The 69,881-nt window shown below is 55.3% G+C and overlaps 2 protein-coding genes across 4 annotated transcripts in view; both read right to left on the bottom strand.

Annotated features, from left to right (window-relative positions):
• The window catches only part of Ripk4 (receptor interacting serine/threonine kinase 4), a 19,983-nt gene extending 18,563 nt beyond the window's left edge, over positions 1 to 1,420 (bottom strand). The window contains exon 1 of the mRNA XM_076868633.2: positions 1,239 to 1,420. Coding sequence (XP_076724748.2) covers positions 1,239 to 1,420 — 182 coding nt within the window. The remainder of the gene's footprint in view (positions 1 to 1,238) is intronic.
• Positions 1,421 to 32,485: 31,065 nt separating this feature from the next.
• Prdm15 (PR/SET domain 15) lies at positions 32,486 to 69,078 on the bottom strand. Of its 3 annotated transcripts, XM_076868001.2 has the most exons (24): positions 69,038 to 69,078; positions 68,405 to 68,498; positions 66,724 to 66,877; positions 65,948 to 66,200; positions 64,199 to 64,300; positions 59,296 to 59,532; positions 57,924 to 58,053; positions 56,919 to 57,100; positions 56,697 to 56,791; positions 56,317 to 56,404; positions 55,560 to 55,619; positions 52,284 to 52,451; positions 50,574 to 50,668; positions 48,249 to 48,380; positions 47,307 to 47,441; positions 46,624 to 46,787; positions 45,781 to 45,860; positions 45,391 to 45,510; positions 42,699 to 42,830; positions 40,461 to 40,544; positions 39,919 to 40,094; positions 38,286 to 38,366; positions 37,490 to 37,699; positions 32,486 to 35,651 (listed from the first exon to the last, which is right to left on the bottom strand). In XM_076868001.2, exons 1-24 carry the CDS (start codon positions 69,072 to 69,074, stop codon positions 35,175 to 35,177), a joined length of 3,486 nt encoding a protein of 1,161 aa, XP_076724116.1. In that variant the 5' UTR covers positions 69,075 to 69,078; the 3' UTR covers positions 32,486 to 35,174. The 3 variants fall into 3 exon arrangements, with proteins under 3 accessions (XP_076724116.1, XP_076724117.1, XP_076724118.1); XM_076868002.2 differs by lacking the exon at positions 55,560 to 55,619; XM_076868003.2 differs by lacking the exons at positions 66,724 to 66,877; positions 68,405 to 68,498; positions 69,038 to 69,078 and adding an exon at positions 66,612 to 66,694.
• Between the last annotated feature and the right edge of the window lie 803 nt (positions 69,079 to 69,881).

The raw sequence follows: 69,881 nt of genomic DNA, 5'->3' as shown, positions 1-69,881 counted from the left end.
GGATGAGGGTGCACAGGGAGGGGACAGGCCTCTCACCAGCCAGCCATAGCTACTGGAGGCTGGGACAGCACACACCACCACCTACAGGAAAGCCGAGAGGTGAGCCCCTCACAATGTCCCAGCAGGGGAACCCAGGTCTGAGGCAGCCAGGTGGAGTCTAGAAAAAGCTGCCTGCCCGATCTGTCCAAGGAGGCTCGGTGGAAACACGGGAAAAGGCTTCCACATGGAACACTTGAAAAATATGTTACCGTGAAGCTTATGAACTCAACGGCAGAGGATGAATGAGGGGGTTCATTTTCAAGAATCTTCCTCCCATCCTACCCCCACAGACCACAGTCCGACCCACTGGATCCTCCGGAGTGGTGGGGTTCTCTATCCTTTCCATTCGCCCTCATTCCTTTGAGCAGTCCTGCCAGGGAGGGGCGGGTAGGCAGGCTTTTACACCGGGACACGGGTGCCAGAGGCCCATGGCAAGGACGCAGAGCCGGTTAATGCAAGGCCCTTCCGCAAAGGCGCGCCTTCGAAGTGAAGTCCCCAAAAACTAAAGCGTGCGGCGAGGAAGTGCTGGGCAGAACAAGGCCCCGGCCCCGACGACTCTGGCCAAGCCCGGACCCTCGGGGCACGACGCCAAGTGCCCAAGTGCGGGGCGCTGAGGACGCTTCGCCCGAGCCAAATCCGTGCTTCCGACCGAAATAATTACCGTCTTACACCAATTTGTGCTCCTATGTAAATTACTGAGTAAGTCGAACGGAGCCTACCTACACTCACAAAGCCCAGATGCCCACACGGCAATTTTTCTAAGCCCGGAGCAGACCGCAGCGCCCAGATAGATCCCAGGAGGCGGGGTACGCGTCCCGGGGGCGCTGATCTAAGGCGCAAGGCGAACTCGGGTCCCCCAAATTACGGGGCCGCTCGGGCCAGGACCGGGATGGGTCCAGCAGAGCGAATAGGCAGTGTACTTCTCCGGCAAACGCGGCCCCCGAGGTCTCCCGCGGGGCCGCAGCCCGGCACCTGGACAAGCGCAGCCAGACCCGGAGCTCCACAAAGCACCCCCGCGTCCTCCCGTCCCACGCCTCTGGGCCTCGCCCGCGTTCGGGTTCCTCCCGAGGCTGCTCCGGAGGTGTCCCCGATAGACTGGAGAGTCCCCCCGAGTTCCAGTCCCTCGGCCCTGGCCGTCGCCGTGCGCCACCGAACGGCGCGATCCGCCGCCCGCCCCAGCGCCCCGCCCGGCTGCTGACCTGTCGTCGACGTGCAGGCTCGGGGAGCACTTGATGGCGAGCCACGTCTTCCAGTGGACGTGGCGCACCTTGTACACCTGCCCGAAACCGCCCGAGCCGACCTTCTCCCAGCCGGCGAACTCGCCCGCGTCGAAGGTGCGCAGCAGCCCCAGGGCCCACGGGCCGGAGCCGTCGCCCTCCATCGCGCGTCTCGCCGCCGCCCGGCGCCGCCGCGGCCGCCCAGGTGCCCAGGTGCGCGCCCCGCCCCGAAGATGTCATTTCCGCTGCACGCCCCGCCCCGCCGGCTTCGCGGGCCCCGCCCCTGGGCAGGCCGCTGGGCAGTGCGGACAGACAGGTGGACTCATCCAGACTCTGGGCGCTCCCCAGGTGCGCGCGGCTCCAGGACGACTGGCCCGCTTTCCTTTGTATATTTTGAGTAACTGTCGAGTCACCCGAAATTGTAAGAAATAACTCGCTGTACCCCGTTTCCCTCGTGCTACTTGGCAAAACTTTGCAAAGGAAAAAAGTATGATATTACAACCATGATGTTGACTTCGAAACAATCGCCGATCTTATCCAAATTCCCAGGTATTGCTGGCCCGCGTTTCCGTGTGCTAACTTCTACACCGCGCTGAGGCCTGCGAAGGAGGTTCGTGTACCCCAGCACAGTCCAGAAACAGAACCTCGGTGCTGCGCCCTCCTGCAACCCACCCGTGCTTCCCTGGCATCGCCAATCCTTCCTCTATTCCTAAAATCTTATTTCACAATTGTCATATTTACATTCAAGAGCTGTACAGCACGTCACCTTTTTGTAATTGGCTCTTTCACTCCGACTCATTCCCTGCAGATTACCATCTGACTGTGTCACAGCGCTCTTCTGCTCTTCCGTTAGGAAGAAGTAACTTTTGTTTTATTTTAATTACCCCAACAGCAAAGCCAAAGTCCATTTCAAGTATGACCCGGGTTCCCTCATCCTTTCCTATACAACAGTGGCTCTTTATAGGTAGAGCACATGGCTGGAAAAGAAAAGATGTGTCTTCCACCTTGGGGGTAGAGCAGGGGGATTCCCAGGCCTAGAAAGACAACTGGGTCAGAGGCGGAGTGTCATGTCAACCTCCACACCTAGGACACTCATTCAGGCCCTGTGCAGTGAGTGCAGGTTTACTCCTCACCAAAGGAGGTGAGTAATGGGGCAAGATGGGGGACATGGGCAGCAAGCATCTTATTGACATTAACTGCACTGGAACCTTTTCCCCTGGGACGCCGTCACCATACCCCCATGGCTGCAGAGGAGCTCCATCCCCCACGGCTTTCCCCCTGCCTCTCCAGGGCTTCAGTTTGGAGTTCAGGGATCCGGGATCCTGACTTGATATTGCTTGCTTGGGGACCTCCTAGGGGACCAGAGCTCTGTCCTTTTTCACATAATCTTTAAATGAGAATTGTTCTCCCTGAGGCTAGGGTGACAAAGGGTAATTTTAAGCCTGTTTGCAGCAAATGTAGCTAATGTTGAAACTAACACTTTAAGACTGATTGGAGCTTTCACGATACAAATATAAGTTGAAAAGTAAACGTAGTCATTATTTTGGTGGAGGAAAAAAAAATTGACTAGAAAATGAGTCATGTGCCCTGTTTCCGGGGTTCAGCCCAAGGTACCTTTCTCTCTCAAACTTCCAGTCTCGCCTGCGCCAGCCCAGCAGCTGTAGGTGACTAACAGCCCACAGCCGGCAAGTAATAAAACACTCCAATTTCATTTATTTAATCATCTGTGTGCTTCACTTGACAAATATTTATGGAGTGCGTGCTGCAGGCTCAGCATGGGGCTCCGGGGCCCTGGAACCAGAGCCTAGGAAGACCAAAACAGCGGCTGGCACAGCAGGCAGGCTCTCACAGCTGACTAGCTCCAACCCCTGCTGCTCCACACACCTCGCTCTGCCTGACCCTCTCTGAGAGGCAGTTTGCTAATCCCTAAAAGGGATTGCGAAGGTAAATTCTGGATTCTCTAGGCACTTCCTACTTATATAAATGGGCAGTGGTCACTGGCAGATGCAGTTGATATTTCTAAGCACAAAAGTAAAGTGTCACTACGTTGAAAGTCAAAAGAAAAGTGGGCCAATTGGAGAAAAATAAGGAGTAACAACAGTGCAGGTTTGGCATCTGGGACTTCAGATTAGTAGAATAACAGTAATGAGCTGCATGGTCACCTGCTCAGTGTGGTCAGGAAGAAGTCACTCAGCCCAGATGTGGTCCCATGTGCAGGAGGTGAAGGTTTCAGGAGAGGAGAGGCTGCTCCCTGGCCAGAGGAAAGGACACTGCCAGGGAGCAGGGAGCAGGGCTGGCAACCGCCCCCTTTCTAGACTTCTCCTTTGCCTTTTCTTTTTCTTTAAGAATTCCAAAGTCAGTTTCCTCCTACAACAGACCCCCTGAGGGCACATCTGAGAAGGTGACCCACCCAGGTCTTCTGGATGCACCCTTCTCCTTGGGCCCATTTATCTCTACACCTGGATGCAGCCAGGCAGGCAAAGGACCTGCACCTGGGAAGGGCCGAGAGCATCCAGCTGCAGGGACCTCGCAGGTGGAAAGTGCAGGAGTAGAGGATTCTACAGTCATCCTGCCTGGGATGGGGTCCTGCCTGCCAATGAGCATGCCCATCCCTGATTGCAGGATAGTGGCACCTGCTTCAGGAGGGCCGTGGCTCCATGAGATGGATAATGTGTGCAGTGGTACCAACTTCTGGACAAATAGTGATGGCCATTTCCTACTGGTGTCCGTCTGCCCCACGCGGTTCTAAACCGAGTTATTTCATTCTTTGTCCTCCTCACGTTCTCTGGAGCAATCACAGGCATCGTCGAGGACTCCAGGAGCACGCAGGTGCTGGCTACATTCTCCCAGCCACAGCAGGAAGCAGCACCCCGGGGTGCCTGCCTGGCCCTGCCCGCAGGAGGGTGGAGCCTGGAGTGGCGCCGAGCTGGCCTGGGGACCTCCAAGCCGCGGCCTCCTGTCTGCCTCCCTCCCCTTACCTGCAATTCCTGCCACAACTTGCACGGCTGTTTTTGAGAATCCCCTGCATGTTCTGAGTGTTATTTCTAAACACATGACTTGTTCACTGCAGAGTTTTTGCCTAATTCCAAGGAAGTGCGATTTGGGAGAGGCGTCAGAACGTGGTTTCTAGGCCCCATGCTGGGGAAGGGGGGGAGAAGGGAAGCCCCCTCCCCCACAGACTCCCAACTTGTAGCTCTTTCTCAAGCAAATGACTTCTGTTTACATAAACACTCCCCTTTCCGAGACACCTCCCCTTTGGCCCAGCAGCTCCTGGCTGTCTTTCCCACGGTCTTCTGGAGGCCCATTCACTCATTCCATGCACGGGAGTGAGTCGCACGGAGGGGCGGGCACCCAGCATGGGGGAAGGTGGTGGACTGTGGAGGGCACTGAGCAGGGCTGAGAGGTTCCTGTAATTGTAGCCAGCCCACCTTCTGCGTCTCCTCTGCACCTCCTTCCTCTGTGGTGCTCTTGAAAGCCTCAATCCAGCAAACACCCCCCCACCTCCCTCTTGTCCAGGCCCCACCCTAAGCTCTCATCTGTTCAATAAAGACCTCTGGGGTCTCTGGCCAGTTCAGACTTCTCTGAGCATCACCCTCCAAATCCAACCCTGCATTCACTCTAGGATGTCTCAAAGGCACCTGGGCAACACTGACATAGTCTGATTTCACCCCAACCTGGTTCCAACCAGAATCCCCATCTCTGGGAATGAGCCGCCTTTGGTCTGAAGGTCGGAACCCAGTAGCTGCCCCCTACCTCCCCCACCCACTCCACCAGCCTGTGGAGGACCCACAAGATGCAGCCCACAGCTGCAGTACCTCCTCCCAGAGCCGAGTGGCCCCCAGCTCACATGCTAAGGCCTGTGCCCTCCATGAGAGGTTCCCCTTGCACCCTCCATCTGCACAAGGCCAGGAGTGAGTGGGCCACAGACACCTCTCCAAAGGAAGCTCTGGTACCTGCCCAAAGTCCCTGAGCCCATTTCCTGCCTCTGCCAACACAGCATGACCACACTGCTGGAGTGAGCCCCCAGCCCTGAGCCAACGCCAAGGGGAAGCTGTTTGCAGAGGCATGTCCTGAGCATATGTCCTAAGGATGTCCGTGCAGGGCTGGCAGCCCCCTGGGTTGGACAGAGGTAGAGGGAGAGGCGGGAAGAAAAAGCAGCAAGAGGAGTTTGAGACCCTGGGCTCTAAGGATGTGCCCACCAGCTGTCAAGGTAGGGGAGGGAGGTACTTAGCCTGCTGCTTCCTTAGCTAGATTTAGCACTCTGCTGCCCTTGACCCCCCCCCACCCCCGGCTGTGGCACAGAGACCTCAGTTTGTACGCTCCCCAGGCCCTTAATGTCAGCCTGTGGTCCTTCCTGATGCCTCTGGGCAGGCACAGTCTCTCCCATGTGCTCATGACAGACCATGGTGGCCTCTGCCTGGTCCATTCTTTGGACATAGGAATGTTCTAACCACCTTCTGCATCTCCTCTGCACCCTCCTTCCTCTGTTTTTAGACTGGGAAGGGCTTCGGTCAGTGGTCTCTGCTGCTCTCGGTCCTCCAGCCACCCCACCCCCCATTGCTCCCTCCTGCTCCCTCACTAGGCCCAGCAGGACATTTGCACAGGCTGTCCGGTCTGCTTCAGAACTCTCTCCTCTCTTCTCGCTTGGAGTGATGCCTGGTTTCCTCCCACTCGGCCAGTCTCAGGTGTCTCTGAACCCCAGGCTTCATCACGCTCCTGCTATCACGTCACAGGCATGTGTCTTGCTGTGTCACTGCGTTTACTGGAGGATGGACTGATTAATCCCTGGCTCCTCCACCTAGGTTGGGGCGGGGGCAGCCTCTTCTCCCTACTAACAGAAGCACGTGGACACTGTGCCCCTGCCTGGCCCCTGCTAGTCCCCTGGCTCTCTCTGCCCCCAGGTCCAGCCACCTGGCCTTCTTTCTGTTCTTCAATAACCTAGTGCCTTCTTCTCAGACCTTCTGCACTGTGTCCCCTCTTCCTGGGTCCCTAAGCTTTGATCTGCCTCCCCTCTGGCTTCCCCTCTTCCTGTTTCCGGCCACTTTATGACAGAGGCCTTCCCAGGTGACCTCATTAAACAGATGCCACTCTTCCTGGGAGCCACACAGTGTTCAGGGTCGGTACCTCATTGCTGTCACCCTAAAGCCCTTGGCACCTGGGCTCCTCCACCTGGTCCCTCCAGGGCAGGCAGTCCTGCATGGGTCACCTCCAGAGCATCCCCTAGTGCCTGGAGACACTGCCGGGGGCTCCAAAAACCAGAGGTCCCCAAGCCTGCGCTGTACGCTGCACCCCTAATGCCCCAACATCTTGTTAAAGCATTCTTCAGCCAAAAGAAGTGCCCACGGGAACATTTGCATAGGCTGGTCATCAAGTTGTTATGACCAAACAATTTTTTAAAGACTTATGAGAGGGCTGGGGTCTGGCTCAGTGGTAGAGCACTTTCCTGGCATGTCTGAGGCCCCCGGTTCCATCCCCAGCACTGCAGCACTGCAAAAAAAAAAAAAAAAAAAAAAAGTGGGGGAGGAAATAGTCTGCATAGTCTCGCAATTCCTCCTCCTCAAAAAAAATCAAACATAGAATCATGATATGATCCAGCAATTCTGCTCTTAGGTATATGACCAAAATAATAGAAAACTGCTATTCCAACAATAACCAAGTTCATAGGAGCCTCTTTCACCATAGCAGGCAGCAGGACCGCCGGATTTCCCTGATGGATGTGTGGCCCCACAGGCCGGGGTCTGCCATCAATCACTCCAGCAGGGGGGAGCTCTGACACGGCCAAGGGACAGACCTGGAAAAAACTGGGAAGTCACAGAAGTCGGGGCCAGAGAGCACGCATCATGTGACCCTTTACATGAACTCTCCAGAACAGTGAGTCACGGAGTCAGAAAGCCTGCTGGGGGCTGTCCAGGGGCCAGTGGGCAGGGAGTGGGGTGACTTCTTAATGGGTGTGGGGTTCCCTTTTAGGTTGAAGACAATGTTTTGGGAGTAGTGAAAACACTCAACAAATTGTACATTTTAATTTTTTTTAAAAAACAGAATCATATATATATATTTTAGATATAGATGGGCACAACACAATGCCTTTATTTTTATGTGGTGCTGAGGATCGAACCCAGGTCCCGCCTGTGCTAGGTAAGTGCTCTACCACTGAGCCACAATCCCAGCCCGAATTGTACATTTTTAAATGGTTGATTTTATAGTAAGTGAACCTTCCTCAATTAAAAAGATTATATCTCTATAACTTAGTAGCTTTAAAAAATGGCACGCATAAGCTGAAGGAAAACTATCACACTCAAATGCTTATGGGATGGTTTACATGTTTGGCACTGCACAATTTTCTCAATTGTGGGAATCACTCTGCAGCCTCTGTGCTGGCTTCCCACCCCACACTAGTGGCTCACTGGCTGGGTTTTATCACAGCAATCTCCAGAAATCCAACTTTGCAAAGATATGATATCATCAAAAGGAATGTAGTGCAATCTAACGTTGAAAGTGTGAGTTCCTTCAAGCCCGCAGTTCACATGGTTTTAGACAGACTTCAAGGTTCATGCCAAAATTTAAAATATCCTGCTGTCCTCACCTGAGTTCTTGGTGCTGCACGAGTACCGAGTACCGAGTACCAAGTACCACAGCCAGGTCTGGGAGCTGTGATCACAGTTCATGCTGAGTTAATTAACTGAGTCAATACTTCATGCACTTAAAACACCCCCACCTTCTCCCTCCCTGCTCCTCGCAAAGAAGCTTGCAAATAGCAGGTCAATTAGTCCCCAAAATACCCACTGGGGGACCATTACACACTCTGGAGAATGGTTCCCCCTGACACCTTCTCTCAGCAGAGGCGGGCTGGACACAGACACATGCCACCTGCCCTTGGCACCACAAGGCACTTAGCAAACCGTGACCTGCCCGTGTCTCTCTGAGGACAAACAGGCCAAGCCCAGGCCTGGTCCTTGAAGATGTCGCAGAACCCCCCCCCGCCCCCCCCCCAGGCTTGAAAAGGGCCCAGCTTCCCTCCCAGGCCACGTCTGTCCTGAGAAGCCTAGGACTTCCCACAGGCTGGTCCTCGACCCTGTGCCCAAGCCAGATGAGGCTGTCACTCTGGGTCGGAATAGGGAGCTGATCTTGTGAGGACAGATGCTCTGTGGCCAAGGGGTGAGGCCCACCAGCCAAGCAGTGCCTATGGGCAGCTGGACACCCACTCCAGGAGGTTCCCGAGGCCCTGCTGGCCACAAAGAGCAGGTCCGCAGAGCCCAACCACGCAGGGGCCAGGGAACCAGAAAGTGACCTGCAGCCCCTGGTTTATTGCCAGTAGATGTGGAAAGGCGGCCTGACCAGGTTAAGTGCCCGCTGGGGACAGTGGTCCAGGCCCTGTCGGGGCACGCAGCAGCTCTGAGGATGATCCAGGCACACTGAGGAGAGAGAGGAACAGAGCCGCAGCTCCGGGGCCCAGAGCACAGAGTCAGCACACGGGCAGTGCTGGACGGCTCAGCCCTCGGCTCAGGCTCACTCCGGGGCCCACGGAGAAGGTGCTCACACAGGGCAGAGCTGTGATCCCTCTGTCTCTCACGCACAGCTTGGGGGAGCATCAACATCGGCAAGGGACTGCTTGAGGCGGCAGGGGCTGGGGGTCTTGGCTGGGGTTTGCAGGTTCTTGACGATCCAGCCACCAGACAGTTCTGCAGGGATCAGAGGAGAGGAAAGAGGATAATGACCGTCTCAGTGGGCAGCCAAAAAGTGGGAGACACCTGTGTCCCCAAGTGGTTGGGGGAACTTAGGGCTGGGTGGCCAAGGGGAGCTGGCAAGACCCCGTTATGGGTCAAATGGTGTTCCCCAAAAGAGCTGAAATCCTAACCCCAGTTCCTCAGGTCACCCTTATTGGAAACAGGGTATGTGAAGGTGATGGACTTCAGATGAGACCACACTGGAGTCCGTGGCCCCTATCCACTGCAGCTGGTGCCCTGATCAAAGGGGAGATTTGGGCACAGCCCACACAGAGGGCAGAAGATGCCCGACTCAGGGAGAGGCCACCTGAACTACCTGAGTGTTGCTTCAAGTTCAGTCCTTGTCCCCAGTGCCAACCCAATCCAGAGGACACGGGTTTAAGGAAAAGGAAGAAGAGGTTTATTGTTTTGCTAGCAAAGGAGAAACAGGGAGACTCCTATCCCAGAGGCTATGAATCTGCCCTTCAGCAGGAGCAGGGGGCTGTTAAAGAGGTGACTCAAAGGCTACATTCCACGTGCTCTCGGTGCTCTCCATTGGAGGGTGATTCACTTGTTAATTTGGAGATAGACATTTCTGAGATCTTCTGGTCCATCCACCAAATGTGGATTACTTTGTTCCTATGGAGGGGATGGGCTCAGGGACAGATAACCCTGCCTAGGATGGGAAGAAGGTGACCCCATTAACCCTGAGATTAGGGAGGGGGAGGTTAGGGAGGAGCAGGGAGAGAGGAAAAGAAACAGGTTCATTTAAAAACCAGTTGCAGTGGCAGAGCAGCAAGGGCCAAGTCAGAACATAAAGTGGACCCTGTCTCAGAACTGACTCACATGGTAATGGAGGTAACGGAGGAGAGCCAGGAGCTGCAGGGGTCGGCACTGAGCCCTGCAGAACAAAGGCACAGAGGTCTGACCTCAGAGGCTGCTGCTGTTTTAGTGTGAAGACCAGCCGTGGGACCCTGGAGAGTCCACCTGGAGAGGAAGCTGCCGTCCATTCGGCCTTCCACCGCCCGCCGCCCCCCTCCCCGCGTGGGAACCACTTTACTCAGTCTGGTGATCTGGGTGTTACTGTCAAAGACACGCCCAGCGTTGTGCTTGACTAAGCGCCCTGTGGCCCAGCCGGGTGACACACGTGTTACCCACAGCCCCCGCAAGCTGACTGACCCGCTGCAGCGGGCAGCTCCACCCTGATCTCCTTGTCCACTCACTGCCCCTGGAGGTCGGGGTTGCCCCCTTTGCTCCTGTGAATAACATTGCTGGACTTGACCAGGGTCTGGGGTGAAGGCCTTGGCTCAGGTCTTGCGTTTGGACACAGGGAAGGTCCTGGTCCCTTGGCACAGCTCTCCACCACCAACGCGCCTTCTTAGCACCACAAACCTTGGCTCAACAACAGAAATGCGCTCTCCCACAGCGCCCCAGGAAGTCCCAAGTCCAGCGTCTGCAGGGTCCGACGCCCTCAGAGACTTGCCCTCAGAGACTTGTCGGGGATTCTCCTTGCCCCTCCCAGCTTCCAGGGCTTCCCAGAATCTCTGGCTACAGGTCCTTCTGTAACAGGGTCCACTCTACACGTCCCTCTGTAACAGGGTCCACTTTAGGCTTGGACTTGGCCCTTGCTGCTCAGCCACTGCAACTGGTTTTTAAAATGGACCTGTTTCTTTCTCCTCCTCTCTCCCTGCTCCTCCCTAATCTCCCCCTCCCTAATCTCAGGGGAAACAGGATCACCTTTCCTCCCCCTCCTAGGCAGGGTTATCTGTCCCTGAGCCCACACCCTCCATAGGAACAAAGTAATCCTGACTTTGGGGATGGCACAGAAGATCTCGGAAATGATCATCTCCACGGAAATCTTTAGTAAAAGGCAAGAGATTTATAGAGGCATGGAAGGCAGCCTTTGAATCACCTCTTTAACAGCCCCCCTGCTCCTGCTGAGGGGCAGAATCCCAGCCCTGGGTCAGGAGTCCAGGGAGGAGCTGGACAGAGGGGAGAAAGAACCGGCCCTTCTGAAAGAAGAACTTGGCAGCAAAGCAAAACACTTCTTTTCCCTGTTTCTCAAAACTGTGTCCTCATTACTGGATTGGCATCAGGAACAAGGACGGATGGAGCTTTTGGCAATGGTTCTAGGTATAAACATTAGTGACCTAGGATGGTCCCACTTAGTTTTTCTTTTTTCTGGGGGCGGGGGTACCAGGCATTGAACTCAGGGCACTCGACCACTGAGCCCCATCCCCAGCCCTATTTTGTGTTTTATTTAGAGACAGGGTCTCACTGAGTTACTTAGCACCTAGCCATTGCTGAGGCTGGCTTTGAACTTGGGATCCTCCTGCCTCAGCCTCCAGTGGGAAGGTAAACTGTGCACCATCTGTTGTTCCCTTCTCAGGGTTCAATGTAGTCCACAGGGTATTCAATGCTTTATTAGAAACAGGCTCTGGGTCACGTGATGGTGGCCAGCTGTAGGCACAAAAGTGTTCTGAGCACATTGAAGGCAGGCAAGGCCAAGCCAGGTGGTGGGCAGGTCGGGGACCTGCCATGGGGGCACCCCACTGCCAGTCCAGGAGCATCTCTGTGTGCTTCCTGCACATGCATAGACAGGGCTAGGCGTAGGCACAGGTGCTGCGTTTCTCTGGAGGCCCCCCAACCGCACGGTCTGGACAGCTCTCTCTTTCACTTAGACAGACCAATCTTGACCAGACTCCCAGTTTTGCAGACTGTCTTGTGTTTTTGAATTTTCTTTCATTTTTATAAAAGCCATTTCTCAGCCACAGTGATAACGCCTGCTGCTCCCGTGCAGGTCCATGGGGTGAACAGGGAGGCTGCTTGCCCGGGCAGGTCCCCTGACAAAAAGAGGCAGAGAATGGCAAGATAAACGCTGCCTCTGAGGCCCAAATGGCTGCAACACACCTGCTCCTTCCTAGGACAGGGTGCAGGCCCCGGGTCGAGGCTGGCTGCCCTGGACTGCTGGAGTGTGGACGGCCAGCTCCTCCTGCTTCCTGCCTCCAGGGCTGCTCCAGGGGCGCCCAGCTCCAGAGGCCCGGGGCAGCCTCCCCCTCCAGCCGCGGTGAGTCACGCCAGGCTGACTGCAGCACGCCCGCTGCTCTGCCAGTAGGGTCTCTCTATCACGCTCCAGATCAGACACCGACAGCCAAGCTTTTCTCCTTCAGCCGCCGGTTTGGAAAAGAGACTCCTAGGGTTCTATTTCTCACACACACCCGCGCCCCTCGGCCAAGTCCTCCGGGAGCTCTTCCCCAGGTGTCACCTGCCACCTGTTGGCCACATTGGGAACTGCAGCCCAGGACTGACCCAATGAAGCACCAAGCCCAACACAGGTGCAGGGCCAGCACTGCTGAAGGCACAGGGGACAGGGGACAGGCATCTGCCCCGCTGGGTCTTCGTCTATGCCTGTGAAAACCCAGGACCCAGCCTTGCAGCTGGTGGAGCAGCAGGCAGGCTACACTCCCGTCACCTGGCCTGTGCTCTCCGTTTCTCCCTCTGTAAGGCAAGGAAAGAGATCTCCGTGGAAGCTGGCTTCTCCAAGTCTGCGGGGCAGCACGGCCTCCCCTGAGCGAGGCCACGGGCCTCTGGTGCAATCCTCCTTCAGGCCATCAGAGATGCCTGGAAATGCTTCCTCAGCCACAAACCCCCCAGGGAATCGTCCCATCAGACAGTTTTTATCTCTAGAACTCTAGAGATACAGAAGCTAAGTAGAGACGTGGAAGTTTGCCTCCCCGTCTCTGACTTCTGGAACATACAAGATGCAATGATGAGGGTGGGGGTTGTGTTCAGTGGTAGAGTGCTTGCCTAGCATGCGTGAGGCACTGGGTTCGATCCCCGGCACCACATAAAAATAAAATCAAATAAAGGTATCGTGTCCATCTACAATTAAAAAAATAAATTTAAAAAAAGATGCAATGATGATAGCTTTTAATTCTCTCCCTTTGGTAGTTCTAGCTTCTCTGCCAGCTCTGGGTTAGTCTCTGCCCAGGGCCCAGGCTGCATGGCTCAGTGCTGACTACCACACCGCCCACAGTGTCCTCCACAGGCGGGGACTCAGCAGACAGGAGTTGTAAGGAATCTCTGAGAAATTCCTGTTTCATTTACCCTGTGATCTGTCGTCTCTGTTTGTGTTCTTCTTTCCAATCAATTTTATTCTTTGTTTATTCCATCGAAATTTCTTTCTTCTGTACTACTGGGGGCTGAACTCAGGGCCCCTCCATCACTGAGCTGATCCCCACTCCCTTTTGTTTTTGAGACAAGGTCTCACTGAGTTGCTGAGGCTGGCCTTGAACTTGTGATCCTCCTGCCTCAGCCTCCCAAGTCACTGGGATGACAGGTGTGGGCCACCACCTCTGGCAGTTTAGGGAATTGTTTTAAAGCCACAGCAGTTCTCAGTCTTCTGTTTTGGGATTGTTCCATCGTATAAAAGCCACGTTTATACGCCCTACAACTAACAACAGAGAATATTGTGCCGCACTGGCCTCTGTTACTTAGATTTTGCTTTTGAGGATTATCCATGAAGATACGCATGACTCAGGATGACATGGTAGGCCTTCGCGGGACACTGATTGTGCTGGAGGGTGTGGGCCGTGAGGGCAAGAGCAGGCAGGTTGCTGAGGGTGGCTTTGAACCTGCTACCCTCCTGCCTCAGCGTCCAAAGTAGCTGGGATTATAGGAGTGTGCCACTGCACCCAGCCTTTGTACTAAACTTTAACGGTAACTCTCTGAGCTGTTATCATTGAGATCACTGGAAATGATAATTTGTTGGAGTTCTTCTGAGTTCCTTACAAGTTCCAATAAAATCACCCTACCCCCCAAAAGAACATTCATGGTTCTCAATATTCCCTTCCAGGGCTACCTCACAACCCTGCACACAAACACACCCACGTGGCCTACCACCCAACACCAGGCTCCCGGGGCCCTGGGAACAGCCTGGGCACGCACTCTCCAGGGCCCTCCTGCACCAGCTGCAAACTTCAGCCCCTGTGGCCGAGAGCCCACCCCTTCTGCCTGTGCTGCTTGGGTCCTGCGAAGACCTGGAGATGGAAGCACTCTGGGAAAGGAAGGCGAAGGAAAAACAAATCCAAAGAGCATCTCCGTGGGTTGTCCTGTCGCACAAAGCACCTGTGAGAATGGGAACAAGTGGGCAATGCCATGGAGTCGGGTTACAGACCCCAAGAGAAGAAAGGCACTTACATAAGGAGACCCGCTTCCATTAATACATTATATAGTTTTTAAAAGCAAAAGAATCTGAAACATCCCACATCCCTGTCGAGGGGCACGGGTTGAATTATCAGTGCTCATTCCCAGGGTGGGGCACCATTCCGTTGTGCCAAACAGGAGGGGAACGGTGTCTGCACACAGCTCTGGAGGGACTTGGAGACCTCTCTGAACAGAGCAGGAGGAATGGCACAGAATGTGTTAGCACGGACAGAGAACAGGCAGGAAACAGAAGTCCGTCTACCTGCCTGCCTGCCTGCCTATCATCTATCGCCATTCATCCATCATCCATCTTTCATGATCTATGATCTATCTTCCATCCATCTTCTGTCATCTCTGTACACCATCCATCCATCATCCATCCATCTATCATCAATCATCTGTCATCTCTCCATCTCTCCCTGTCTGCCTGTGTTTTAACAATAAGCGTGGAAGATGACACCATGGTACACTCTACAGGGTCGTGCGGGGCGGCAGGGGGAAGGTCTGGGATGGAAGCACAACTTCTTTGAAGGTACCTTGATCTATAGATTCGAATTTGGAATCATGCATTTGTTATAGACCTTATAAAACAAAAGTAATTTCAAGAAGCAATCCCTGAAAACCAAAATAAGGTTAGGCAAAGCAACCAAATGTGCACCCTGGTGGTCTGACCAGCAGAGGGGCTGTTTCAGTTGAAACCGTGGGAACGTGAAAGTCGCTCCACTGGGCAAAACGCCAAGGACAAGAAGAACAGGAAATGAGAAAGAAGGCTCAGGCCTCCCTGACGGGCGGGTGGCCGCGCTGGTGCTCCTGGTGGGACTGTGTGTGCACTGAGGAAAAGGCACGCGTGGCCCTGGACACTGTTGTTACCTGGGTCACAGAACGTGGGGACCGCATATGGGAGAAAGGCGATTCTGGAGCTCTCCTGGGATGAGCCGCCCAGCCAGTGGGGAGCCCTGGTCAGGGTGCGGAGGTAGGCCCCTGGCCCGCCTTGCCCCACACCCACGGGGCGCTCCCTGTTCCCTCTTTGCTTCATGGAGGTGAACTTCATACAGACACAGCAAGCTGCCCAAGGGAGGAGAGGGCCGTCCTGAGAACAAAGGCAAACACCTCCTTCAGAACGCACCACTCCCTCCCAGGCCTGCTCCCCTGCCCCACGCTGGCCAGCCACCCATCCACGGCAATGGACAGGTTTTCGTGCCTGCTGCAGCTATCACTGCTAGTCTTAGAGGCCAGCAAGACAGTGGCTTTTCTATAACAGCATGCCATTCAAAGGGACGAAGTTGAGGCTACGTAGTGTGAGCGAGCCCAGGGCTCTGAAGGCCAGCCGGGCTGCGGCGACGGGGCTACGCTGCGTGCTGGGGACTTGCTGGGAGAGCAGGTGGGGGCACCCTCATCTCTCACACACACACCACATACAGCGCACCACACACCCCTCATCTCTCACACACACACCACATACAGCGCACCACACACAGTGACCACGTGAGGAGACGGTCGTGCTAACTGGATGAGTATGTGGAAACATCACATCACACACCTTAAACACACATGACATTTTTATCTGAAAAGTAACATAAGCCCTTTGCTGATAGAAATAGAAAGGATCATAAATAGTTAAAATAATTATATTTGGAAGAAAAAAGGGAACAAAAATTTAAAAAGAAATAGAAGTTAGAAGACAAAGAGTAGGTCAGAGTGCACACGCAGCCAGATCACACAAGTCCTTCAAAATCAGGGTTCCCACGGCCCCTCCACCCACTTGCGTTCTTTTTAAATTTTTGGTACCAGGGATTGAACCCAGGGGATCTTAACCACTGAGCTACATCCCCAGCCCTTTTTATTTTTCATTTAGAGACAGGGTCTTGCTGAGTCGCTTAGGGTCTCGCTAAGTTGCCGAGGCTGGCTTTGAGCTCACGATCCTCCTGCCTCAGCCTCCTGAGCCACTGGGATTACAGGTGTGCACCACTGCACCGGCCTCACATTCTGACTCAAGATGAAGGCCAGGATGCCCCCTCGGAGGGCCACCACCCTACCACTCACGTCCACTACTTGACAGCAGCAGGAGTTCAGATGAAGCAGGCTCTGACTAATGTAATCTTTAGATTTTGTTCAAGTACACCTTGGCTTTGTGACTGCCCATCTGTAACTTTTAAGCAAAACACAGCATTATGTAAACACATGTATAATTTGTTGAAAGAAAAGTCAACATTCTTCATTAGAACATGGCTCAGCGTGGACCTGCACAGTGGGTGGCGGGGAGAAAAGGTCTGGCTGTGGAGCACCGGAGGATGGTGATGTTTTAATAAAGCTTCGTCCTCAGAGGGCTCCCCCTCCGGCCGGCCGCCTTTACGCAGTGTGTTTGTGCATGGTCCACGCGTGCATGTGGTGTGGCGCTGTGCTCCTGTGCGTGTGCAGGTGTGTGCATGTGTATACACATATAATTCTTGCACACGTGAAGGAACCTAGGAAGCTCCACACTCCGCCACAGCAGGGGAGCCTGAAGCTACAGAACCTTCCACCGGCACCTCCCAGTTCCTCCTCATCCACCTCCCAGAACACGGTGGGTGGATGCATTCTGCCTACCCACCACCAGGAAGGAGCCCTGAGTGTTCTAAGGGCTGGTGCTCGGGGTCCCTCAGGCGGTGACAGTGAAGTCAGAGGGCCTGAGCCCTGCCCATACCCAAGAGCCTTTGGGGCTTCCCAGGCCTTGAGGAAACTTCCAACAGGAGAGGCAGGGGTCAGGCCAGGGTGCAGAAGAAGGAGGGGCAGGAATCCGAGGGATCAAAACATGACAGCTAAAGCCCATTTGTATTTTATTTATTTATTTTTTCGTGGTGCTGGGGATTGAACCCAGGGCCTTGGGCATGTGAGGCAAGACCTCTACCAACTGAGCTACATCCCCAGCCCAAAGCTGAACATTTTTAAAAGCCAAGGCAATCTCCCAGAAATTTCCACAGACAGCCAAAAGATAGGAAATTGAAGAAAAAAAGTAAAGTCGATTCACAGAGGAGGTTCCCCCGCCCGTGTCAGCAGAAACCCCAAAGGTGGAGAGCAGAGAGAATGCAAAGGGGATTGTCAGAGAAAGGACAGAGGGAGGTGTCTGGGACACAGGTCCTTCCGCTCCTCTGTGGATGTGTCACCCTGATAAAACACACTGTGCCCAGGCAGAGGGCAGTGTGGGCCATCGCGGGCACTCTGCCATCTCCCCTCGGTGCACCTACCTGGGGCCCAGAACCCAGGGCAGCACCCAGCCCACTCCCCCTGCTCTGACGCCACAGCCTCAGGCTCTCCAGGGGAAAGCCCTGCAGGGCCCCTGTCTGTCCCCACCACCGTCTGGGCTCCCTGTCCCCAGCCGGGCCTCCCCTGCTCCCCAGCTCCCTGTCTACCCTCCCTGCAGCTGGCCCCATGCACCTCTAACTCTTCCAGCATTGTCTTCAGGGGTGTTTTGATTTCAGAAATGAATGCAAGCAGTGAACCAGTGCTCCAAACCAAGGTGGGGACGGACCGAGCTCTTCAACCCCTCTAGGGAAACGCACAGATAAGGCCTGCCGTGGACAACACCAGAAAGAGCAGCGTGGAGAGGCCCGGGCCTCCGTCAGGAAAGAGAAACTGGAGAAGAGGTGCTTTGGGCCGCCACCAGGGGCGGGGACCAGCGGGTCCTACAGCCTTCAACTACAGCCCGCGGTCTGTCTGGTTGGTCTGACCATGTGCATGCAGCGCCTCCAACACAGAGTCAGAGCGTCACTCCGCGGTGGGTACAAAGCTTTCAACTTATTTAAGGACAATAAGATGCCCAGACTTCCGGCGTTAGGTGAGATTGGTCTTGACCCTTTATTCGCCTGTGTAGCCGCCCTCTGCCCCTGTGGTGGAGACTCTTCCTGCTGGTCCTCATGGATCATCTGGAGGGGATGCCACAGTGTGTGCTTTTCACTCCATGACTCAACCGTTTCCTTATATTGCTGGGGAATATTCCATTCTCACCACTGTACACCGATATTTGTTTTGTCCACTCTCCCATTGATGGAAATCTGGGTTGTTTCCAGTTTTCTTACCATTATGAATTAAGCTGCAGCACACCCCTTTGCATAAGACTCTGTGTGGACCTGTTTTCTTTTCTTTTTCTTTTTTTATTATTTTTTTTTATTTTTTAGTTCTCGGCGGACACAACATCTTTGTATGTAGTGCTGAGGATCAAACCTGGGCTGCACGCATGCCAGGTGAGTGCGCTACCACTTGAGCCACATCCCCAGCCCAATTTTTTTTTTCCTGTTTTCATTTCTTAGGGCAAACCCAGGAGCAGAGCTGTTCCAGGGTAAGGGAGAGATGCCGCGGGACAGTTCTCCAGGAGGGTTGAAGCATTTCCACCTCACAACGATGAGTTTACAGACATACATCAAATTGTCTTTTTTTTTAAAAAAAAAAATATGAATATGTTTACTCTTTGAGAGCAGTTTTAGGTTTGCAGAAAAATCAGGCAGGAAGTACAGTATCAATTCACCTCTTCCCTGCCCTCCAGTATCTCATTATTCACTTCTTCTGTGAAAGTGGCACATTTGCTACCATTGATGAACCAACACTAGACACGTTATTAATTAATGGTTTAAAAGTTAATGTTTAAATGAACCAAACTAACGTTGGTTTTTTTGTTTTGTTTTGTTTTGTTTTTTGGTAATGAGAACTGAACTCAGGGGCACTTAACCACGGAGTCACACCCCCAGCCCTTTTTTGTATTTAATTTAGAGATTTAAAGACAGGGCCTCACTGAGTTGCTTAGGATCTCACTAAGTTGCTGAACTTGAGATCCTCCTGCCTTAGCTTCCTAAGACCCTGGGATTCCAGGCATGAGCCACTGCTCCTGGCTCCTTAATATTTATATCAACTAAACGTTTTAAACACGCGGATGATTAAAACAAAAATCCTTCCTATTTTTCCATGTCTTTAGGTGCATTTTTCAAATATGCTTTCCGTGGAAGTAGCTTGCCTGCTGCCGGCCAGTTTCCACGGGCAAAGCCGCAGAAGGAAGGCGGGGCAGAGGGGTGTGGTGGGCAGCAAGGCCTGGGCCCAGGCGCCACCTGGGGAGGAAGAGGCCCATCCGAGGCTCATGCCCTGAGAGACAGGTGCCCCCGGGTCTGGAGAGGGTTGAACCGACCCTTAACAACACCCTCAGTATTTTTGGAAGGGCTTGGGGGGCGGGGGCGCAAGACACAGTGCCGTCCAGAGGGGACGCCCTAGGCGCTCCGGCTGCCCCTAACTCCCTGCGGTTCCAAGGACAGCTCCTGAGACGGGGCATTGTCCTGCATAGGCTGAAGGCATTACTGTTTACCAGGCATTTTAAAGTGAAAGAAAGATCATGAGCTAAGCCTACGTGCTGCCTTTATCTAGGGAGAACTCGGCTTAGCCAACTTCAGGAGGAGAGTGCAGAGCGCGTGAGCCCCGGCAGGACCGGAGCCCCAGCCCGCAGGCTCATTCCTCAGCTGGCTCCAGGCAGTGAAGGGCCAGCTCCACTTAGAGACACGGCAGCCCAGCCCCGGGGCAGCCCAGCCCCGGAGCAGCCCTCCGCGGGGCAAGCCCCGTTCATACCTAAAGTTCCAGAACATGTTCAGGCTTGAGGCCACAGCCACGGGCGACTGCAATTCCAAATTCCCCTGGGAAACTGAGAAACTGATCATCCCAGAAATGAAGCTGAAAGTTGATATGGAGGGACGTTCTCAGACCACGAAACCACAGGAATACACCAGGAGAGAGCTGTCTGACGGAGTCCAGGTTCTTAGATTGAACACACTATTTCTGAAGATTAGAAAAGTAGACCCTAGAGCAGCAGCGGGTACCCCCGTCCTCCTCCGCCTTGGCATGGTGTTCTTAAGAAGCGTGGGTGGGAACGTAAGCGGGAGAGGGGGTGCCCACCTGTAATCCCAGCAGCTCGGGAGGCTGAGGCAGGAGGACTGCAAGGTCAAAGCCAGACTCAGCAAAAGCCAGGCGCTAAGCAACTCAGTGAGATCCTCTAAATAAAATGCAAAATAGGGCTGAGGATGTGGCTCACTGGTCAGGTGCACCTGAGTTCAATCCCAGATAGCTGCCCCCCCCCCAAATGAAGCACCTAAGGGCTCTATTTTTGAACTCTTTGTCATCAAGTCATGGGAAAAGGTCAGACATCTCAGTGATGTTCTGCAAATTTTATTGCTGAGGGTGGTCTCTTTTTTTTTTTTTTTAAACTGGGAATTGCTCATTCCATCACTGAGCCACATCTCCAGCCCTTTTTAATTTTTTTCTTTTTAAATTTTGAGACAGGGTCTTGCTAAGTTGTGAAGGCTGGCCTTGAACTTGTAATCCTCCTGCCTCATCCTCCAGAACGACTGGGATTACAGGTGTGGTTGGTCCACTGCACCTGGCGATTGCCGATCATGGAACAGTCAATACATTCCACAATGTCACGGTGGACTTAAGTGGTGCAAATGAGGTAAAATAATTTGGAGGGTTTTTTCCTCTCTCCACATTTTTTATTGGTGTGTTGTAGTGTACATAGTGCTGGGGTCTGTTATCACGTTCATACATACACACAATTTTATAAAATATAATTTGTCCAGTATCCCTCCCCAGCACTTCCCTCCTCCCTTCTGTCTCCTGCGCCCTGGGCCCTTTTCTCTGCTGATCTCCCTCTGATTTTCATGAGATCCACCTTTCTTTTTCCTCTCCAGCTTCCACAGATGAGAGAAAACATGTGACCCCGGACCTTCTGAGTTTGACTGATTTCACTTAACATATTGCTCTCAAGTTCCATCCAGTTTTCCTGCCAATGACATAATTTCATTTTTCTTTGTGGCTGAATAAAACTCCATTGTGTATCTAGACCACATATTCTCTATCCACTTGTCCACTGATGGACCCCGAGCCTGGTTCCATAGTTTGGCTGTTGTGAATTGTGTTGCTGTAAACATGTGTATGCATTTATCACCGAAGTGAGATGACGTTAATTCTTCAGAATAAATACCAAGGAGAGGTATAGCTGGGTCACATGGCGGTTCCAGGCCTAGACTTTTGAGGATCCTCCATACTGATTTCCACATTGACTGTACTAATTCACAGTCCCACCAACAGTGTAAAAGTGTTCTGTGGGAAGCACCTCCCTGACTGGGTGTGAGGCGTTCCGGCCAGCTGTGTCAGAACTTATCCCCACCCTTTTTAGGTGGGAGAGCCCATCCGTGTGGGGGTGTGGCTGACCATTGACCCTGAGACCAACCACTGACCCTGACCTTGGAATGCCGTCCCCCTTGACCTTCATTGGATGGAATTTTCCCCTGAATTTTTTGTTCCCCAATGAAAGGCCACCCTCTGGCGGGCTCCTCCCTCTCTCCTGCTGGTCTCTTGTGTGAACCTCACTGCTGCCAGGTGGCTCCAGGCAGGAGCCGGGGAGGGCCGTCTCTGAACTGGTCAAGAAAAAGGTAAATTGAGTTACGTGTGTTTATTTTGATCTCACTAGTTAACTTCTATGCTTAGGACCTCTAGTGTGAAGCTAGCGTGCTGGTCGGGCGGCAGAATGTTCCTTTTCTCCACATCCTCTCTAGCACTTATCGTTAGTGGTGTTCTTGATGACTGCCATTCTGGCTGGAGTGAAATGAAATCTCAGCGTGGTTTGGATCTGCATTCCTCTAATTGCTAATGATGTTGGATTTTTTTTAATTGTAGTGGAACACAATACCTTTATTTTATTTATTTTTATGTGGCGGTGAGGATCAAACCCTGGGTCTCGCACGTGCTAGGCAAGTGCTCTACCGCTGAGCCACATCCCAGCCCTGATGTTGGATATTTTTTCATATATTTGTTGGCCATTTGTATTTCTTCTTTTGAGTAATGTCTGCTTAATTCATTTTCACGTTTATTAATTGGGTTATTTGTTTTTTAACATAAGGTTTTTTGAGCTCTTTTTATATTCTAGATATTTATCCTCTGTTAGAGAGTAGCTAGCACAGATTTTCTCCCATCCTGTGGGTTCTCTCTTCACATTCCTAAATGTTTCCTTTGCTGTGAGAAGTTTTTTATTTGTTACCATCCCACGTATTAACTCTTGGCATTATTTCCCGAGCTTAGGGGTCCAGGATTTGGAGTTTTAAAGTCACTAGATTCCAATCACGCACACAGCCCTTGCAAGAAAGAGCCTTCAATGAAGATATGCAAAATAGCACTTTGAGGCTTAGAGCCAACATTTGAAATCCCTGGAGAGAGCCAGGAAGGAGAAAGTGTCTGGAGAAAGCACTGGAAGATCAAGCCACAAAGGAGTGAGCCCGAGAGGCTCTCCTCAGCTCCTCTTGATCTTTTTTTTTTTTAATTTAAGTATGCAAAGATGATTTATTGTGAGGTTTACAATCACAAAAAATTGGGAACGTTCCTCACAGAAGGTAGAGTAAATCCTTACAGTGGAATACTATGCAGTCATCAAGACTAAAGAGGTAAAAGAGACACAGAATGGTGTTATAGAATACTAGGTTTAAAAAGTAGGTAATAAAATAGGATATGTGATCTCATTTTCATTTAAAAAATATATAAATCTATACAAAGGCATAGAAAAAGATAAGAGACATAGTACCAAGGCATTAAAAGTGGTAATTTTGGAATATTAGAATTTTGGTGTTTTAAATTTCTTTTCTGCTTATTTTCTATTTTCACATGACATGAAGAATGTCAGTGTGTGCAACATCTATCCCTCAAAAGAGAGCAGTATGGTCACAGAGAGTAATCAGGGCTAGGTAGACAAGATGTCTCCTCCAACACTGGAAGACATGGAACGTACTGGTAATGAGGCAACAGACTGTTCCAGCACGTTCCTGCTGTGACAGCTGCATGGTATGAAGGGCCTCTCTACGTCCAGGGTTCCTTGAATGCACTTGGAGTCTTCTTCCTGGAGTGTCTGACCACCTTCTTAGTTTGGGCTAAGAACCGGCAGACGTCCCGCAGCAGCAGGAGCCCCAAGCGGACGATGGCTGGGAGGGAGGTGCTCGGTGACTCTTTCAGAGATGCCAGAGTGAAGACAGCACCGTCATGGGGAGGGTCAAGAGCCAGTCACTGACATCCTGTAGCATCGGGGGGCCCACGACCAACAGCCACCCGGCCAGCAGCTCCAGCCAGCCCACAGCTGTTTGGTAGTCCACAGGATCTGGCTGGGAGCCGACCCACTTCAGCGGGAACACCTCAGCAAACTGCACCAACAGGGCTCTCAGCGAGGCCTGGTTCCTCTTCAGACGGCTTTTCAGGGAATGTTGGGAAGTGATGAGGTGGTGGAAGCACTCATTAAACAGACCCCATCTCCAATATCCCCGGTCGGGTTCCGGATTCCAAGGTGGCGGACTCAAGGAAGAAAAGGAAGGGCTCAATAAGACTCTCTTGCTGAATTGGGCTGTTCTCGAGGCCCAGTGACAGCTTACCCACAGTTGCCTTTTCCTGCTCTCGCACTTCTCCTCTACCTCTCCTACTCGGCCCCCAAAGGTAGAGGGGAGGAAGGTGGAAGGACACTCATCCTCCGCCAAAAGGGTGCCCCAGCCTCCTCTCGGGCTCTTAATTCGCTCCGCCTCCTCTTGATCTTGAGGTTGACAAAGAACGGAGCAAGAGCAGGAACCTCAGTCATCCAACGTGAGGGTGCTCGGGGCAGGGCAGGCCAGGTGATTGCGTGCAGTTGCAAAATCTCTTTCACTTGCTTCCTTAATAAAATAAATCCTGTCTGGGGTAGATTGGCCACGTTTCTGTTTTTGGCTTGAAACCCTGGTGCTCAAATTGCAGCCGAGGGCTATAAAACTTGATGTGGTCCCAAGTGGAGGACAGGACTCCAGGCTCAGGTGAGTCACCGCAGCGGGGTGAGCTGGCCACCCAGCGGAAGTTCTCACAGTGCGGGCGCCCGGCAAACCCGGGCAGTCCCAGCCTGGAGCTGGGGAGCCCGCCCTGGGCGGGTGAACCATCAGGTACATACTTAGCCTTCTCTCCACCTGAAGGAGGCGGGTGGGGCGGCTGATTAGGTTCAGGGTGGTGGGCCCCCTGTGTCAGGGAGTGCTGAAGCCAGCAGGGGCATTTAGGTGTCTGTTGTTACCTTTTAAATTATAAAGGAAAAACACAGATCTCTGGATTTTGTTTATTTGTTTGTTTTGTTTTTTAAGTCTCTATACTGTTTGGTACCACGTTCACATGCTGGTTAATTGGGGAACGTTTTGAAGGGTCTTAGTGGATATCCTTCACCATGAGCCTAAGAAGTTCAGCTCCACGTGGACAACTCACACTGATGTTGATCTTTCTTTTTCTTTTTCTTTTTCTTTTGGTGCTGGGGATTGAACCCAGGGGCACTTTACCACTCAGCTACATTCCCAGTCCTTTTTATTTTGAGACAAGGTTTTGCTAAGTGCTTAGGGACCCTCTAAGTTGCTGGCTTTGAACTCACAATCCTCCTGCCTCAGCCTCCAGAGCCTCTGGGATTACAGGCGGGAGCTGCCGCCCGGCTAACAGTGATGTTATTCTTTTCCTGAAGGGAGCTACGTGGCCTGAGTAGGGGCTGGCAACCTCTCCCAGTTCACGATTTCTCCAAGAGTACTGATAGATTTCCAAACACAGGAGAGGAAATGCAGGCCCACAGTGTGAAGTCATGGATTCATTAAGTCAGTGCATCGTGGCGATGATATTTTACTGGCAATGACGCCTCCTCTTTCACAATGAGCCCTAATAATCCACGATGAGATGAAGCCATGCAGGGGACCACCGTGGGGCTAGCTGAGCCACCGTGGTGGAGTGCCTGCTAAGTGACAGTTGATGCTGGGACAATTTTTCTTGTCTTGTGCTAACAGGCTGGGTGTTCAAATATAAACAATTTCAATCACATGTTTTTACTGATGCTTAGGAGATGTCCCCGATAACTGAAAATCTATAACAGAATTCCATCTTCAGTTTCTAAAGAATGCAAAACATTAATGTCCAACCCACCTAAAATCAACCATGTGCCGTGAAGAGGGCTTTGCTTGGGGTGTGAGGACAAAGGCAGGAGGCTGTGGTCCCGACGCACTGCGTCCCCAGAGGGTCCCTTGGGGAAGTCCAGTCCCTGGCGTGATGGTGCTGAGAGGTGCACATTTAAGAGGTGGAGCCTGGTGGGAGGTAACTAGGTCAGGCCGTCCTGGTGAGGGTCCGACCTGGTGAGAGTCCGACCTGGTGAGGGGGGTGGCTCTCCAGAGGCGGAGGAATTCTTCCCTGTGAGGGAGGTTGTTGTGAGCCCCACTCAACCCCATCTTGTCTCCTGCTATATCGCTTGCTGTGTGTCTCAGGCTCCAGCCATGATGCTGCACAGAGAGGGGCCTGGCCAGTAAGGGCCATGCCATGTGGGCTTTCCAGCCACCAGAATCACAGGCCAAATAAGTCTATTTTCTCTATAAATTACCCAGCCTCAGGAATTTTATTATAGCAACGAAACATAGACAATGAGGCATGGCTGTGTGCCCCCCACCACACACACTGTAATCTTGGCTGGAATTTCCATTGTTTCTTTTATTTCACCCATCAAGGTCTTTGTTAGACTATTACAGGTAGGACACTAGAGAGTTACATAGGAAGGACTGAGATGTGTGGGATAGCCTAGGGAATATGGTTTTTGAAAACCAATAGGGTAGAGTAATACTTCCCCACCTCTATGTTAGAATGCCAATGTGTATCTGAGGGCCTTCCTAGCGTGCTATGAACTTAAGTGCAAGGCACATGATGGGGACCAAATAAAGTCTCTTTAATCTGCCACTTCTATTGTCTGACCATTTAACAGAAGGAGATTGGGTGGAGACGAAAGAACCACTCTCTACTGAACGTCACGTGCCATTCATCATTAAGACAGTGTGGACAGTAAGAGACCTGAAAGGTCACGTGTCCCCCATTGCTAACAAGGGACACAATTCATTACCTAATGAACGCAATGGAAGAATTCATTAATGATCTTGTTAATACAATTGAATCCTTGGGGATCAGGATTTCCAAGTCTCGTTATAACCTAGAAACTTCCAGTGCTAATTCCTGGAGGGTATAATAAATTCAGTTACTTTGGAGCTTCAAAGCTTTGGTCTCCAAGGAAGAATGTTTTCTCCAACACTTAGAAATACATGGTGATGGGCAGGGGTTGTGGCTCAGTGGTAAAGCGCTTGCCTACCATGTGAGAGGCACTGGGTTGGATTCTCAGCATCACATATAAAATAATGAATAAAATAAAGATTCATCAACATCTAAAAAAATAAACAAATAAATAAACAAAATAAAATACATGGTGAATATGGGTATGTGGCACAAGCCTGTGATCCCAGCAACTGGGAGGATCACAAGTTCAAGGCCAGCCTCAGCAACTTAGCAAGATCCCTGTCTCAAAATAAAAAGGGTTGGGAATATAGCTCCATGATGGAGCACCCCTGGATTCAATCCCCAGGAGAGGAAAAAAATAAAAAGGTTATAAATAAAGATGCCAAGTGTCCTTCTCCATCCATCTGAGCTAGAAAATGCTTTTTCTTATCTCCTCAATCTATGATCTTAGACTAAAAATTTTGCTTTTAAGGTCCTGGGTGGATAATTTTACCACCTGACAATACTAGTTACATGGAAAGCATAAACCACCATTCCCACCACACCAGCACTGGAATCACTCTCTTAATACCACTGTCTACCAACCAATTCTGCCATTTCTAAGTTGGTTTTGATTAATTTTGCACTTCTTCATTGGTATGTTTTCCTGATTCTCTCCTGATTTTCTTTTTTTGGGGGAGGGGGGTATTGGGGATTGAAACCAGGGACACTTGTTCACTGAGTCATATCCCCAGCCCTTTAAAATATTTCATGTAGAGGTATGGTCTCTCTTAATCAGTAAATTACTGAGGATGTCTTTGAACTTAAAATTCTCCTAACTCAGTCTCCTGAGCCACTGGGATTACAGGTGTGTGCCACCGTGCCCAGCTCCTCTCCTGATGATGTTTTATTTGATGCCATTCAGAAATTTACAATGTTGATCACTGTATTTTTTGTATTCTTAAATAAAAATTCTTGAATTTTGTTCTGGGACTTAGTTAAGTATTTTGGACACGATTTTATCTTTTCAATTTTTTTTTCTTTAAAATTGCATTTTTGCAGACCTCAGAATATGGAAAGACCTTCCATGTTTTTGGATAGAAAGAATTAATATTGTCAAAAGGACCACACTACCCAAAGCAATATACAGATTCAATGCAATACACATCAAAATATCAATGGCATTCTTCACAGAACTAGAAAAAAGTCATTAAATTAATGAGGAAGAATCAGAGACCCAGAATAGCCAAGGCCATTGTGAATAAGAAAAGTGAGGCAGGGGGCATCACCATACCTGATCTCAAATTATACTACAGAGCTTTAGTAACAAAAATACCATGGTACTGGCATCAAACTAGACAAGAAGACCAATGGAATAGAATAGAAGACCCAGAGACAAACCTACATGCTTATAGCCACCTAATACTTAATAAAGGAACCCAAAATCTATTGGAGAAAAGACAGCCTTTGTTAACAAATGGTGCCAGGAAAACTGGTTATCTCCACGTGGAAGAATGAAATGAGATTCCTGTCTTCCTCCCAACAAGGAAGTCAAATCAAAATAGGTTGAAGACTTAGGAATGAGACCAGAAAGCTTGCAAATGCTGATGAAAACACAGGGCCACACTGCATCATAGAGATGCAGCACCAACTTCTTCAACAAGACCCCAGAATATCAAGAAATAAAACCAAGAATCAATACGTGGGATGCCATCAAATTCAAAAGCTTCTGTACAGCAAAGAAAATGATTAAGAAAGAGAAGAGAGGGCTGGGGTTGGGACTCAGAGGAAGAGTGCTTGCCTAACATGCATGAGGCACTGGGTTGAATCCTCAGCACCACAGAGAAAAAAATAAAATAAAGACATTGTGCCTACCTATAACTAAAAAATAAATGCAAAAAGAAAGAAAGAAAGAAAGAAAGAAGGAGAAGAGAGCCTATGGATATATAATCTTTACCAGCTGTTCCTTGACAAGGGGTTAATATCCAGAATATATAAAGAACTCAAAAAACTCAATGCCAAAAAAAAAAACAAATAACCCAATCACCAAAGCAAAGGAACTCAACAGAAATTTCTCAGAAGAAGAAACACAAGAGGTCTATAAATATATGAATAAACATTCAGTGTCTCTAGCAATCAGAGAAATGAAAATCAAAACTATACCAAGATTTCATCTCCAGTCAAAATGGCAGTTACCCAGAATATAAATAATAATAAATGTTGGTGAAGATGTGGGGTAAGGTACACTTATAACATCATTGGTGGGGCTGCAAATTAGTTCACCTACTTTGGAGAACAATTAAATTTTCCTCAAAATAGTAAGAATGGAACCACCATATGACCCAGCCTATTCCCTCTTCTTGGTAGTAATCCAAAAGAACTAAAATTGCCGTACTCCAGCAACACAGCCACTTCAATCTTTGTAGCAGCACAATTCACAATAACCAAATATGGAATCAACCTAGATGCCCGTCAATAGATGAATGGATCAGAAATATGTGGTATATACAAAATGGAGTTTCACTGAGCCATAAAGAAGAATGAAATTTTGGCATTTGCTGGTAAATGGATGGATATGGAGAAAATCATGCTAAGTGAAATAAGCCGGGCTCAGAAAGTCAAGGGTGGAATGCTTTCTGTCTTGTGGAAGCTGGAGCAAAATGAGGGAAAGGAGGCCGTGGGGAGGGGGATGGGATTTCATAGAGACACAGGGGAGATCAGTGGAGTAGAAGAAAAAGGGGGAGGGGGAGGGACGAGAAAGGGGAAGAATTAAGGAATGAGTCTCACAGAATCGTGTCTCACTCATACATAAATGTACCAAAGGGATTCCACCTTTATGTACATGCAGAAAGTGCCAGTCAGAAATAAATAAGTAGAGGAGTGAAAGGGAGATAGTAGAGCAGAGGAGGAAGGGGGATTGAAACCAAATTCCTTGTATGTATAGTTGTGTCAAAAGGAACCCAGATACTAGTGTAAATATAATGCTCTAATAAAAAATTGCATCCTTGTGAAGTGATTCATAGGACGGGATTTTCCTTTTTTTTTGTACCAGGGATTGAACTCAGGGGGCTAGACCACTGAGACACACCCCAGCTCTATTTTGTATTTTATTTAGAGACAGGGTCTCACTGAGTTGCTTAGCTGGCTTTGAACTCGCCATCCTCCTGCCTCAGCCTCCAGAGCTGCTGGGATTACAGGCACACTCCAACGCACTGGGCCACAGGATTTTCCTTTTTATTATACTTCGTATTTTTAATTAACACCTAACATTGCACATATTTCTGGGCTTCCCCGTGATCAGTCAATGCCTGTGTACCAGGTGTAATGACCAATCAGAATAATCAGCATTTCACGTCCTTGCCTCTGTGTTCGGGACCTTTTAGCTCCTTGTAACCCTGTCATATTAGGTGGAGTCAGATGGAGTGCAGGGCTAACTTCCCCTACGTTTAGGCAAACTTCCTGAAAACTCCATCCAACCTTAGGAGGCTCAGGAGGCTGACTCTGCAAGGTGGGAATAGGTGGTCTCCTCCAAGCGCACAGTCAGTCCTCAGCTGAGTCCCGGGCCCTCTGCTGGTCTCTGCTGCTGGTCCTGTGCAGCCCCATCCTCCCCAGCACTCTGCCCTGGACTCTGCCTTGGTCCCTAGCTGAGGCTGCTGTGCTCTGCCTGGGCTCCTCTCTGCACCGTGACTGGACTTGCTCCAGGTCCCAGGTCCCCCTGTCTGACCCTGAGCGGCTGTCATGATACGGCTCCTGGTAGTCACATAGTTTGAGCAAGAGAGAAATATTTATTGTCTTAAGCTGCTAAGATTTTAGGGTTGTTTGTTCCTGAAAAAATGAGCTACTTTACTCTGATGAAACAGAATCTTTCGAGAAAGGAGACACATGTGAGAATACACTTGTGTGTGTGTGTGAAACAGACAGCCCAGTGTGCAGGACAGTGCCGGCCTGTGAGGGCCACACAGGGGAGACCGCCTGGCTCCTGGTCGGTCCTGCCATTGCCTGATAACCCTCCCTGTGCAGGGAAATGCCCACACGATGCCCACACGGCCCTCCCTCCTGCAGCTCGCTCCCAGCAGGAGGAAGGAGGGAAGACAGAGAGCTCCTGGGTAAACAGTAGAGCGTGCAGGCAGCCCTCAGCACAGGAACTGTGAGCTTCTAGAGGGTTCTGGAAGGCTGCTGAGTTTGGGCTGAGATTTGAGGGACAAGCAGCCATTCACCCAGGGGAAGGGAAGGTACAGAGCCAGGAGGTGGGCTGACCCAGCAGAGCCCGGGGCCGTGGAGGGGTCCTGGTGGGCTGCAGAGAGCGCTCAGGACCCAGCATTCCCGAAGAGCCTCTCTGCAGCCCTAGGGCCTGCAGGACCTGGTGCTGCATGCAAGGCACTCAGGAGTCTTTCATCTGGCTCGGCGGGTAGGTGACAATACGGGACGCCTGCCTGTCCAAGGGTGGCTGAGGCAGAGCATGAAGCATCCCGGGGAGGAGGGGAAGTTGGACAGTCACTTACGGGGTTTCAGCTGACCACAGAACCAGGGGGTTCTGGAGGGTGCTAGAACTGGACACTTTCAGAAACGCTCAGGACATTAGTGTGGAAAGAAGGTGCAGGGTGACGCTGGGCTTGCACCCACAGGTGGATGACAGGGCTGGTGGCTGAGTGTGGGGATGGAGCACAGGGCCAAGACTGGGGCAGCAAAATGCAGAGTGAGATCATCCCTTCCGAGAGTGGGCTGGGTCCAACAGGGCTGTTCTTGAGGCACCAGGGGGACACTGGTGCTCCCAAAGGAGTGGCAGAGCCCAGGGCACGATGCTCCTGAGCAGCCTGTGGCTCTCGGAGTCAGCTCCTCCTTCCCTTATGACTGTGCTACCAGTCTGTGTCCAAAACTCAGAAGCAAGCAGCTCAAGCCAGGACCAAGCTCTGGGCTGCCGTGAGAGTGGCCACCAGCACTCAGGAGACCTGACGCTGCACATAGTGGGAAGGAGCCAGTTCCCAGGTCCCCAGTGGAACTCCCACTGCCCAGGGATGTATCTGAGATGCAGGGTGGGTCTGCGCAGCAGTGAGGGGCACTCTCCCTCTTGGTCCCCCTCCTTGTGGAGGGCACCAGCTGGGAGGGGGCGCAGGCTGCAGGGTTGAGGCAGCCAGTTCATGCGGTGCCGGCTGCCTGTAGCTGGGGTCCCCGGGGACTGAGGGAATGGTCTCTGGTCAAGGAAGGGACACAGGCTTGGGTGGAAGGGTGGTCACAGTCAACCCCTTATTCTGGAAACCCAGGACCACCTCTGGATAATTCTGCCAAGTGCACTGCCTCCCAGTGAGTTTGTTAGTCCCTGTCCTGATCTAGGGCCCCTTTGTGCCGGTGCACTTGTACCAGAAGTGGAGATGGTCAAGAGGAGCCGTGGCCCCACCAGCTCCCCTCTGGGCTCTGGCCCTGCTGTGTGGGGACGGCACTCACGGACTGGGACTGTTGTGCTTCCTCACCCCTCGGCTGGAGGCAGCGCAGGCTCTCCCTAGTCCATGCCCAAGCAGAGATGCAGGCTGCCGGTGGCCAGGGATGGACACACATCACTGGTTTCCTCCCAGGAGGGTCTGAAAGTTCCCGGTGTGCAGAGCCCTATGCGCGTGGTACACACAAGGAAGCCTCTTAATTGGCAGGCATCCAATGAGTGGATCCAATCTGCCAATGGGACAGCTGCCAGAAGCCACCGAGAATACCCACAGTGCCCCATCACTCCTTCCCTAGAGGAAGGCAGACGTTGAGGTGCTTCATAACTAACAACATGGAACACGTAACTTAATATCTGGTCAACAGGACAGCAGGGCCACAGAAATGCCTTGGTTAGGGTCCCTTCTGCCTACGGATCTTTTTGTGCCCATTCTCCAAGCCAGGCTTCATAAGAGGCCACACAGGCTCTTGGGCGTCTCTTTCTGGAATCCTGATGGCTCCTCAGTGAGCACCTCAGGACTTATGCTCTGAGCCATCTGGACACTTGTGGCCCAGGACTGGAGGAAAATTAAGATGTCACCCCCCTGGGGCTGGGGACGTGGCTCAAGCGGTAGCGCGCTAGCCTGGCATGCGTGCAGCCCGGGTTCGATCCTCAGCACCACATTCAAACAAAGATGTTGTGTCCGCCGAAAACTAAAAAATAAATATTAAATAAAAAATTCTCTCTCTCTCTCTCTCTCTTTAAAAAAAAAAAAAAAAAAGATGTCACCCCTGGTGGGGGTCAGAATGTCACTGTGGGTAGCAGGAAGCGGGCTAGCAGTGGAGAACACAGGTCACAGCACCTTTATTTACCATTATACAAATGATGTGACATGAAAGACACTCAGCATCTCAGGACAGTCGATGCCTTTTGAAACCCAACGAGAAGGTCACGCACGCTGCCTTCAGCCGGGAGCCACCAGCCTCCGCCTGTGGACCCTGACAGTGGAACCAGGCAAGGCACTGGAATCTAACCCCCCCACCAACCCGCCCAGCGGTTCTGAGCTGGACACAGGGTGGGGCACGTGCACAGCACTTTCTTGAGAGAACACGTTCACACGCTACAGCTGCGCCAGAGGCCGGTCCCCTCCTGCAGAGCACAGGACGCATGGCAGGCCGCGGACCCTGTGCTCTGCCTGCAAGAGGCAGGCCAGCTCCACCAGCTCATCGGTCAAACACGTCCTCAGGATTTAAGTTGTCATCACTGAGATGGGCAGCAGGGCTCGCTGGCCGCATGGCCTCTTCCTTTAGAGACACCCCTGTGCACCCTGGGTCTCGTAAAGAGTCAAGCACTCTGAATAACAAGGGTGTAGAGGCAGAGCAGCGGCCCTTGAGGACTCTTTGGGCTGAGAAGAACCTTTTGTTCGCTATCCAGTTTCTTGTGAGATTCACAGCAATTGCTTTAGGACAACACGCTTGCTCAGACGTGACCCTATCAAGATCATGTGTGCACAGAAGCCCGGGAGACAGTCCGGCTGTGTGAGTGCCCACCCGCCACCCGGGGAGAAGCTGCCTCTGTGTTTCAGCAACAGTGGCAGCGCCCACGCCACATGACCTGAATCAGATTCTTCAGAAACATCTGACACAACTCCTTTTAAAAAAAAAATAATCAGAACAATTGAGAAGGCCTTTCTTTCCCAGGAAGCAGGATGAGGGACAGATGCCCGTGTAGGTCAGTCACCAGCCTCGCCTGCACAGGCTTTTCGCCAGGCTGTTCTGCCCTGGAGACTCTGCAAATGCAGAGACTGGCACTAACGTTTAGGGAGAAAGCTCAGGAACCTGGCTCTCCCGGTGAGTCCAGGGGCGGCTGGACGACTTGTGGCTGGAGGATGGAGAACAAGCCACCCTTGCCCAAGAGGGAAGCCACCTCCCGTGAAGCAGTTCCTTATATATATAAATAACAAAAAATAACTACCATAAATTAAGAATTCAAACACTCTCCCACTGCGGAGTCTGCTGAGGAAGACGGCACGCGTGGGCCCGGCAGGGTGGGGGCCAGGGCTCGGCATGCCCACTGGCTCCGGGCTCAGAGGGCACGTATTGCACAAAACCAGCTCCAGAGCCACCCTCAGAAGCTTGCTGCTGGGAATGAATTGAAGGCCCAGGAAAGCCCCATGCCGCCCCACATACCTGTGCCCCAGAGCCAGGCTCTCCTGCCTTACTCAGCCACTGCCCAGTTCCTGGGGTCCCTTCAGGTGGCCTCCCTGGTAACAGCAGGCAAGCTGACCCTCACAGGCAGTGCTGAAGACAGCTCCTCTCCCACACCCGCACGTCCCACGCTGCTGGCTGCACACAGCGGGTTGGCCAGCCAGGCCCTTCACCCCGGGTGGCACACGGCGTGACGTGTGTCCTACAGAGCTGGCTGTAAGAGCACTCCACGCATCTGCTGCTAGGCTAACCTCGCCTGCCTCCACTACCACGTGCAGGCAGCCGAGTCCTCGGTGTTTCTGGAACACACACGCTTCCCTGTCCAGAGCCTGATCACTCAACGTTTTTTATAGGGAATGGGTCTTCGGACACACCCACCTTTGGAATTGAGGTTCACACAGAAAGAAAACATGGATTTCTTCCCTGTCCTTCTGTTCAGGGCTCTGACTGAGATTCAGCCACAATAAATACTTCTGGATGGCAGAGAATCCTGAGACGACTCCAAAGGAGCCTCGGAAGTGAACTCTCCCACTGGGAGAGAGCGCCTCTGCACGGGCAGCAGTGCAGAATCGGATGTGGACAGTCCTACAGTGCAATCGACTTCATCATCTTAAAGTTAGAAAGACAATATTGGCCACAACAAGGTCTTGAATACACGTTTGAAATAAAAAAGAAAATGAAAAACCGTATGAAAATTGATTGATGGACATTCCCAACATGTCTTTTGTGCCTGGGTGGGTGGCCTCACGTGACCCCTTGCCTGTGAGGGACTCGAAGGCAGAGTCCCATGCCACTGTGGCACATCTCACATGTGGTCTCAGTCCACAGCCCTGCGGCAAACTGGACTCAAGCCATATTTTGAAGAGAAGTTACTTCAACCTCTATCTGCTCACTTGCCAAAAAAAATCCAAGAGTGAGGAGAAAACCGTGTTCTCTGCTGTGTGCTGCCCCGTGACTACTGTGTGTTCAGTACAGTAATGAGCTCCAAAGAAAACAGAAAATGAACGGCTTGTGCTCCTCATGACAATCGCTCTTGGGACCTGCTTCTACCTCTACGCCCCTTCTCCAGCCCTGCCCTCAGCGTTCTGAGGCCGGCTGCACGACCTTGGTAAGGCATATCTGGCACGGACCGAGTGTCAAACCCTGCCTGCTGGGTCGTTTCTGGAGCTAAGCCGACACTCCCACAGCTGCTGGGGTACCTGGAGACGGTCTGCAAAGCTACGTCCACCTCAGGCACGACGCACTGTATGCACCTTTGCTCTGTTTGGTATCCAGCACACACACCTCAAGACACCCCCAGTCCCTGGCTCTGTCCGGTGGCGGCAGCAGCTCAGTAGCTGTACATCTGCTGCTGCTCGGCCTGGACCTGGGGCTGTGCCGCCTGCTGTGGGGGTGCCGGCGGCTGTGGCGGCTGCAACACGTCTGTCTGGGGCACCGCCCGCCATGTGAGTGGGTGCTGCTCGCTGAGCTGGCTCCCCAGGGGTGTGATGGAGTTGACCAGGGTGGTCAGATTGATGAAGTGGGCCACAGACTGGGGGCTGGAGGCCTCTGGTGGCGGGTGGACCTGGACATCGTGCTGGCGGTTGTGCAACATGGCGGAGCCACTGACGGTGTCAAAGGTCACGGTCAGGATGGAGTTGTCCAGCTGCAACTGGCGTTCAGGGGTGGTGAGGTGCCCCACAGCCACTGGCTGCAGATTGGTAAACTGAGTCCCAGCTGCAGTGGTGATGGGGGTCACGGTGATATTGGTCAGGCCAACGGAACTTGATGGGGCAGTCACATTGGGGTCTCCCAGGGTCACCACCACCTGGAAGAGTGACACAGAGCAAGAGACAGTGAGGTTTGCTGCAGCGGGAGGGTGGACTAGGCTCCCGAGAGTGCACTTGGCTGCAGTGTCACAGTCACACTGGGGTTGTCACATGCTCCTGGTTAAGGATAAGAGGCAAACAGCTTTTGGTGAAGGGGACACCAAGTTAATCTTGTCCTGGGAAAATCATTTCCACTGGAAAAGAGAAACAAGATGCAAATAATAACCAGGCCACAAGGGGGCAGAACACTCCAGGGAGGGGCTGCCGGGGCGGGCAGGAGGAAGCCAGCATGAAGAGCAACTAAGAACAGAGCAGGGAGGAAGAGCAGGAAGAAAAGATCAACATCAATCAGAGACATGAGGTGGGAGGGAAAGGGAGAGAAAAGGGAAATTGCATGGAAATGGAGGGAGACCCTCAATGTTATACAAAATTACATATAAGAGGTTGTGAGGGGAAGGGGAAAATAAACAAGGAGAGAAATGAATTACAGTAGGTGGGGTAGAGGGAGAAGATGGGAGGGGAGGGGAGGGGAGGGGGGATAGTGGAGGATAGGAAAGGTAGCAGAATACAACAGTCACTAATAGGGCATTATGTAAAAATGTGGATGTGTAACCGATGTGATTCTGTAATCTGTATTTGGGGTAAAAATGGGAGTTCATAATCCACTTGAATCTAATATATGTAATACGAGATGTCAAGAGCTTTGTAATATTTTGAACAACCAATAAAAATAAATAAATAAATAAATAAATAAATAAATAAATAAATTTAAATAAATAAATAAATAAAAAAGAAAAGAAAACGGAGGCCAAGCCTCCCGCAGGCACTGCCTCCCGCCCTGCTGCCTGCAAGCCACAGAGAACCTGTCATGGTTGGGTCTGAAATGCTCCCCAGAGACACCCCAGGCTTGGGACCAAGGAGCGCCCCGCTGGTGGCACTATTTGGGGTGGTAGGACCTTTAGGAGAGGCCTGGTCGGAGGGAGCATGTCACTGCGGGGTCTGCCCTTTAGAAGGTGTTTTTGTCCCCACACCCCATCTCGGCTTCCCTGCAGCCATGAGGTGACAGCTTGCCCCTGAGCTCCACACCATGATGTTCTTCTGGAACGTTCTTCCTCCTCACAGGCCAAAGTGATGGCCAAGTGACCACAGACTAAAACCTCAGACCACAAGCCAAAATAACGCTTCCCTCCTTTAAGCGACTTTCCTGGGCATTTTGTCAGTGGTGGGAAGCGGGCACGATATCCTCGCCGCAGGGTAAGGAGGAGAACGTGACACCGCAGTCCCAACAGCCAGGCAAGGGGGCGGCTCTCCTTCCTAAACAGCACAGAGGGCAGCCGAGTGCAGGGGTCCCCTCCAGAGTGGGAGGCACGCAGAGGCAGGGCCCTGAGAGATGCGGGCCCTCAGGAGCAAACATGATGAGGCTGAGCAAGAGATGTGTCGGAGGAGGGGCTCAGCTGCCCCATCCTGTCCTCTCCCCCAGCAGAGGGCCCGCCTGGCCTGCAGTGCCTACGACTGCCCCTCCACAACCAGGGGACGCACTGGCAGCCTGGGGTCTCCCCACCCTGGGACCCCAGCCAGGGTGACGTCCGTTTCACACACTGGGATGTCAGGTCACTGCTGACAGTGACCAGTGTGATGTGGAGGTCAGAGCCTGGCGTGCTACAGGAAACAAGGCCAGTGTGGACCGCAGGACTCAGGGCAGACCCAGGAGGTGTCCACGTGTGTGGGGCGCACGCTGCAGATGGGCTGGCGTCCTGTCGTGCAGACGCCTGTGCTTGGGGAAGCGGCCTCCATAAGAGTGCCTGGCACCCGATCTCACAGAGAGAAGCCAGCAGACCTGCTGAATGCTCTGCACCGCGGAGCTGGTCTCGTCGCCCACGCTGCCCGTGAACTCGGCCTCCTTTTCCGAGTACTCGCTGAAGGCGCTGTCCTCGGGGGCCGGTGCCCCTGCCCCCTCCTCGGGCTTCTGCTTCCTCCGGTGGCTGCGCTTGGCCGTCTTCCCGGGCTTCCCCTCGGCCAGCTCTTCCTGCTCCAGGTTCAGCTCAGGCTGTGGGAAGACCAGGTTCAGCGACGACAGGCCAGGACAGCCCTGCACCGCCCTGGACACACGGCAGGCCAGTGGTGAGGCGCTCAGCCCACGGTGCAGGCTTCCAGCAGAACTCTCCCCGGGGCAGAAAGAGACCCCTGTAGGACGGCTGTGGTCTGAAGGGCCTGCCCACGACAACTGTGTGGACGGCTCCCGGGGGAACCAACCCACGTGCCCCCTGCAGGGGTGGAGGGAGAGACGGGCCGTGGCCAGATCCTCCTGCCAGGTCAGTCCTCCCTGGGCAGCAAGGGGCCTGGGGAGGTTCTCCATGTGGTCCCACTGCCCCTCCCGTGCGACTCATGCCCCCAAGGCAGACAGACCAGAGTAGTCTGCCAAGGCGTGGTCACAGTGGCTTCCTTCCCACCGACCGCAGGCGGCTCAGGCCAAGTGGCTCGTGGGTCTCTGGTCTGGACACGGCTGCCACACACTCCCTCACTGGACCCAGCGGCCTGCATCTGCACTGCACCCAGGACCTGTGGCGTGGCGCTTGGGCGTCGATGCACTGCACCCTCAGTCCCTTGTGCCCGCGGGGCCCCGTGCGGCTCACCTGGACGATGCCGATGGAGGAGGCGTCAATGGTGGTGGTCTCAGGCAGGTGGTCCAGGTCATCGATCCTCACTGCGAGGACCTGCAGGGGCATGGGACAGTGAGCAGGGATGCCAACCCCCACGACGGCGGCCCCGGTGACACCCGAGGAACCCAGACATGGGGGTGGGGGCCCTGAAGCAGGGGCCCTCAGAGAAGTCACTGCAGGGGGCTGGCTTGAGACTCAGCAGCCCATCCAGGAGGGTCCCCAGCCCCAGACCCTGACCAGGTTCCTGCAGGCTCTCACACAGCGGGGCTGCTGGCACCAAGGTGCTCGCTCCTCTCCTGAGTGCACAGCGGCGGCGGGCACCGCGCCCTCCCTCTGCTGCCCCATGACGGGAGCTCTCAGTGAGTGAGACCCCAGAGCCCCTGGTGCCCCGCAGAGCAAGCTGAGCAAGTGAGGTGCAGTGGGCCGGCACCAGACGGCGGCTCCTCGCTCAGAGCACCCTCACCCCCACCTGTCGCTCGGTGGTGGGCGGAGTGCAGCCCCTCCCCTCCCCTCCATCAGCCTGCTGAGCGCTGTCCTCAGCATGTGACACTGGCACTGGGACTTGCGCCCTGTGCCCATGGCTCTCCCACAGCTTGGGTGTGAGTAGCGGGTGAGCGTCTCACCACCAGCCTGCCCCTGCGCATGTTCCTCAGGCTCATTCTGTGATGACTGCACTGATTAGGTCACAAGGAAGGGACACAGCACATAGGACGGAAGACAGAGACTGACGAGGTTACGTGGCCAGATGGGACGGGCTGTGGGAATCACAGCGTCTGGGGGGTTCTGCACTCGGCAGCCCTGCAGGCCCCTGAGGGAAGTAACCCTGGAAATGGAACAGAGGCTCTGGGTGGCTGACGACCGAGGGCGGGCAGGGCGTCTCTGGCCTGTCCTCTGCAGAGGACCCTGTGGCCTTGAGCCTCAAGCAGGTGCTGGGGACCCCTGCGCTCACCCCTCCAGCTCGGGACTAGGGAAGGCTGTGCTGTGTTTCTGGGGCCACGTGAATTCCCTCCCTCAGGGTCTCTCTCCTCTGCACGTGGCCCCGGGCTTTGTCGCGAGGCATCATCACCAGGAATGCTCACGCCGTCTGCCCGCTGGCCTCTGCACTCTCCGACCTACAGAGGCCCTTGAGTGGGTACAGTCTAATGTAGCAATATCTTATTGACTTCTTCGGCCACTTTGGTTGGGAAAGTCTTCCCATTCCAGGAGGTGATGATCATTCACTTGCATTTTCTTCTTTGAAGTGTACCTCGCTGCCGGGCTCCCCCACTGGGCCTGAGCCCCCCACCCCAGCACTCTGACGGTTCCTGTTTTGCACACTATTCACTTCCATGGGAGGAAGCAGGGAGAGGGCGGGCAGGGTGTCCAGCTGGTGTGACCCCAGGGAGAGAACGTTTAGAACTGGTGTGAGTTACCCTGGCCCTCCTCTGTCCTGGCCGTTCGTCCAGCACCTCCTCCTACGCAGGTGCACAACTCAAGGGTATGTGGTCAGGCCCTGTCCCAGGAACTCAGGGTCTCCAGCAAGACAGACCCAGGCACCACAGTGGGGTCCTGCAGAGGGGAGGCACACCCCAGGCCACAGAGGGCGGGGGACGGTCACCAGGCTCACCTCGGGGTGCTTGCGCCGCATGTGCCTGCTCATGGAGGCCCGGGTGGACACCTTGGTCCCGCACAGCTGACAGCTCTGCGCCTCCACCTTGTCATGGGTGAGCTGCACGTGCTTCTGCAGCATGTACTCGGTGACGTACTTCTTGTCACACACGGAGCACGTCCACTGCTTGCCCACTTCTCATGTGTACACAGTCAGGAGGAGAGAGAGGTGCAGGTCACCCGTGGGGCCTTCCCCTGGCCCCAGCTCTGGAGAGCCTGTGCCTGCCAGCCCACTGCTCCTCTTGCGAGAGCAGCCCACCAGGTCAGCCCTGGGGAGCACACGAGGCCTCTCCCCCACAGCGCTGCCCCACCAATACCGGGCGGCTCAAGGCCCCTGTCTGCCCCACAACAGCGCTGCCCCACCAATAAATACTGGGCTCAAGTCGCAGGGGTCTGGCAGGCCATGGGTAGCACTGAGCACCCAGGGGAATACCTGCCTAAGAGCAGCCGTGCCAGCCTCGCCAGCTGGTGCAGCGGAGGGTGTTCCTGCAGACCACCCACCTGTGTGGATGAGCTTGTGGGTCTCCATGGTGTTCCTCTCGCTGAAGGTCTTCCCACACAGCTCACACATAAAGTCTTTGATCCCTGCGGGAAGAGCACGTGAGTCTCACAGGCAGGAAGCACTGAACATAAAGGAGGTCTTGCCCGTGACATAGCCTAGTGTCTGCCTCTGGGGGGAGGGAAATTGCCAGAAGGTGGTAAACAAAAAGTCCTCATTCTCAAACTCAACTCGCTCCCAGAAAACCATGGCTTTAAAATATACCCCTCTAGGGCAATATTTTATATTAAAAAATAAAAAGCAGAAAGGCCTGTCTGAAAACACAGAGGCAGAGCAGCACAAGCATGAAGCAGTGGTAGCTGCTTTAGGGTTAGTTTACTCACCCCACTGAGTCCAGGCAGCACACGAGACACAGGAGAGGAACAGAGGAACCCAGACCAAACGCCAGGAGGGTACAAATCCGCCGAGCCCAAGAGACCACAGCACTGCTGCGGCCAACCACAGTCATCTCTACTATCCGACAGCGCACACCGAAAGACCACTCACCACAATCAAGTGGGATCACCGTGAAGGAGGCAGGACGATTCAGCACATGCAAATCCATACGTGTCGTACGTCACATCAACGGAAGGAAGGGTGAAAAGCACATGAACGTCTTAATAGATCAGAAAAGACATTTCATGGAATTCAACGTTCCTTCAAAATGAAAACCTTGAGCAAAGTTAAGTGTCAAAGGACCCTATCCCAGCACAATAAAGGCCACCTGCGACCAACCCACAGCCAACATCATACCAAACGTGGAAACCGAAAGCATTTCCTCTAAAGCCAGGATCAAGACCAGGGTGTCCTCTCTCAGTGCTCTCATTCAACACAGCACTGGACGTTTCAGCCAGGGTGGTCAGGCAAAAGGAGACACAGAAGGCACGCCAACAGGAAAGGAGGAATTCAAACAATCCTACGCAGAAAAACCTGAAGACCCACTGGAAGGTCTAGAACCGACGAGTGAGCTCAGCGAGGACGCAGCGTGTGAGATCAACACGGAAAATGTGCTGACCGACAACGAACTTGGTCAGAAACCATGAAAGCAATCCCATTCACAGCAGCTATGCGAAGAAGGAGAAGGAGGAGGAAGAGGTGGAGGAGGAAGAGGAGGGGAGGAGGTCGGGGGAGAAGAAGAAAAAGAAAGCCAACCAACCAGCCAACCAAAAACCAAGGAATACACTTAACCATGAAGTGGAAAAAAAACTCTACAAAGAACGTTAACAAACACTGATGTAAGAAATTAAAGAATACACACAAAAAACGGAGACATTCTATGTTCATGGACTGGAGGAATGAATATTGTCAAAATGTCCATCCTATCCAAAGTGTTCAATCCAAGTCCATTGGCACGTCAGACGCTCTTCACAGAACTAGAAGAGAGAATCCCAAACTTCATTTGAAGTGTGAAAGACTACCAAAGCCATCCCGAACAAAAGGCCAAGGCTGGAGGCCTGGCCCTGAGCCACAGGGACAGCAGGTACCAGCCAGAAACACGAGAGGTCAGCAGGACAGAACAGACTCCAGAAACACAGCCACAGTCTACGCCAAATGACTCTGAACAGAGATGCCAAGAACCTGGTTAGAGAGGACAGCCTCTTCAATCAAGGGTGCTGGGAAAGCTGGATAGGGAAGACTCAACCCAACTCCCACCCTGCACGAAAACCAAGTCAAACTCCATCCAAAGCCGAAATGTAAGACCTGAAGCTGAAACTCCTAGAAAACACAGCAGATGTTTCAAGACACTGGTATAGGTACCTGATGAAGGGTGGGCGTCCACATACACGAGGAACTCAAACACTTGACCAAAACCAGTTCATCCAATTAAAACCCAGACGAGTGTGCTGACAGACACAGATGTATGCAAAAATGCTCAATGTCACGAGCCACAGGGACGCCAAACCAAAACTAGAGCGAGACAGAACCCCATGCCAGTGGGAAAGGCTGTCACCCCGAGAACATGAGCAAATGCGGGGAGGATGTGGAAAGGGGGCTCTCCTACACTGTGGGCGCGTCTCTGCCCTCTGCAGTCCCCTGGTGCCCAGAGGGTGACGCGGCCTGGGACCACGGGCCAAACCTATCAGAGACCCACCAGCTCCGGGTGCTCCTGCCTGTGCGCTCAGAGCCAGGTGGGGCCTGGCGCTCACAACAGGGGAGCCTCTGGGGCCACTGGGGGCAGAGGCGGGCGGCGCGGGCCTCACCCGTGTGCCGCTTGTAGTGCTTGAGCATGTTGACCTTCTGCGCGAACTTGCGGTGGCACTCCTTGCACTCATACTCCTTGATGCCCTTGTGCAGCTTCATGTGGTGGCGCAGCGCGTGTTTCGTCTTCATGCCTGGGGACACAGGAGGCCAGGCTGTGCCAGCTGGGCCCTCCAGAGCCCGCTCCAGCTGCCCACACCCTGATGCGGCCTGCCTGTGCGGGGACCTCGGAGGTCTGGGCTCCACCAGCCACAGGACTGGCACCAGCCCAGAGCCACTGGAGACTAACCGCAGCACCAGCTGCTGCAGACGTCCATGACTTACCACCATGACCCAACTGGACAAGTTGGAGAGGGAGGGAGGGGGGTGACCAGGGCTTCCTGCCCATCTTGACAGAATGTTAGTCAAGATGCCAGGACACCACGTGATTGAAATAAGCACCCTCATCTACCTTTAGTGCATGTCAACACAGCCCATCTGAGGGAGCTCATGGGGAGAGGGGCACCCCTGAACAAGGCCTGGGTCGGGGGAGCGAACAATCTCAAACAGCCCAGGACCAGCTGGGTGTACAATGTTGTGCCTGAAACCCCAGCAGGAGCAGCAAGGGCCCGAGGGCAGCTCACACGCCCCGGCTGGCTCACGCACCAGGGCAGACTGTCCAGTCCCACGGGCCCTAAGCTTTAAAAGAAATCAGGTGGGGCTGGGATTGTGGCTCAGTGGTAGAGCGCTCGCCTAGCACGGGCGGGACCCGGGTTTGATCCTCAGCACCACATAAAAATAAAAGGTACTGTGTTGTGTTCATCTACACCTAAAAAAACCAATAAATATTAAAAAAATAAAAAAGAAATCAGGCAATATTTAACTTTTTGATTTGAAAGATCGCTAGGGTAAATTTTTAGGTAAAGAACAAGCAAGCACAACATTTGCTTGTGTTTGCATTGAATGAAAAGAGGGCAAAATGACAATAGCAAATCTGTCATTTTAAACCGCCATAAAAGTGGGGACCCAAATACTGACATGGCAGTCTACCCAAGCCACCTGGAATTCAGGAAGGAAATCAGGAACACAGCATTTACCATGTTTCAAATATCAAAACTTACAACTGCGGCTTTGACCACATGCACTTCTTGCCTTGGGCTCCCCTGGCACACAGGCCCCCGCCAGACCTCCAAGTAGCACGTGGACTCCACCTGGTGTGGTCCTTCTGTCCCCAGGAGGTATCCCTTGCCATGATGGTCTACTGCTGACCCTTCCCATCTCCTGGCTGCCTGAAGCAGGACCCCTTCAGCCAGGTCTGACTAATTTTCTAAAAATTTCAACTTTTGAGGGGTGAGAGAGGAAAGGGGAGGTGACAGCAGGCGAAGGGACTAGAGAGCTTATGGCCATCTGTACCATGCTGCTTTTTTCTTGTTTTTTCTTGGGGAGGGGGCGGGTACTGGGACTTGAACCAAAACATAGGTGCTTTACCACTGAGCTTCATCCCCAGACCTTTTTTTTTTTCTTTTGTGGTGCTGGGGATTGAACCCAGTGCCTTGGGCATGCGAGGCAAGCGCTCTACCAACTGAGCTAGATCCCAGCCACTTAGCATTTTTTTATTTTGACAGGGTCTTGCTAAGTATTGGAGTATCTTGCTAAGTTGATGAGGCTGGCCCTGAATTTGCAGTTCTCCTGTCTCAGCACCCAAAGTTGCTGGGGCTATAGGTACGCACCACTCTGTCGCTTTCTCAGTAAAGAAACCTGTGTGATATTCTTTCCCACAGCCATTCTGGAGGAGGACAAAGCGCAACTCTGCCCTTGTCTATAGCCACCTGGGAGATGGAGGACAATCTCTCTGCAGTTGTGACCTTGCCCACAGCCACCCTGGGAGATGGAGGACAATCTCTCTGCAGCTGTGACCTTGTACACAGCCACCCTGGAGGATGGAGAATATCCTGCAGCTGTGACCTTGCCACGGCCACCCAGAAGGATGGAGGACAACCTCCCATTTTGACCTTACTCTGACCTTGTCCACGGCCAAGCTGGAGGTCAATAAGAGGTGCTGGAGAGGAGGTGGGAGGACCATGTCTCATTCCCTGGTTTCTCTACACTGAATTCTTTCTTACTCTATCAGTGTTTTTCATATGCAATATTAGGGCCCATATGGTGCACAGAATTACTGACATTTGAGTTTTCTTCTGTTCAGTTTTTGTAAAAACCCAAAAAGGAAAACAGTAAAACCATTTATGGACTATGAAATGCTAGAAAGTGCTAATCACAAAGCAAGTGACCTTGGTTTGTCTGGCATCTGAATGGGCTGCCCAGCAGCAGAGCCTGTGGCCTCACCAGAGTGGCCCAAGAATGACCTGACCCCCCCCCCCCCGCCCCGAGTCTTGGGAGGACTCTGAATTTTTCTAGTAGAAAGGGGTCACAACTGCAGCATGCCCCAGGTTCTCCTCCTCCCTCCCGACCTGCATGTCTCCTTAGTGGCTTCTTATCAGCGAGCTGCCTGTATGTCCCGCCGCAGCTCCTGTCTCACGAAGCAGCTGCTCCATACCACTCGCCACGCCTTCCCTTTCTTGTTAAGGGCACCACTGAAGCCCGTGGGTCTCCTGGGGCACCGGTGGCACCCGTATCATTGTGACCTGCCAGTTCCTGCCCCACCTCCTTGGAGAAAGCAGTGGGACCACGAGGCCCCGTCTGGAGCGAGGCGCGCACCTTTCCCACACTCGGCGCACAGGTACTCGCGGATGTTGTCATGCACGCGCATGTGCTCCTTGAGCATGTCCTTCCTGGCGAACGACTTCCCGCACTGCTCGCAGGCGTGGCTTTTCACACCTGCAAGACAAGGCAGCATTTCAAAGGGTGGTGCTGGGATGGGCCACCTCTCCCCAGCCTGCACAGAACTGCCCCGGGGTCCCTGGCCTGAAAAATTCCCCGAGGACATGGAGGGGGCTGGGCCATGAGCACGGGTGGTGGGGGTCGGAGAAACTGGGGGACAGCAGAATGTACTCGGGGGAGGCCAGGGGCTGCCAGGCTCAGGTGCAGGGCGAGCCCTGGCAACCCCAGCACTGCCTGTGAGGCCCCACTCCTGTGGGGCCAGGCTACCTGTGTGGATGAGCTTGTGCCGCTCCAAGTTCCCGATGCTGTTGAAGATCCGCCCACAGATCTCACAGGGGTGAATGTATCTGAAACCAAAGAGGAGCTTCAGAACGCGGCACAAGCTCGAGTGGCCCGTCAGGGAGAGGGCACGCTCCCAACACCTTTACGGGCACAAGTGAGGCAGAAGGTGCCACGTGTGGACAAAGTGGCACATGCTTCACCTCTATGATGGGCGAAACCGTGTGCCCATATCCCTGGGCAGTAGCCCCAGCCCCAGCCCTCGGACAGTGACTGTATTTGGAGATGTGAAGGTAAAATGAGGTCACTGAGATAGCCCTGATCCAATCTAGCTGGTGTCCCCAGAGGAAAAGATCGGGCCAAAGGCACATACAGGGGCTGACCCTGTGAGGAAATGGGGTTGGGGGACACCACTGGCCAGTCCAGGAGAGAGGCCAGGGGACAAGCCCGTGACTCCTTGGCCTCCAGGGCAGAGCGGAGGCTGTCTGCTGCGTTGACCCCCAGTCTGCACTGGGTCACAGGTGCCCTGGGAGACCAGGCTAGCCTGCAGGCAGCATGTCCCTCGCTCGCCACACAGCCCTGATCACGTGCCACGTGCCAGAGCTGGGGCTGGCACCAGGGAAACCGAATCACTGGTAGGAACGGGCTTCACGTCGTCCTTCAGCTGGGCTGAGAACTGGGCTACTTCTCTTCGAAAGTCCCACTGGGGAGGCGAGGGTGAGGCCTGGGTGGATGGGCACCCAGAGCCCTGGCGCAGAGTTGGCCGAGCACCCTGCCCTGCCTCGCTGCCCACACCCACTGCACTGCGGGGCTGCAAGCTGGGAGCCTCACTTCTGCACGTTGGGGTCGGGCAGGTTCTCGCGGTGGATGACCATGTGGGCGTGGTAGGTGGCCTTGAGGGCGAAGCGCCGGTGGCAGGTGCTGCAGCCGTAGCCCTTCTCCTTGTGCACCTCCATGATGTGCTTCAGGTACTCCTTCCCGCGGCCGAAGGTGAGCTGCGGGGCAGGCCGACCGCTGACACCCCAGGCTCTGGGCCTCTGCTTCGCCAGAGGTCACCAGGCCCCATAGGGACCGTACTGTGCGGGGCAAAGGACACCCAGGGGCTGGTAGGAGCTGCACATTCCTGGCAGGGGTGCCTGCCGGGTGGCTGTCACCTGCACAAGCTGACAAAAACTCAGGTGGGGTCCCCGGAAGTGAGCTGCCTCCCTTTAAGAGGCCTCCTCTGAGCACAGGGGAGACCTGGAAGGGCTTCAGGATGGAGCGGGGAGAGCGACAGAGGGAGCCTTGCCTGGGCCAGCGCGCCTGTCCTACCCTGCTCAGCACTGCCTGTGTAGGTGCAGGGGACCTGGTGCTGGGCTCTGCAGGGCTGTGAGCCCAGTCCCCCTCCCTGGGCCCGGGAGACCTGGCCTTTAGAGGCAGGCCCCTCCCACGCTCGCACGGGTGCCCTGGGGTCCCTGCAGCGCCACAGCTGGGAGTCACCTCCTGGGCGTCTCAAGGGTGGCTGGCCCGAGTACCTGGCACCTCTTGCAGCTGTACTTGTGGGGCTCCGAGTCCGCGCTCTCGTCGGAGTTGTCATCGTTCTCCTCTGAGGAGATGCCGATCTTGCCGATGAACTCCTCCCGCTGGTGGTCGTCCATGAGCGCAATGTCCTGGGGAAGCCACATTCCTGCCTCACGCGTGCCCAGCTCTGCCCGGCACGTTCAAGGCTGATGAGCCAGGCCTGAGGCACTACCTTGCTACGTCCGAGGACCCTGGGCCTGCCGGTCCCCGTGGCCGCGGCCACCCGCCCACGGCCTGGGGTGCTATGCTCTCCTGCCCCGCCTTCTCACCCCCTCTCCAAGGCCCAGAGAATCCACCTCATGCCCAGGGCAGAGCTGGTGGAGGCTTCCCAAGTCGGCCCGGGCGCTCCCCAGCACGCTGGGCCTTTGGTTCCAACTGCTATTTCCTCCTTTGTCTCTGGGGTCAGTTCTTCTGTGGCCTGAATCACAACAAGGCCACCCTCCAAGGAGGGAGGGACAGAGCACCACCCACATGCTACTCTCCCCAGTCAGGCCCACACCGAGGAGCCGCACTTCAAGCCCGCAGCTGGACCGTGTCGCTAGCTAATGCAGGCATGGAAGCCTGAAAAGATTCACGGTGGCCATGCTGACAATCATTTTGGGGGACAGTGATGGTCTGAATGTCTGCACCCCTCAAATTCATGTGCTGAAACCTCAGCCCCAAGATTACGGTGCCGGGCATTGGGCCTCCAAGGTGACAAGGCCGCCAGGGTACGTCCCTTGCGACTGGGACTGGTCTCCTGCAGTACGCCCTGAAAGCTCCCCCCACCAGGTGAGGACACCGCGGACAGCAGCCTCGGCCCTCGCCACCGACTCTGTTAGCACAGCTGCAGCTAAGATGCTGGCCCGGGGCCTGGCACGCTGTGCGTCACTGGGAAGCTGGCGCATGCCTGACACCTTGAAGTGGACGTGGATGTGGTCCCTGAGTACGTCCACGCGGAAGAACTTGCGCCCGCAGATCTCACAGGTGTACTTCTTGTCGCCGTGGGTCAGCAGGTGCTTGTTCATGTTGCTGCGGCAGGAGAATACCTGGGGGCAGAGGGGCCGCGCCGTGGGGAGGTGAGGGCTGTGCCCACGGCACACAGAGCAGACTGTCACCTCGGCCCACAAAACACAGGGCGATGTCTCCTAGACTCTAAGCCCCAACAACTCAAGTGTGAGAACCGCACGCCATCCCTGGCACTGGAGCAGGGTGACCCACTGTTTGGATCCCTGCTCACGCCACAGTCCAGAAAGGGCCCAGGCCCGTCCTCACTGTGGCTCCAGCTGCTCGAGAGCTTCCACGGGCACTAAGTGTTTTGCTAGCGTGGCCCCAACCAAAAGGCCAGCGAGTCAGAAACAGTGCAGCTTTGGGAAGGCGGGTGTCAGAGAAGGACCACCCTCAGTGAGTGTGCGGGGCTCCTGCACACTCGCCCCACATCCCTGCTGTCCTGGCCTTCCCAGTGTGGTAATGTCCATAGCACACCCATCCCCAGGGTCACCTCTGTGGAAGCCCCTCTGCCCACCGACGGAGGGGTAGACAAGGCAGGCAGCTGAGTGTCTCCACCTGGATGGCGTTCCCGGTGGTAGGTAACCGTGCAGGTGTCTGGAGGCACCTGCCTGCCCAGCTTGTGCTTGCCCCTAGCTCTGCACCCTCCCACTCTGGACCAGACACCAAATCTTTGCTGTAGTTCAGGTTCATGGGGACACCGAGGCCACACTGCACAGTCCCATGAGCTTTGCCTTGCTCTGAGGTTTAAAAAAAAATCAGAAAATCTCATATAAAAACATGGATTTCCATTTTTCCCTGAAAAGGTCAAAAGACCTAGCATTGGTGCCACATGCTGGCAGGCAGGGACCACCAGTGTGAAGAGACCTGTGTCCCCAGGGCTGGGGCGCCTGGCATGTGACTGCCGCAGGAGCCAGCACCAGGTGCTTCACGTGAGCCGTGTGGCTGTGACAGGTCCAGGAACGCCCCCTCCTCTTGGTGACTCCCAAGACCACTGGGTGACAGTGGTGCCATGTGGGAACCTCTCTGGGCAGCTCCACTGCGGCACCTGCCTGGATGCTACGAGGACACGAGTCCTCTGAGGAACAGTCGGCAACACCCAGGGAGTGGACATTGGGCCAACACAAGCAGCAGCATCCTTCTCCAAACCAGATTCTCATCTGCAAGAAATGGGCCGTGCCCCCACGGCAGCCCGTGCGGTGGTGGCAGCCCACGCGGTGGTGGCAGCCCGCGCGGTGGTGGCAGCCCACGCGGTGGTGGCAGCCCTCGCGATGGTGGCAGCCCGCAGGATGGGTTCTGAGCAGCAGACGCACGTCCCTAGACACCAGGTCACACAAGAGCAGCCACTCTGGGCACGGGGGGACTGCTCATATGGAGGGTGTCACTTGCTGTCTGGATGTCAGGTGTCCCCAAAGCTCCTGCTGATGCAGGAAAGTGCAGAGGTGAATCGGCTACACTGTGAAGGCTGTGACCCAAGAAGTCCAGCCCAGCCTGGAACTGCTGGCAACTGCTGACAGGTGGGGCGTGGCTGGGGGGGTCACTGGCAGCCCTGGAAGGGGGCCTCTTCCCCAGCCCCTCTGCTCCCAACCTGCCAAGAACCAAGCGGCTTTCCTCCACTGGGCCCTTCCACCATGATGTCCCGCCTCTCCTGGGCCCAGCAGTGGAGTTGGCATCTATGGGCTGAGACCTCTGAAACTGTGAGCCCCAAACCAACCTTTCTTCTTCTAAGTTGTTCTTATCAGGTATTTTGGTCACAGCAACAAAAAGCTAACCACAGCCATCACCATGGAGGGTCATCTGTAGCCCTGCCTCAGGAGTGGTCACCAAGAATGGCTCATCTCTCCCTTAGAAAAGGTGGCCTGCCTTTTCTGGGCAGGGGAGACCAGCAGGACACGCTACATAAAGCTCTGTGACCTCCCACTTCCTTTGGTGCCCAGGCCAGGTCCTACCACAAGGACGAGATCTAAGGAGTGGGAGCCACAGAGCAGCGCGGGTGAAGCTCACTGCAGGGGGGAAGGGCTCCAGAGGAACAAGTGCGGCCTCAGCACATTCACTGGAAACCCATCCTCGGTGGCAGAGACCGAACGGCAGGTGCGGGGTGAGAGGAGAGCTGTTAGACCCGAGCAGGGGTCGCCGCCCTCAAAACTCCCCGAGGTGCTTGGGCCAGGCAGCCCTGGGCCGTAGTCAGGAAGCCGCGCCCGCCCTCACGGCCCCATGCCCCTCGCAGACATTACCTTGCCACACACCGGGCATCCGGAGGGCTCCTTCTTGTAGCGCACCAGGCTTTCCCCGCCAGCCTCCAAGTCCTCTCTCTTCACCCGCCGCACTCCTGAAATCCCCGAAACCCCCACCAGGCAGAGTGAGCACACAAGGAGCAGGTGGGGTGGAGCACGGCCGGCCCTCCCAGCTGGACAGCGGGCAGGAATGCCCTCAGAGGACAGACCAGCTGCCTACACACCGGGCACTAGCAGCAAACAGCAGCTCCTGGGGAAGGAAGAGTGGTGCGCTGCCCGCGGGACTGGCAAGGGCCTCACACCCAAGGCTGCAGAGCTTGGGCACCCAGCGCTGGGCCTCGGCACACAGCTGCGGTGCTCTTGTGCCAGCACCTGATCTGAAAGCTCGAGGCCGAGCGAGTCCTGCAGATGGCTGTAAGCAGGCAGACTTTCATTTTTTTATTAAAAAGACACTAATTTTCATGTCTTCCAACTAAAATCAGTCAGATCAGGATCAGAATTTAAAAGTCAGCAGGTAATAAAATCTCTGGTTTAAGAAAAAGTCTTCAAGACCAGGGTTAAAACAGACTTTTTTGCCAGGTATGGTAGCACATGCCTCAGCAATTTGGGAGGCCAAGGCAGGAGGATTTAAGTTTGAGGCCAGTCTTAGTAACTTAGCGAGGCCCTAGGCAACTTAGCAAGACCCTATCTCAAAATAAAAAATAAAAAAAGGCTGGGGATGTAGCTCAATGGTAAAGCACACCTGGATTCAATACCCAGTATTAAAGAATAAACAAAACAGACTTTAGAGGCACTGTGACATTTAATTGAGGTCCCAATATTTGGGAGGCTGGGGCAGGAGAGCAGCTGGAGCCCAGGGGTTCAAAACAACATGAAATTCAAGTCAGAGCTCATGTGAAACAGGTCATTTCTCAACCAGAGAGAAACACGTCCTTGGGTCCTCAGGTCTTGAGCCATGGGCAGAGCCAGCGCGTACGCATCAGGCAGAGTCCAGAAGGCTCCAGGGCACAAAGGTGCTCACGAGGGCAGCTGCCCCTGGGACTGCAGGAGCGAAAACAGTGAAAACACGCGACGTCTGGGACAGGCCTCGGAGCCCTCAGGTCACCCTGGGGTTCCCCCAACCAGCAGCAGCTGCAGGGCGCACAGGGCTCTTCCTAGGCTGCGGCGGCTGGGCGACTGCTCCGCCCCCGGCCCAGCTCCCTTGGTCCCATTTACCCTGCTGCTGCCTCCAGGGTCCAGACTGGCCCTGTGGATGGCCCTTGTCTGGCTCTTTGAGCCCTCTGTGAGGACGGACAGCCCCAGGCCAGTTGTGCTGGTGACCACGAAGGCACAGAGTGTGAGGAATGAGGGATGACTGTGGCCCCCCAACAGTGCCCAGCAGCTCTCTGCGCTGCAGTCTGCTGAGAGCCCACCGTGCACCTGATGTCCAGCTCCTCTGACCTGCTGTCCCACTGAAAGCATTGTCACACAATGTTGTAAAAACCTTTAGGAAATTCTTCTACTGACCACAAGGGTCCTCTGAGTCTCTCCAGGGCTCCTCCCGATCGCTTATAACACCACCCCCACTCCTTGGGCTCTACGTGCTGGCTGGGCCTGAGGAGCCACGAGGCGGGCAGCGGGCATTTTCGGGCACTGCCTAACCGCTTCCATGGAGGCGGCAGGACGACGCTGTGGCCCCCAGCCCTCCCTTCCCAGGTGCCTGCGGCCCACCTTCCAGGTGCCGCCTCTGGTGGTCCAGCATGACGTCCTTGCGGTAGAACATCTTGCTGCAGACCTCGCAGGCGAACTTCTTGTCCCCATGCTTCTTCTTGTGCTTGGAGAGGTTGCTGTTGGTGGAGAAGAATCTGAAACACATCTCACATTGGAACGTCTTGTCATCTGTCCAGAGAGCAAACACACACACAAGGATCCGGGTGAATAACTCCTGGCCCAGGCTCAGCGTGTGTCTTGGTGCTAGAGAAGGGCAGGGCTGGGGCAGGAGACTGCCCAGCACGCGGGCCTCTCCACGCTGGACACACGGTGAGCGCGTGCGCCCCACAGCCCTCCTCCTTCCCAAAACTCGAGCCCCCCAGCCTGCACCCTCAGCTTGTCTACCTGTACCACCCAGACCCCAGGGGGCTGTCCTCCCCCTCGAGGCTCAGCCCACCTGCCCCCCACGGCACCCTCCACAGGCTCCTTCCCCACCACACAGCGCCTCAGAGTTCTCCACTGTCCACAAACTGCCTCCTAGTTCTAGGTCTCCTTTTAGTGGACAAATCACACCAACACACACTCCCCACACTCTCCAAGCCCCCAGCGTTACCCACACCCTGTGCCCTGGGTCCTAAATCTAGTCCCTTCTTGAAGGTAGCCCATCAAACAGAGAGGTCCTACCCCTCAGCTCCTGAGTTGCTTCATGCCATCTCTGTCCCGTGGCACCCTCCCTCCCTCCACGTACAGGGCCCTGGCTCCTCTCAGCGAGCCCTGCAGAGCTGCCCTCCTCCCTATGCTGCAGCGCAGTGGACCTGACGCGGGTAACACAGGTGTGTGACACAGGGGTCATCTCCCTTCTCCGGAGTGACGCACCAGGCTCCAGCCCACTGACCAATTCCCACACAATATGTGTTGCCAGGCACGTCCCTGAGGCCACAGGAAGAGCCACTGTGCTCTGCTGCCCCCTGTGCTGGCCCTGCCTGCTGCACTGGAGCCACCATGGACCCAGGTGCTCTCAGGGCTGACGTCTGAGCTGGGTCACCTGCCCTGGGCCCTGGGGATGCAGAGTAACATCCTGGCCTCTACCCACTAGATGCTGCATTCCCGCTGGCCCCAGGCAGCTGTGACGCCCGAGATGCCTCAGACACTGCCCCTGCCCCCTGCAGCTGAGGCCTGCTGGCCAGGACGTCTTTAGCTTCACTCAGGTGGCTCCAGCGTGCACCTAGGGAGGGAAGACCACACGCACCCAGGGTCACGCAGCCGCCCTCTCACCCCAGCAGGTAAAGGCACGAAGACAAGCCCTCTGACTTGGGAGCCGAGGGGAGGGGACAGTGGGGACAGCAATGTCTCTGTGGGCTCCATGCCCAGCAGGACAGCAGGGCTGCAGGCCCTGCATGAGGCCTCCGCCACCCGGGCCAGGAGAAGCTGTCAGGAGGACACTAGGCAGCCTCCCTTCCCCGCCATCACATTCATGGTTAAGCTGGTCCCTCTCGAGGCGATGCGCGGTTTCTTTGTGGCCCAGTACTGGAAAGCTTTGCCCCCTTCGGGGCCTGCTGCACGTGCACACTCATGCACCCCCTGTAGGACGCGTGTGCCCGCGACATGCAGCATTTTCACCATTGTTTCCAAGGGTGCTCGGAGTTCTACCTGGTTCATCTACCGTGACTCCGCGATACCTGGTACTGCAGGTGACTCAGCAACTCACTCCTCAGTGGTGCAAGTTACCTTCCATTCACTTCCTAAATATGCATCCTCAGGAATGGGTACGCTAGGGACCCGCTGCTGTGAGACTTTGTGAGTCACATTTGTAGGTTGTTCCATTAAATTACCAAAGACCCCCCCACACCTGGGCCTGCTGAGCAGCCCAGGGGAGCCTTCTTCATGGCAGTGCTGAGCAGCCCAGGTAAGCCTCTTTCAGCAGAGGGCTCGCTAATCTGGGGGCCTGGCACCCTGGGACACAACAGTGCTGCGCTGGGCTACAGCATTCTCTGTCCCAGCTTTGGAAAGAGACCCCCACTTCAAACCATCCCCTGAGCCCACAGTGGCCTGTGCTCAGTGAGGGCAGAGCTGGGGCAGAGCCGTCTGGACGCCCCCTCCTGACCCCCACACATGGAACCCAGACAGGCTCCGTGTCCCAACATCCATCCCTGCCCCAACGACCCCACTGCCAGGGAGGTCCACGCTTATGAGGTAATAAATGCAGCACTGAGGACAGATGCCTGGGGCCTGGGAAGGGTGCACCTGAGGGGGACGTGGACTGCTAGGAGCCACCCTCTCAGAAAATGAGGGTCCCCCTGTGCCCGAGGACAGGACGTGCTCCTCTGCTGCTCCCTAGCACCCTCTTCAGGTCAAAGACAGCAGTGAACACAGATAAGACAGCAACACCAGTCATAGCACAGGGACACAGGGACCCAGGGGACCCAGGAGGACACAAAGATGGGCCTGCCGGGCAGCTTGTGAAAATCCTGCCAACCCCGTCCTCAGACTTTCCCTCACTGGACAAATCTGAGCTCAATGGTGGGAGGGATGTGCGTTCCCCTAGGGCAGCACCCCAGAAGGCCAAGGGCACAGAGTCTTGCAGATGAGCAGACCACAGGCCGCCTTCCATTTCAGCCTTGGCTCGAACCTTGGAAACAGAGCCTCCAAGGAGGAGAGCTGCCCGCTGCCCACCTGCCCTGTCCTTTCTACACAGCCCACAGAGACAAGGTCGGGCTCAGCGGAACTCTGAGCTGGCAGGTATCTGCTACTGCTCTGGTCACCTTGCTTCATCGGGTGCAGAAAAACAGTTAGGAGAGGACAGCGTCTCTTTCCCAGGCCTGCCTGGCCAGTAGCAGAGTGAAGCTGGCCTGTCTGCCTGCCCGGTGCGTGCAGAGCAGGGACATGAGGCTGAGGCCTGCCAGGCCCTGGCACACCTGAGAAGGGGGCTTTGAGTCAGGATGCAGCATGCTGGACGTTCACCCGGAAGCTTCTGGAGGCTGCACCTGCCCCAGACAAGAATACTCCAGGTGCAAAGGCCCAGAGAACATGGCCCCGCTGCCCTGCTCAGCCTGACGCAGCAAGGAAGGCGCCCTGGGCCCAGGCAGAGGGGACAGGCCATGGTCTCAAAGCAGAGTCTTCAAAACAGAAGAAACACACAGACAGACAAATGGGGAAGAGCGGCAGACACAGGAAGGACAGCCCGGCTGGGCAACAGGGCTCAGAGACACGGCGGCTGGCCAGCACCCCAGCGAGGGCTCAAAGGGAGGCGCGGACGGACAGCACGACCAACAAGAACAGGTGGGGTTGAGGGCTAACCTGGTAGGTCTCTAAGCCGATTGCCACCGGTCCCCCCCTCTCCCGGGTTTGCTATGAGTCCTAGAGAGAGGGAGAACACAAAGCAACAGTGACCCTCCCTCCAGCTTCCTCTGGTCTGCCCACTACTTGGGCCTCCACTGGGGCAACTGGGGGAAGCAGGGCTCCCCCACCCAGTGGGGTGCAGCCAGGCAGGACAGGTGCGCGCTGGTCCCACAGCGTGGCTTCCCTCCTCACGGACGTGCCTCTACATTCACGTTTCACGGCTGCTGTGAGCACAGCCTGAGGTGTCCGCCAGGGAGGCCGCCTCCCCAGCACAGGCTCCGCGGAGCACAGAGCTTCCAGCCTCTCACGACAATCACACGGTTTCGCTCTCCTTTTGGGGACTGGTAGACAGAGCAGGCTCAGAACCAAGTGACCTGGGCAGGGAGGCAGCAAAGCCCTCTGCTGGGTGCCAGCAGGGACACAGGCGAGACAACGGGTGGAAACTGTCCCACAGGCGCGGGGCCCTCTCTTCCCAAGCCCTGTCCCCACCTTCCCGTTTCTCTCAGGGGCCCCAGGAGCACAGGAAAGGACACACATCCTCTCTGGCACGAGCACTTCTGACCTATCTCCAGAGTAAGTGGGGACTGCACCCAGGCAGAAGGAGCGGGAGGCCCAGCTAGCTGCTCGCTGCTCAGCTCGGCCTCGCTTCTGAGGCTCAGCCTCTGCCCTGCTGAGCACAGGCCACATGGGATGGGACAGCCCCGCGCAGCCTCACCTGTCCGGCAGTTGTGAAACTCCAGTGCGCTCTCCATGCGGAAGGTCTTCCCACAGGTGCCACAGCGGTACCGGTACTCGCCGTCCACCTGGTTGAGGAGACACGTCAGCAAGGGAGGCCCACACGTGGGGCCAGACCACTCCCTCCTGGGCTAGCTATGCCACAGCCCTTCTCTCCTACTCCACCTAGGGGCTGACCAGCAGCCCTAGAGAACCATGCTGGGAAACCAAACTCCAAGCACCCACCACTCCTCCCCACGCCCCGCCGACATCTACCAGGCTGGGCAGCTGGTGGAGGCCAGGACCGGAGGACAGGGTGCAGCAGGACTCCAGGAGCCTCAGCTCCTTACAGCCTGTTCCCCAGGCTACCAGCCCACCCACCTCGTTCCTGCTGTGCTTATAGGAGACGTGCTGCTTCAGGCTCTCCTTGCGGCTGAACAGCTTTGCACATTCTTCACACTTAAACAGCTTGTCACCTGAGGAACCGAAGGAACCAGGTCACTGTTTCAGGCACTCAGCAGGCAGGCCGTCTGCTCTGCTGACGGCCCAGGTGCGTGGAAAGTTCAGTGCCCCTGTGCAGCGGGGACGCGGCCTGACACTCACCGTGGGAGCGCACGTGCCTGCTCAAGTTGCTGCTGTTCTGGAAGACCTTGCTGCAGATGCCACACTGGTGCACCCGCTTGTGCTCCCCCAGCTGCCGCGCCAGCTTCCGCCGGATGCCGTGTCTGCTGGACAGAACCAGGCTCCTCTTGAGGGCGATGGTGCTGCTCTGATGGTGTGTGAACCTGCCCGGTCGAGACAGGTGGAGACTCAGCGCCCAGAGAGCACGAGTCCAGGTTGCCGTCACCTTGGAGGGGCCTCCCACCAACACCTGCCCGAGACAGAGACTGCCAGAGAGGAGGGCAGGGCCAGCGCCACCGCAGCTCCAGGCAGCTCACAGGCAAGGCCTGGACTTCAGGCAGCACCTACCAGGTGCCCTGTGACAGACACACTTCCTACTCTGCTGCCACTCGGGCCATCAGACAACCGGAGCTCGGGTGGAGCCTGGACGGTACCACCTATGTTCCAGTGTCCCTCTTGGTCCTCGTCACAGCAGCCAGAGACGCAGAGATGGAGTGAGGCACTCCCCACTGGATGCTCTCATGCGTTACAGAGGAGGCGTGCCACCACGTGATGTCATGGACAGACCTGCAGAACAGCAGGCTAGGTCCAGGGGACGACCACTGCAGGCTACTTATGTGGAACGGGGCACTGCGGGTGCCAGCAGCAGGGGGAGACGGAAGTCACTTTGGATGGGGACAGGGTTTCATTGTGGGGGACAGGAGGTTCTGTAGATGGATGGCGGTGATGGCCACAGAACACCTGCGCCTCCAGCTGAGCACTTGAAGTGGCCAGAGTGGTGCGTTTCATGTCATGCGCACTTTGTCACCACAAAAAAAGCCTCAACTTCCCACAGTGGATGACCAGTAAGCTCCTGAGCTCCAGAACATTCTGATGCTTCCCAGGCATGCTGGGCTCTGAGGGCAGCCCGTGCCCACTCATGGGGCTCCCTGGGTGGGTAGCCACGGGGCGCTCCCCCCGAGGCTGCAGCGTCCAGGCAGGACTTACTTTGGCACCGTGCTGACGTCGTGTGTGTGAGGAGCCAGCTTTCCCAAAACCAGCTCCACCCTCCGCTCATCTGGAGTTGCGCTCACAGGCTCGTCTGGCGGGACCTCGGTGACGATCTCGGCCACGTGCTCTGTGCAAAGGGGCATGACAAGCCACGTCATTCCCTGGTCGGGGACAAAGCCACCCATTCCAGGAGCGTGTGTTCTTTATGACAGCAGAGGGCTGCAATGGTGGACCCATTTGTTGAAGTTCATAAAAGAAGAGAAGCCAGGCTCACTCGGAGCCCCACGCTTGTGCCTTCCCAGTACAGAGAGACAGAACAGCTCCTGGACCCAGGGAGCTTCGTCACGGTGGCTCTGTTTTAAAGCCACATCGCTGTAACGTTACTTGCCTCTTCAACACATTCTGCACAGGTAACGGAATCTTTTAATTTATAAACTAGTTCAGACAAATGTAGAACTTTTAGAATTAGATACACCACCTTGAGAGTGTTCAAGAAGCAAGTAACCATTCTGTAAAAGAGTCAAATGTCAAATACCCACAGTGACAGGCCCAGGCCAGGACAGGATGGATGAAACCTGGAAAGACCGCACCCACCCGCCCGGGAGAGCAAACTGCTCCTCCTCTGTCACTTCCAAACCAGCCGGGCCGGGTGGGGAGGACAGGGAGAGCGAAGACCACTCGCAGAGCTCCTCCAACTCCAGGACTCTTTCCTCGTTCACAAGAAACCCCGGGGCCGCCCAGAGAGTCAGAAGAAAGTCCAGTCCAGTGGTGTGGGTGGGAGGGGCTGGCCTCTGACCACATGCCCTGTCCTCAGGCATGAGGCCACTGGGGCTCTGCTGCAGCCAGCAGCTCGGGCAGAGGCCACGTGAGGACTGCAGGGCCGAGCTCTGTGGAGGCTGCACACACAGGAAGTGAGGCCCGCACGATGAGCTCCACCAGGGCCGGCCCCAGAGGCCACGCACAGGAGTGGGTGAGCAAACTGTGGGCATCTGCACAATGGGCCAGATGCTGGCAGTGCTCAGGAGACGGCCACTGACAGACCTGATGTGGACAAGCCTCACGCCTGGACGCTCCTGTGAGAAGCTGGGAGTCCTGGCACGGGCAGCCTAATCCATGCCCAAGACCACAGGGGAGTGCTGGGAGGTGGGAGTGTCCTCTGTCCTGATAGCAGGACGGGTCACACGGTATGCTGGGTTGTCAGGCTCCATAACCCTTCTGTGTACGATGTGTCACGCGGAAACCGCATTTCACAGGGCTGAGGGGTCGGGGCGGGCTCACAGTGGCAGCCCCCACGTGGCCTCTGTGTAGAGGGGAACAGGTGAGTGGTCCCAGGCCAGCGTGGCCACCCCTCAGCCAGCATGGCTCTCACCTGCTGGCTCTTTGTCCTCCACGATGACCAGAGGCTGCTCCGGCTTTGATGCTTTGGGTTTTCTCCCCCTTCGAGGCTTTTTCTTCTGCTCTTTGGTGGCCCTGCTCTGGACACTGGCACTCTCCGGCACTGCAGGGGGCTGCACCCGGGCTGGCTGAGGCTCCTTCTCTGGGGCTGCCTCATGCTGGCTGCCGGCAGGAAGGCCTTTCGCTTGCTCCAGGTGGCCCAGGAGGTGCTCTGCAGGAGGGAGCAGCAGTTAGGAGCGGTGAGCCTGCCCTGCCCCGTCCTGTTCCCACAGTGGGCCCTCCGCACGGGAAACGAAGACCACACGCCACTGCACCCAGCACAGCCAGCCAAGCTCCCTTCTCGGACGTGCCCGCGGCCGGAGCTTTTCAGACTCCGGAGGACTGTGGACTTGGGGCTTAGAACTTCACAGCATTTCAGATTTTGGATTTTCAGAGGAGGGATGCCCAATTTGTAAATCAGGTGAGGAAGGCAGGGCAGGTTCACCACAAAGGCAGCTTTGCACACCATGAAAGCACACGCAGACACCGGCACAGAACACACGCACAGGGCGCCCTCTTCTGTGACGCAATCACAGGTGACACCTTTAAGCTCATTTTTATTTTCTATTTATTTTAGTTTTATTTTCTTATTTTTATTTTTAGTTTTTCTGCAGTGAATAAGTGGTACTTACTAAAAAGGTAGCATCTGAAGAAGACGATTAAGAAAAACTCAACCCATAATAAAATTTTCTTTAAAAACACTACATCAAAGCAAAAGGGCTTTGCTCTGTTTTCAACTTGGGAAAGCCTGGGAGAGTGCAGCGGGCAGACCACAGAGAGCACAGGAAACGGCAGGCAGGGATGGCAAATGGAAGGCAAATGGCTCAGAGGAGCTGAGCTGCCGGGCACAGAAAGGAGGAGGAGGGAGTGGCCAGGGGACGAGGGGACCAGGCACACGCAGAATGGAGGCCCCTCTGCAAACTCGTGCCAAAGATCAGTTCTTCCCATGGAAAACCTGAACTATTCACCATGGGCACAGGCGTCCAGAGGCTATTTCTCCTCACTGGTTCAGTATTTAGAGGAACGTTGCAGGAGAAGCAGCCCCCAAACCCGGGTCCAGTGTAGGAAAGACAACAAGAAAGACACAGCCAATGTCACACAGCCAACCAGCAGGACAAGCGGTCGACGCGCCCACCTGACTGAAAACACGGGAGGCAGGGGCCCAGCAAGGGAAACGAGGCCTCTGCCCCCCACACAGAGGGAGCTGACAGCAGAGCGTGGGCACACGCTGAATCAGAGGCATGCCGGGCTGTGGCTGTGGGACAGGCTCTCAGTGCATCAGGCCCAGGGGCCGGGAGACGTGAACTCAGGTCCACAACACAGGCACCGTGGCCACCCATGATCTCAGTGACTCAGGAGGAGAGGCAGGAGGATCATGGGTTCCAAGCCAAACTTAGCAACTTAGTGAGGCCCTAAGCAATTCAGTGAGACCATGTCTTTAGATAAAATATGAAAAAGGGCTGAGGATGAAGCTCATTGTTAAGCACCTATGAATTCCACATGGACCGAGGCTCAGTTGGCAGAGGGCCGGGGGCTGGGAGATGAGGGCTTCCCTCTCCCCCTTGCACCCACGTGTGGCAGGCATTTGTGACATCTCTGGCCATCTGTCAGACACCTTTCCTGTGCTCTGCTACATCTCCCCATCTGTGCCCCACCTTCCCAGGAACCCCCTCCCGGACCTCTGCAGGTCTGCGGCCTGGCTCTGGGGCAGTGAGGAAGCAGCAGCCCCGGGACGTGTTTCCTGGCAGGTCGGAGCAGGCGTCTGCTGTCCAGGGCTGCAGTTTGGCTGGAGTCACTCCTTCTCACCCTTCCTGGGGATCCTGCTGCCTCAACGGCCGGGACCTGCCCCTTCCCATTCAAGCACCAGCAAGCGAGGTCTGTTGCTGGCAGCAGCAGCCAGGGGGAAGGTGTCTTCCTGTCTGGACAGAGGCCCTCTTTTTCCAGTGGTCCATCCTCCAGCTTCCGGGGTAAATGACATAGGGGCTCAAATTGAAGCCCTGCCCCGTGTGAAAATACCCTTGTTCAACCCTAACCGTAAGCAACACCTGGCTGGGGAAGTGTTTCCATCTGGGGCAAAGCAGGGTGACGCCATTTGGATCCTGTGTCATGTGTCATTTGCCCTCTCTGTCTCTCTCTCAGGCTCTTCTTCTTCTGATCTCAAGTTTTCATTCATCAGGTGCTGCTGGCCCCTCCGGCGTGGAACCCAGTCCTCAGGCTCTGGGCATGTCCTCTGCCCTCCCCTTCCCCTGACTGCCCCTGGCCATGCAGGGCGGCTCAGGGTCCTCCAGCCTCCTCACCTCTTCTCAGGGCGTGCTGTCTTCATGCCCTTCCTCCTGGAAGACTCCCCCACGCTGTCCAGCACTGGCCATCAAGCCTCCTCTGCGACCAAAGCTGTTCTCTCCTGTCACTTGCTGTCCTGAAGCCTGAGACAGCATGCTGCCCTGGCTTCCAGGTGCAGTGTCCGCCACTCACCGACTGCTACCTCTTGGGGTTCTGGGCTTGGCTTGGTTTTCGGTTTCCTCAGAACAAGCCGTTTCAAAGGGTGGTTTGGGAGTCTTCTCTTGCACTGGACTTTCTTCAATGTCCACAACACTTATGTTCCCGATGGGTGCCTGGGGGCGTGGCTGGGCTTCCCTGCAGGATGGTTGGGGTGAGTGGCCATGTTGTGGGGGACCGCCATCTCTTCTTTCGGATTGGCCAGTTTCTCCCTAGGGATTCCTTCCCTGGAATGAACCCTGGCCGCCCCTGTTCTGGGAGAAGTATTCTATTTTTGAGAAAGACATGAGGGAGAAGGCAAAGGGTCTCACATTTCAAGACTGAGACTTGCTGAGTCCCCGGGCTCAGTTCCATTCCTGGTGTCCCCAGTCTTGTGTTCCTCTGTGCTGGCCCCTCCTGAAGGGGGACCCTGGCCTTCTGATGGGCCGACAGGGCAGTGATGCAGCTGAGGAACAGGGCAGCGAGCCAGGGCCTGAGCACGCCAGGCAGACTCCCAGCGACTGCCCTGTCCTCTCCTCCAGGCATGGGGCACTCCCAGCTGCCCACACTTCTGGAGCTCTGTGGCAGGAGTGGATGTGCTTCCTGGGTCCTGGCCGGTGTCAGCGGCTCCTGCTGGCTTGGTAGTCGTCACCCTCCCACTTGCTGGCTTCCAGGCTGGCCTGCTGCCTCACGCTCCCCACTCTGTATAGACCCGTCGTTCCCGCAGGATTCCAGAGGGCACTCAATTAGCGCACCCACCGATGCTCCCCACCCAGCCAGGGCCTCGGTAGACTCCTGAGGCATGAGCAGGCTCCCTGGCACCCAGGACAGCTGGTCCCTCAGGGAAAGGACGAGAGCTTCTACTTCCCCAGTTAACTACTGCCTCTGGGTCCTGGCCCTCTGCACGATGGCCTGCAGCACACAAGCCAACTGCCTGAAGTCACGCTCCCTCCAAGTTCAGCGAAGGAGAAACACAGAAGTTCAAGTTCAAAGTTGGTTTGGAAGTTAACCAACCTCCAGGACCCTGAAGCTGTAGAACTGAGCCTCCTCCTGTCAGACAGGTGAGCCTCCCAGACACTGCCCCGTGGAAGGCAGCTTTGGCACGGTGTGGCCATGCGCCATGTGGCACTGTGGAGTCCTAGTGCTCCCTGTGACAAGACGGCAGCACTGCTAGTGCAAATGCATGGTCCATCCTCTGCAGACTGGCTCACCACAGGCTTGGACCTGTCCTCAGTGCCAGTCCACGGTGACACACAGGGCCCTCCACCTCAGCTCCTGGGTCATCGGGTTGTCCACAGGACACCCCAAGAGAGGCTGCAGCACAAAGGAAAGCCTGTGATCCTGTGGGGGGTTCTGTAGGGTAGGCTGAGGTCAGCAGGGGTCAGGGGCAGGCTGGGCTGCCACACGACCTGGCCTCAGTATGCTCATCTCAAATGGGTGCTGAGCCATACAGAGGCTGTTGGAGACCCTCAGTCAATGTGTGCTGGTAGAACTCTACCACCAAAGTGGAGGCATAAAACAAGAAGTGCTCATGTACTGAGTGACCACATTCCACTCAGGTACGCTGCCCCTACTTGCTAGAGTCCCTGCAGCTGGACCCTGTCCATCTCAGATGGCACTCCTAGGAAGCTCAGAAGCAGCTCGCTGCTTCCACCTTACAACAAACACAGAGGCTTCTCACTAAGCCGAGTGTGCGATACACCATGGCCAAGGTTAGAAGGCCATCCCAGGACATAGGACCAGAGCACCAAAGCCAGCAGCATCTGTCTCTAAGAGATGGCCACTAAAGAATGGCCCCTTCCGGTCTGGGAGGAAGCCCCTCACAGGTTCTAGCACGTCCCAACCGCAGGTGATGGAGCAGGGTCATCCTGCACCCCTAGTCCAGCAGCCGCCTGGGCCACGTCCTCACAATCACCTCCGAGGCCCCGCCTCTGAGCACATCCCACAGAGAATATAAGGTCCTGAGAGTCCCCGGGAGGCAAGGGGAAAAGTCCTCCCCAAGCAGAAGAGTGAAGACGACCCTGCACAAGCAAAGCCATCCTGTGGACAGGGCTCTAATCCATCCTGTCCCTGGCCGGCCACTAGACAGGTAAGGCAGCCTGAGCAGACAAGCCCCTGTGGAGGAAGCAGCAGAGCAGGGACAGCAGGGGGGCCCACGCCTACCTCAAGCCCCTCAGCAGGCGGCTGTGTGGCCATGACAGTGGGGGGCTGGCCGGCCCTGAGGAGGGAACACAGGGCAGACAGGACAGAGCTGGGACAGGTCGGGAGCCATGGGGAAGAGGTAGTGTGCATGGGTGGGGGAGGCAACGTGCCCCCCCCCACACCCCCGCGGCCGTCCCCCACCCGCCAGCGGCTGCCCTTACCATTGAGGAGCTGCAGCTCAAGGAAGGCGCTGGAGCACACCTTGCAAGCCCACGGGCTGCGCTCCGACTCCACGGGGCCGCTGTGCTCGGGGGTGCCTGCAGCTGAGACAGAGGAGCAGTGAGTGGCCAGGGTCCACGGAGCCCCAGCTGGGAGAACAGACCCTGGCGGGTGACAATGACAGTGACGTGCCAGCAGCAGCAGCAGCCCAGGCTGCAGTCTCAAGTCTCAGCTTCGTGCACACAGACCCCGTTTCACAGGTGAGGAACCAGAGAGCAGAGGCAGAGTCACAGCCACCCTCTGCAGGGTCCGCCAGCCGGTGGGACCAGGCGCACCCCTTATAAGGCCTCAGGAAGAAAGTGAGCAGTGGGTGACTTCCATCCCTGCTCCCCAGAATGGGGCACTCTCAGGGCAGCCCCAGGACAACCACAGGCCTCTCCTGACTCCTCTGCCGTGTGCCAGGCCACATTCCACGAAACCTTTGTACGCCAGCAAGCAGGACACACAGTCGTCCCCAGCCAGCAGGACACAAGACTGTCCCATGTGGCTGCTTATGTCATGCCATGGCTGTGCTAAGAAAGACCATTCTCAGGTGAGACTCCCTTCACTTTATTTTATTTTATTTTTTTTTTTGTGGTGCTGGGGATTGAACCCAGGGTCTTATGCATGCTAGGCAAGCACTCTACCAACTGAGCTGTATCCCTAGCCCCCTTCACTTTAGAGTAAGAAGGAGAGTCGGCGTCCACCCCTGGCGGGCAGCCACTCCTCACGATGACAACAGGTACCCTGAGCTCCCTGGGCAGGGGCCCTGAGAGCCGTAGGAGACCACTTCTTTGCAGGTCAGAATGTCCAATACCCATAATCTCACACTGTCTCTTAAAGTTACGTGACGAGGTCCCACGCCCACAATGTGGGGAGGACAACCTGGAATCCCACCTACCCTGCTTCTGGGGTGGAGATGCGCCAGACCTGACCAGCACCACAACTGTGGATCTGCTTCTCCAGCAGACACACGGGGTAGACAGGTTACTTGCATGGCACCTGCCGAGTCTTTCCTTGCACATACAAACTTGTACACACACCTGTGTACCTATGCATCTATGCACAACACTAAAACACGCTTGTGTACGCACCAACACACAGACACACGCCTAAGCACCCCTGCACACCTAAGATGCACACACCTATGCACCTACACACACAAAGACACGCTCATGCCTAGGCACCTCTGCACAGATATGCACATGCCTGTGTACCACGCACACCTAAGATGCACCCACACTAAGACACATGCCTAGGCATGGCACTCACACCTGCACACATGTGCACGTGCACACACACAGTCCCCGAGGCAGGGTGCAGGCTGCTACTTGGGGCAGAGCAGCAAGACTGCAGCTGGATTTGGGGTTCCGGTAGGGGTTCCTTTACCTATTACACTGACCTTGGGCCCGTTCCTGAACCACTCTGACCTCAGGGATAAATTCCCCACACAGCACTGGGGGGACAAGTCACCATGGGAGGCCAAGCGCATGGTCATTGTAGCCTATCCTATCCAAGAGCCACAATTTACCTGGAGGGGCTGAGGTGGCACTCCTCACCAGCAAGAATCCCAAGGAGTGGAAGCTTCTACCTGCTCAGCAAGCAGGTCCACAGACCCACTGTGCAGGCCTCGCTGTGTGTGCTGCCCTCTGTCCACCCACCCGCCCGGCCCGCCCCGCCCATAGGAGCTGGGAGACAGTCACAGGACCCACCCTGGACGCTGGAGCAGGCCTGCTTCAGCATGGGCTTGTCCATCTTCTTGGCGTAGAAGGCTGCATACCACACGCGCAACTCAGCGCCAGCAGGGATGTCCCGCGAGGTGGTGAAGTACACATCACTGCCGTGCTGGAAGGCCGTCAGGTTCTGGTGCCCAGGCTCCACTGCCGGCCGCACCAGCATCATCCAGTTGCAGTCATCCTCGTTGGAGGTGTCGAAGCACACAGGGTGGCCGTCCTGCTGGAACACCTGGGGTACGGCCAGGAGCGGGGTCTCAGGGGCCCGCCTGGTGCATCGCACCCAAGGCCTAGGGGCTCCACAGGACCTGTGCAGGGGCCTAAGCGTGTAATCAAAGGGAGACCACGTGGAAGGGGCGGATGGGCGGCCTTAGGCAAAGGAAGCAGGAGACACAGTAGGCGGCCCCTGTGTCATCAGGATACCCGAGTTCTACCCGTGACCCGAGGGGACCTCCTGCTCAGGGCCCGGGTCTGAAACAGCCCACAGCCTGGTGAGCGAACACAGGCCGGGCAGGGGAACCCACGTGCTCTGTGGCTCCAGTCAATCCCACAGGGGCAGGGCCCCTACGTTCTAGTTGACCATGGTCCCTCACTGAGGGAGACCCCGCCCCTCGCCTGAGCTTTTCCTGCAAATCCATACAACCTCCCCCAGCTGTTTCCAAGGTCCGGAATCACTGGACTCAGCAGCCCTCGATGGCCGTGCCCTCAGGAACAGTCACAAGCCCTCAGTCCCGAAACTCCTGCAGCAGCTTCACCTTCAGGGGAAATGCAGATTCCTTCTCCCACTTGGCCACCCTCCTGGACTCGAAGGGGCCAAACTGTGTCCGCTTGACCAGCTGCGTGACGGCAAACACGCCTTCTGCCCCATCTTCCAGACGTCGGATCTCCAGGTTGGAAGGCAGGGAGGACCTGGAAGTGAGAGGAAATGACTCCTGGGAGGCTCTGCCTACCTGCCCCTGGGCAGCAGCAGAGCTCAGGCCTGGGAGCTCCTCCCTGACCACCACCAGGTGCTGAGATGACTCTCCAGATAGCAGCAGGAGAGCTCTCCTCAGCCGCTCCACAGCACTGCGGCCAGATCGTAATGACCCCCAGGCCTGGTCACCCAGAGACCACCTCCAGGCCAGGCAGATGCCAAAGGACATGGTTAAGAACCCCACAAAAGACAGGGAACCCAATTCAGATGGGTTGTTGCCTTCAAGGGTGGGAGGAAGAACTTAAAGGGGCCGGGCATGCCAAGGACCAGAACAGGGTACCAAGAGGTTGGGCCGCTGTCTCATGAAGATGTGGCCTTTTTCCCACCATGTTTCTTACTGGGGCATCATAGCTGCACGAGGTGGCGGGTATGTTGTTACCCATCGGTACATGCACAACACAGAACAGTGCTCTTCCTGAGCACTGAAGTGGCCTTTTCGATTAACCTAGAAGGTCAAGGGCAGGGCTGGAGGAGAAGACACATGAACTGGGGCTCTGGCATGGGACCAGGGTTGGACCAAGATGTGGCCAAGAGCACAAGTGGAGACAAGGTGTGAATGCCGCACAGATCCCGTGGGGGCAGGTGGGGGCTGGGCTGGTACGAGGAGCCCAGCACCGGGCTCTGACTGTGTGTGTGGCCAATGTCCCCCCTGGATGTTCCTGGACAACCGGCAATGCCCTGAGGGTTTGGGGGAGAGGAGAGTTGATCAGCTCTCTGCTTTGGGCAAAAAATCTTCACCTCTTTGTTTTGAATACACTCAGTCTCTCTGAAGGAAAACAAACAAGTGGGCTGGGGTGGGGCAGCTGGGGGCTTCCAGAAACTGCACTGACGTGCCAGTAGCCATGGTTTCAGCCTCACCCGTGCCTGGCACCATCGCAGGTGAGACCACAAGCCCACAGCCTAGCCGTACCTTCTCTACATTTCAGAGATGACTGAGTCTTGGGAAGGAACACACCATGCCCAAGTTCACAGGGCTACACGTGGCAGACCTGGCATGGCCTCCCTTGCCCTGGCCCCAGGGGCACGGCCTGCACAGTGAGGAATAGGGAGCAGCTATGGCCACAGACACCTCCATACACCGGCAGGTGCTTTCCCAGGGGCTGCCGTGGCCTGGCCTCATTGCCTGGCCTCCCTGCCCGGGTCGCCACCCAGCCACCTTGCCTGTGGTGTGCACCTGTCAATGGGCAGGTCTAGATCCAGAACCCAGGGGAAACCCCAGAAGCAGACCCACAGCTTGGCCACTGCTGCTCGGGGCGTAAAAAATGCAGCCCGCCCAGAGGTGACCCGGCCCCCAGAACCTCCCACTGCGTGGGAGGTGGCCTCTACCTCCTGCGCTCGCCCAGCACCCTGCTCACACTGCACAGGCCTCACTCCCCTGGCTCCCCACTCCTGTCTATAGACACCCGCCCCACAGAGGACCCGCCACAGACAGGGCTATGAGGCAACTCAAGGCCAACACTCACCTTGCCCTGCTCAGCACAAAGGAGTCCTTGACCATGACCACTGGGCCCAGCTCAGGACACTCAGAGTCATGGTACTGGCTACAGTCTTCACACCCTGCAAACAGACACAGAGTGTCAGATGGCACAGTGCACAGGGAGGGAGACACCCGAAGCCACAAGCCCAGGACGCAGGGACCCTGCAGAGCACGGCTCCCCTTTGTAATCCCCAAACAGAGCCTACACAGACACCACGCCCCTCCCCAGAAGAGCTCCAGCTCTGCACCCCAGTCCCACACGACCTCCGTGGAGGCCAAGACCAGGACCTTCCCAAGGGCAGGGTGCCAGAGAGTCCTGAGGGTGGTGGGGCCGCAGGCACCGGCCTGCCCGCCAACCCAACCTGCGTCCCGGTCTCTAACCCTGGACTCTGTTTCTCAATCGAGGGCTACCCTGCAACGCGACCCTGCCAGGAGTCCTGAGGACGATGACCCTGGACACCCGACCCGGGCAGGGCACTGCTGTGCAGCGAGCCACGTCCTCCAAGCAGTTTAAAAGGAAAAGACTTCTGTGTTTTTGTTTTTAATGGAGATGGTTTTGCCCAGACAGCAAGTGTCCACCCTCTGTGTTCCTGGCCCAGATGGTCTGCGAGTCACTTACAGATGAACATGATCTCTTCGCTGCCATCTTCGGCCATCTCCACACCTGTCAGGACACAAGAGAACCAATTACTGATGTGCTCCCCCACCCAGCGTTTTTGGTTTGGGTTTTTTTTGGTTTCATGGATTGAACCCAGGGGCACTGGACCACTGAGCCCCATCCCAGCCCTATTTTGTACTTTATTTAGAGACAGGGTCTCACTGAGCTGCTTAGCAGCTTACTGAGTTCCTGAGGCTGGCTTCAAACTCGCAACCCTCCTGTCTCACCTCCCAAGCCACTGGGATTATAGGCCTATGCCACTGTGCCCAGCCAGAAGAGCGTTTTTAAACACAGAGCCCAGCAAGGCCTCCCCGACCCATGCAGGGACGTCTGTGTGCTGCAAGGAACAGCGGGTAGCACCGCTCAGGGGGGGTCTCTGGGACACTTCCTCACTAAAATATCACTGTTTTTAATGAACCCAGAGGGTGGGAAGGGCCTCGTGACTCAGACTCCACCTCGTCGCCTTAGGCCTCAGTGTCCACTGGTGACACAGACACCAGCTCCCAGCTTTCACACTGCCCGCCTCCGTCCTCCTTCCCGGGGGCAGTCATGTCTAATGCAGCTGGTTTCCCTGTCTCTCCTTGTGCCTCGTGTCCCATGAACTCCCTACCCATGACACCGCGGAGGCTCTCCTGCTCCACGCAGACCTTGGTCAAATCTGGCCCCTTCTGTTTCCCACCTATCCTTTGGGGGCCACCTTAAAACCACTCCACGCTGGGCAGCGGGGCGCAGGGCCTCCCCCCGCCCCGCATGGCCTTGCACCCCTCCCACCTTCCCTCTGGGTCCTCTGCCGGGCCTCTTATCA

This window comes from Callospermophilus lateralis, chromosome 10 (genome assembly GCF_048772815.1).
Source record: "Callospermophilus lateralis isolate mCalLat2 chromosome 10, mCalLat2.hap1, whole genome shotgun sequence".
In the NCBI taxonomy this organism is placed as follows: domain Eukaryota; kingdom Metazoa; phylum Chordata; class Mammalia; order Rodentia; family Sciuridae; genus Callospermophilus; species Callospermophilus lateralis.
The sequence above is the reverse complement of the archived record's forward strand: the minus strand, read 5'-3'. Positions and strand labels throughout refer to the sequence as shown.

Coding starts and splice junctions, on each gene's coding strand:
- Prdm15 (XM_076868001.2), bottom strand. CDS start 69,074: ATGGCCGAAGATGGCAGCGAAGAGATCATGTTCATCT. Junction 52,452..55,559: donor TCGGCTTAGAGACCTACCAG/GTTAGCCCTCAA, acceptor CTCTCTGGACAG/ATGACAAGACGTTCCAATGT. Junction 47,442..48,248: donor ACATCCACGTCCACTTCAAG/GTGTCAGGCATG, acceptor TGGCTTCCCCAG/GACATTGCGCTCATGGACGA.